The sequence below is a fragment of the Triticum urartu genome, chromosome 2A (assembly GCF_056163025.1).
Source record: "Triticum urartu cultivar PI428250 chromosome 2A, HENAU_Tu73, whole genome shotgun sequence".
Classification (NCBI taxonomy): Eukaryota; Viridiplantae; Streptophyta; class Magnoliopsida; order Poales; family Poaceae; genus Triticum; species Triticum urartu.
The window spans coordinates 416,165,414-416,236,806 of record NC_141874.1 but is presented as its reverse complement, the minus strand read 5'-3'; the positions used below and the strand labels follow the sequence as shown (position 1 = coordinate 416,236,806).

The 71,393-nt window shown below is 44.1% G+C and overlaps 1 pseudogene; it reads right to left on the bottom strand.

The window, feature by feature from the left end:
* Nucleotides 1–14,158: 14,158 nt before the first annotated feature.
* On the bottom strand, nt 14,159–38,269 carry LOC147985314 (alcohol dehydrogenase 3-like; annotated as a pseudogene).
* Between the last annotated feature and the right edge of the window lie 33,124 nt (nt 38,270–71,393).

Genomic DNA, 71,393 nt, shown 5'->3' with positions numbered 1-71,393 from the left:
GAAATTAATGTTTTGAGTGGAAAGATGGATGAACTTATGAAATTATTTGCTAATAAGAGTGTTTCTTCTGATCCTAATTATGTGCCCTTGTCTACTTTGATTGATAATAATAATGAATCTATGGATGTGAATTTTGTTGGTAGGAACAATTTTGGTAACAACGCGTATAGAGGAAATTTCAATCCTAGGCCTTATCCTAGTAATCCCTCTAATAATTATGGTAATTCCTACAACAATTCTTATGGAAATTATAATAAGATGCCCTATGATTTTGAATCTAATATTAAAGAATTTATTTCTTCACAAAAGAATTTTAGTGCTATGATTGAAGAAAAATTGCTTAAGATTGATGATTTGGCTAGGAATGTTGATAGAATTGCTCTTGATGTTGATTCTTTGAAACTTAGATCTATTTCACCTAAGCATGATATCAATGAGTCTCTCAAAGCCATGCGAATTTCCATTGACGAGTGCAAAGAAAGAACCGCTCGGATGCGTGCTAAGAAAGATGCCTTTATAAAAGCGTGTTCTTCTAGTTCCTATGAAAATAATGATGAAGATCTAAAAGTTATTGATGTGTCCCCTATTAAATCTTTGTTTTGCAATATGAATCTTGATAATGATGGGACTGAATATGATCCACCTTTACCTAGAAGGCGTTCCAATAATTCTGAATCTTTTGATCTTGATGCTAAATTTGATAAAAGTGGGATTGAAGAAATTAAAACCCTAGATGTTGCTAAACCCACTATATTGGATTTCAAGGAATTTAATTATTAAAATTGCTATTTAATTTATTATATTTCCTTGTTGCAATCCGTGCTAAAATCTCCTCACGCTTGTAGTCAAAATAAAGCGTTTACTAAACATATCGTTGATGCCTTGATGCAATCTTATGAAGAAAAACTTGAATTGGAAGTTTCTATACCTAGAAAACTTTATGATGAGTGGGAACCTACTATTAAAATTAAAATTAAAAATTATGAGTTTTATGCTTTGTGTGGTTCTGGTGCTAGTGTCTCTATTATTCCCAAAACTTTGTGTGATTTGCTAGATTTCCGTGATTTTGATGATTGCTCTCTAAACTTGCATCTTGCGGATTCCACTATTAAGAAACCTATGGGAAGAATTAATGATGTTCTTATTGTTGCAAATAGGAATTATATGCCCGTATATTTTATCGTTCTTGATATAGATTGCAATCCTTCTCGCCCTATTATTCTTGGTAGACCTTTCCTTAGAACGGTTGGTGCAATTATTGATATGAAGGAAGGGAATATTAGATTTCAATTTCCACTAAAAAAGGGCATGGAACACTTCCCTATAAAGAAAATAAAATTACCATATGAATCTATCATGAGAGCCACTTATGGATTTCCTACCAAAGATGGCAATACCTAGATCTATTCTTGCTTGTTATGCCTAGCTAGGGGCGTTAAACGATAGCGCTTGTTGGGAGGCAACCCAATTTAATTTTTATTCCTTGATTTTTGCTCCTGTTTAGTAATAAATAAATTATCTAGCCTCTGTTTTGGTTGTGTTTTTGTGTGTTTAATTAGTGTTTGTGCCAAGTAGAACCATTGGGAAGACTTGGGGAAAGTCTTGTTGAACTTGCTGTAAAAAACAGAAACTTTAGCGCTCACGAGAACTGCTGTCATTTTTATTTGGAAAATGATATTTAGTTAATTATTTTTGAATATGATTAATATATAAATTCCTCACGTCCAGCAATTTATTTTAGAATTTTTGTGGTTACAGATCTTGCGCTAGCTTCAGATTACTACAGACCGTTCTGTTTTTGACAGATTCTGTTTTTCGTGTGTTGTTTGCTTATTTTGATGAATCTATGGCTAGTAAAATAGTTTATAATCCATAGAGAAGTTGGAATACAGTAGGTATAACACCAATATAAATAAATAATGAGTTCATTACAGTACCTTGAAGTGGTCTTTTGTTTTCTTTCGCTAACAGAGCTCACGAGATTTTCTAAGTTTTGTGTTGTGAAGTTTTCAAGTTTTGGGTAAAGATTTGATGGATTATGGAACGAGGAGTGGCAAGAGCCTAAGCTTGGGGATGCCCATGGCACCCCCAAGATAATCTAAGGACACCTAAAAGCCAAAGCTTGGGGATGCCCCGGAAGGCATCCCCTCTTTCGTCTACTTCTATCGGTAACTTTACTTGGAGCTATATTTTTATTCACCACATGATATGTGTTTTGCTTGGAGCGTCTTTTATGATTTGAGTCTTTGCTTGTTAGTCTACCACAATCATCCTTGCTGCACACACCTTTTGAGAGAGCCATACATGATTTGGAATTTGATAGAATACTCTATGTGCTTCACTTATATCTTTTGAGCTTTATAGTTTTGCTCTAGTACTTCACTTATATCTTTTAGAGCTTGGTGGTGGATTTGTTTTATATAAACTATTGATCTCTCATGCTTCACTTAGATTATTTTGAGAGTCTTAATAGCATGGTAATTTTCTTAAAATCCTAATATGCTTGGTATGCAAGATTAATAATAAAACTTTTGTATGAGTGTGTTGAATACTAAGAAAAGTTTGATGCTTGATGATTGTTTTGAGATATGGAGGTAATAATATCAAAGTCATGCTAGTTGAGTAGTTGTGAAATTGAGAAATACTTGTGTTGAAGTTTGCAAGTCCTGTAGCATGCACGTATGGTAAACGTTATGCAACAAATTTGAAACATGAGGTGTTATTTGATTGTCTTCCTTATGAGTGGCGGTCGGGGACGAGCGATGGTCTTTTCCTACCAATCTATCCCCCTAGGAGCATGCGCATAGTGCCGAGGTTTTTGATGACTTGTAGATGTTTGCAATAAGTATGTGAGTTCTTTATGACTAATGTTGAGTCCATGGATTATACGCACTCTCACCCGTCCATCCTTGCTAGCCTCTTCGGTACCGTGCATTGCCCTTTCTCACATTGAGAGTTGGCGCAAACTTCGCCGGTGCATCCAAACCCCGTGATATGATACGCTCTTTCACACATAAACCTCCTTATATCTTCCTCAAAACAGCCACCATACCTACCTATTATGGCATTTCCATAGCCATTCCGAGATATATTGCCATGCAAATTTCCATCATTCCGTTCATCATGACACATTCATCATTGTCATATTGCTTAGCATGATCATGTAGTTGACATAGTATTTGTGGCAAAGCCACCGTTCATAATTCTTTCATACAAGTCACTATTGGTTCATTGCATATGCCGGTACACCGCCGGAGGCATTCATATAGAGTCATATCTTGTTCTAAGTATCGAGTTGTAATTCTTGAGTTGTAAGTAAATAGAAGTGTGATGACCATCATTCATAGAGCATTGTCCAAATAAAAAAAAGAAAGGCCAAAAAAGGCCAAATAAAAAAATATAAAGAAGGGACAATGCTACTATCCTTTTTCCACACTTGTGCTTCAAAGTAGCACCATAATCTTCATGATAGAGAGTCTTTTGTTTTGTCACTTTCATATACTAGTGGGAATTTTTCATTATAGAACTTGGCTTGTATATTCCAACAATGGGCCTCCTCAAGTGCCCTAGGTCTTCATGAGCAAGCAAGTTGGATGCACACCCACTTAGTTTCTTTTGTTGAGCTTTCATACATTTATAGCTCTAGTGCATCCGTTGCATGGCAATCCCTACTCCTTGCATTAACATCAATCGATGGGCATCTCCATAGCCCATTGATTAGCCTCGTTGATGTGAGACTTTCTCCTTTTTTTTCTTCTCCACATAACCCCCATCATCATATTCTATTACACCCATAGTGCTATATCCATGGCTCGCGCTCATATATTGCGTGAAAGTTTATAGGTTTGAGATTACTAAAGTATGAAACAATTGCTTGGCTTGTCATCGGGGTTGTGCATGATGAGAGCATTCTTGTGTGACGAAAATGGAGCATGAATAAACTATATGATTTTGTAGGGATGAACTTTGTTTGGCCATGTTATTTTGAGAGGACATAATTGCTTAGTTAGTATGCTTGAAGTATTATTATTTTTATGTCAATATGAACTTTTATCTTGAATTCTTTCGGAACTGAATATTCATACCACAATTAAGAAGAATTACACTAAAATTATGCCAAGTAGCACTCCGCATCAAAAATTCTGTTTTTATCATTTACCTACTCGAGGACGAGCAGGAATTAAGCTTGGGGATGCATGATACGTCTCCAATGTATCTATAATTTTTTATTGTTCCATGCTATATTATCTACTGTTTTGGACATTATTGGCCTTTATTATCCACTTTTATATTATTTTTGGTACTAACCTATTAACCGGAGGCCCAGCCCAGAATTGCTGTGTTTGCCTGTTTTAGGGTTTCGAAGAAAAGGAATATCAAACGGAGTCCAAACGGAATGAAACCTTCGGAAACGTGATTTTCTCATCAGATAAGATCTAGGAGACTTGGACCCTCCATCAAGAAAGCCACGAGGTGGTCACGAGGGTGGAGGGCGCCCCCCAGGGCGCGCCCCCTGCCTCGTGGGCCCCTCGAAGCTCTACCGGCGTACTTCTTCCTCCTATATATATCCACGTACCCCCAAACGATCGGGGACGGAGCCAAAAACCTAATTCCACCGCCGCAACTTTCTGTATCCATGAGATCCCATCTTGGGGCCTGTTCCGTAGCTCCGCCGGAGGGGGCATCGATCACGGAGGGCTTCTACATCATCATCCAAGCCCCTCCGATGAAGTGTGAGTAGTTTACTTCAGACCTACGGGTCCATAGTTAGTAGCTAGATGGCTTCTTCTCTCTTTTTGGATCTCAATACAATGTTCTCCCCCTCTCTCGTGGAGATCTATTCGATGTAATCTTCTTTTTGCGGTGTGTTTGTTGAGACCGATGAATTGTGGGTTTATGATCAAGTCTATCTATGAATAATATTTGAATCTTCTCTGAATTCTTTTATGTATGATTGGTTATCTTTGCAAGTCTCTTCGAATTATCAGTTTGGTTTGGCCTACTAGATTGGTTTTTCTTGCCATGGGAGAAGTGCTTAGCTTTGGGTTCGATCTTGCGGTGTCCTTTCCCAGTGGCAGAAGGGGCAGCAAGGCACGTATTGTATCGTTGCCATCGAGGATAACAAGATGGGTTTTTTATCATATTGCATGAAACTATCCCTCTACATCATGTCATCTTGCTTAAGGCCTTACTCTGTTTTTAACTTAATACTCTAGATGCATGCTGGATAGCGGTCGATGAGTGGAGTAATAGTAGTAGATGCAGAATCGTTTCGGTCTACTTGTCTCGGACGTGATTCCTATATACATGATCATACCTAGATATTCGCATAACTATGCTTAATTCTGTCAATCGCTCAATAGTAATTTGTTCACCCACCATAGAATACTTATGCTCTTGAGAGAAGCCACTAGTGAAACCTATGGCCCCCGGGTCTCTTTCTCACCATATCAATCTCCATCACTTTATTATTGCTTTGCTTTTACTTTTTACTTTGCATCTCGATACCAAAAATACCAAAAATATTATTTACCATCTCTATCAGATCTCACTTTCGTAAGTGACCGTGAAGGGATTGACAACCCCTAAGTGCGTTGGTTGCATTGAGCTATTGTTTTTGTGTAGGTACGAGGGACTCGCGCGTAGCCTCCTACTGGATTGATACCTTGGTTCTCAAAAACTGAGGGAAATACTTACGCTACTTTGCTGCATCATCCTCTCCTCTTCGGGGAAATCCAACGCAATGCTCAACAGGTAGCATAAAGGAGCCAGATATTTGTGTGCGTCTTTGAGTACTTACGATTCGGCCAGGGGCTTATCCTTGGGGCGCCACTCGGAGCTGCTGTCAATGTCCCACGCAGGGTTGTTCGTGGCAGAGGCCTTCCCCTTCTTGGACGCCTCTGCCTCCAGATGCGTGGAGGCCGCCCTTTTCTTCCTCCCCCCCTTAGGGGGAGAATCAATTTCCTCCTCCTCGTCGTCATCAGTAACGGGAGGGGAGTGGGTTTTGGCGTCTTCGGATGTCACGTCCGAAGTGCCCTTATGGCGGAGACCACCTCTGGTCCCCTTGGCCTTCTTCTTCGGCGCTTGATAGGGCGTCGGAACCAGCATCTTCGTCAGAAGCAGGATAGCTGGTTCTTCAGGCAGTGGAGCCAGACACTGAATCTGCTCCACCTTCTTTGTCCAACCCTGAAACAACAAATAGGGAAGCTTAGACATCTTCCTTGAGTATGCAAGTAAAGGGTACACCTTGAAATACGGAAAACTTACCGCACTCGCGGGATGGGCCAGGTCGTGCCCACGGTCCTCGGTCGTCACCGGCCACGTCTCGTTGGCCTTGAAGAGCACCTTCCAGATTTCTTCGTGCATAGTGACGAAGAACTGTTGCAAGGTCTGGTGCTTGGCTGGATCGAACTCCCACAAGTGGCAAGTCCGGCTTTGGCACGGGAGGATCCGGCGAGCGAGCATCACCTGGATCACATTGACAAGCTTGATGTCCTTGTCCACCATGCACTTGATGCGCGTCTGGAGTGCTGTCAGCTCGTCCGACGAAGACCAGTCCAGGCCCTTCTCTAGCTAGGAGGTGAGCTGCATCGGGGCGCCGGACTTGAATTCTGGGGCCGCGGCCAGGTGGTGTCACGAGGCTCTGTGACATAGAACCACTGGTGTTGCGCCACCCCTTGACGGTCTCCACGAAGGTACCTTTGGGCCATGTGACATTGGGCAGCTTGCTCACCATGGCGCCTCCGCACTCTGCATGTTGGCCATCCACCACCTTTGGCTTCACGTTGAAGACCTTCAGCCATAGTCCGAAGTGGGGAGGGATATGGAGGAAGGCCTCGCACATGACAATAAATGCCGAGATATTGAGGAAGGAGTTGGGGGCCAGATCATGGAAATCCAGCCCGTAGTAGAACATGAGCCCGCGGACGAATGGGTGGAGAGGAAATCCAACCCGCAGATGAAGTGGGGGATGAACATGACCCTCTCATGGGGCTCTGGGGTGGGGACAATCTGTCCCTTGGCCGGAAGCCGGTGGGCGATTTCCTTGGCTAGGTACCCGGCATCCCGGAGCCTGGTGATGTCCTTCTCCTTGACGGAGGAAACCATCCACTTGCCTTGCGCTCCAGATCTGGACATGGCTGGAGTGTTTTTTGGAGGCGGAAGGGATGGAAGCTTGGGCGCTAGAGCTCGAGAATGGATGGGCAGAGAGGGAGAGGGCGTGGGTGAAAGAGGTGAATCCTTATCCCTTTATAAAGGCAGTGAATATCAAGCGCCTCCCCACTCGCCTTAAAACTCGCTTATTCCCCAAGGGTCGTGCAGGCGGCGCGGTTGGATTACCCACGCCCGTATTGATGAGAATCCCGCAATAAGGGGACACGATCTTTGCTTTGACAAGACGTGCCAATAAAACCGCATCTTGAAACATGGAGCAGGAGGCTAAAAAAGGTTCGAAACAATGACCGGGCTATGACATGATGTCACGCTATAAAAGTTGTCAGTGGATCGGACTCATAAAATATTATACTCTCTGCGGATATATGTGGTGTTTGTTTTACAGAGCCGGACATGTTCTCTGTGTTCGAGAGCTGTTTTGGAGTATTCAGAGGAGGAACTCGCCTTGCAATGCTGAAGACAATCTGCGCGCCGGACACCTCATCATTGAAGCCTGGTTCAGGGGCTACTAAGGCAGTCCTGGATTAAGGGGTCCTTGAGCGTTCGGCCTATGTGACATGGGCCGGACTAATGGGCTATGAAGATACAAGACAGAAGACACTCTCACGTGTCCGTATGGGACTCTCCTTGGCGTGGATGGCAAGCCTAGCGTGTGGATATGAAGATTCCTTTCTCTGTAACCGACTTTGTACAACCCTACTCTCCTCTGGTGTCTATATAAACCAGAGGGTTTAGTCTGTAGAGGCAATCATAATCTGACATGCTAGATTTCTAGGGTTTTAGCCATTACGATCTCGTGGTAGATCAACTCTTGTAACCCCCATACTCATCAATATCAATCGAGCAGGATGTAGGGTATTACCTCCATCAAGAGGGCCCGAACCTGGGTAAAACTTCGCGTCCCTTGTCTCCTATTACCATCAACCTTAGACGCACAGTTCAGGACCCCCTACCTGAGATCCGCCGGTTTTGACATCGACAATGGGGACAAGGCGCGGAGGTGGTGGAGAGCGGATCGACGGAAGGAAAGCTTCAGCGCACCCCCTACCTGGCACACCAAATGTCGGATTTCGGGTTTCGGCAAAACCCTTGAGGTTCGAACTCTGGGGTGCGCATGAAGATCTCTCCTCCCCCTAGCTCACGCTCTCACCACAATCTCAAAGCTCAGCTCGTCGAACTCGTAGAACAAAGGACACAGGATTTATACTGGTTCGGGCCACCGATGTGGTGTAATACCCTACTCCAGTGTGGTGTGGTGGATTGCCTCTTGGGCTGAGGATGAACGAGTACAAGGGAAGAATAGCCTCCTGAGGAGAGCTATCCTTGAGCTCGGTGAGCTTGTGGGGTTGAGGATGATCTGAATGGTCCAAGACCACTTGCCTCCTACTATGGTGGCTAGTCCTATTTATAGAGGCCCTGGTCCTCTTCCCAAACGTAGGCGGGAAGGGATCCAACAATGGCCAAATGTGAAGGGGGACAACTAGTACAAGTTATCCTGGCAAAAGGTGGTCTTCGCCTGCCAAAGGCTCTGGTGGTGACGTCGTCCTAGGCTCCATGGTGACCTCTGTCCTGTTGTCCTGCTGGTCTTGGTCTTGTTGCACCGATATGGAAACCTTTGCCTGATGCCTCGGGACTCCTCGCCTGCGCTTGCCTCTTTAGCACCAAAGAGGAAACGAGTACACTGAGCGCGCTGGCGCCCGCCTGGCCTTGGTCGCCATGGCTTGCGTCACAGGCACCTCGCGAGGTGCCCCTCGCCTTGATCTCTCCGCCCCTCGCGAGCCAGCCTGGCGAGGCCGCCCCCGAGGAGGTCTTGTATCGTCCTCCTCGCGAGGCTTGGCCCCTCACGAGGGTCTTGAGTGTTCGCTAATGAGGATGGGCCGTACAGGGCCGCTGGTGGAGCCACGCCGTGGGCCGCTGATAGGCAAGTCTGGGGATCCCCGTTCCCAGGACGCCGACATCAACTAACTCATTCGTGACATTGCTTGCAAGGATTATACTGATGTGCATTACCGAGAGGGCCCAGAGATACCTCTCCGATACACGGAGTGACAAATCCTAATCTTGATCTATGCCAACTCAACAAACACCATCGGAGACACCTGTAGAGCATCTTTATAGTCACCCAATTACGTTGTGATGTTTGATAGCACACTAAATATTCCTCCGGTATTCGGGAGTTTCATAATCTCATAGTCATAGGAACATGTATAAGTTATGGAGAAAGCAATAGCAATAAACTAAATGATCATAGTGCTAAGCTAACAGATGGGTGAAGTCAATCACATCATTCTCTAATGATGTGATCCTATTCATCAAATGACAACTCATGTCTATGGTTAGGAAACTTAACCATCTTTGATTAAAGAGCTAGTCAAGTAGAGGCATACTAGTGACACTCTGTTTGTCTATGTATTCACACATGTACTAAGTTTCCGTTAACACAATTCTAGCATGAATAATAAACATTTATCATGATATAAGGAAATATAAATAACAACTTTATTATTGCCTCTAGGGCATATTTCCTTCAGTCTCCCACTTGAACTAGAGTCAATAATCTAGATTACATAGTAATGATTCTAACAACCATGGAGTCTTCGTGTTGATCATGTTTTGCTCGTGAGAGAGGCTTAGTCAACGGGTCTGCAACATTCAGATCCGTATGTATCTTGCAAATTTCTATGTCTCCCTCCTTGACTTGATCACGGATGGAATTGAAGCATCTCTTGATGTGCTTGGTTCTCGTGTGAAATCTGGATTCCCTAGCCAAGGCAATTGCACGAGTATTGTCACAAAAGATTTTCATTGGACCCGATGCACTAGGTATGACACCTAGATCGGATATGAACTCCTTCATCCAGACTCCTTCATCTGCTGCATCCGAAGCAGCTATGTACTCCGCTTCACACGTAGATCCCGCCACGACGCTTTGCTTGGAACTGCACCAACTGACAGGTCCACCATTTAATAAAAATACGTATCTGGTTTGTGACTTAGAGTCATCCGGATCAGTGTGAAAGCTTGCATCCACGTAACCGTTTACGACGAGCTCTTTGTCACCTCCATAAACGAGAAACATATCCTTAGTCCTTTTCAGGTATTTCAGGATGTTCTTGACCGCTGTCCAGTGATCCACTCCTGGATTACTTTGGTACCTCCCTGCTAAACTGATAGCAATGCACACATCAGGTCTGGTACACAACATTGCATACATGATAGAACCTATGGTTGAAGCATAGGGAATGATTTTCATTTTCTCTCTATCTTCTGCAGTGGTCGGGCATTGAGTCTGACTCAACTTCACACCTTGTAACACAGGCAAGAACCCTTTCTTTGCTTAATCCATTTTGAACTTCCTCAAAACTTTATCAAGGTATGTGCTTTGTGAAAGTCCAATTAAGCGTTGTGATCTATCTCTATAGATCTTGATGCCCAATATATAAGCAGCTTCACCGAGGTCTTTCATTGAAAAATTCTTATTCAAGTATCCTTTTATGCAATTCAGAAATTCAGTATCATTTCCGATCAACAATATGTCATCTACATATAATATCAGAAATGCTACAGAGCTCTCACTCACTTTCTTGTAAATACAGGCTTCTCCAAAACTCTGTATAAAACCATATGCTCTGATCACACTATCAAAGCATATATTCCAACTCTGAGAGGCTTGCACTAGTCCATAAATGGATCGCTGGAGCTTGCACACTTTGTTAGCACCTTTTGGATCGACAAAACCTTCTGGTTGCATCATATACAACTCTTCTTTAAGATATCCATTAAGGAATGCAGTTTTGACATCCATTTGCCAAATTTCATAATCATAAAATGCGGCAATTGCTAACATGATTCGGATGGACTTAAGCATCGCTACGGGTGAGAAGGTCTCATCATAGTCAACTCCTTGAACTTGTCAAAAACCTTTCACAACAAGTCGAGCTTTGTAGACAGTAATATTACGTCAGCGTCAGTCTTCTTCTTGAAGATCCATTTATTCTCTATGGCTTGCCAATCATCAGGCAAGTCAACCAAAGTCCACACTTTGTTCTCATACATGGATCCCATCTCAGATTTCATGGCCTCAAGCCATTTTGCGGAATCTGGGCTCATCATCGCTTCCTCATAGTTCGTAGGTTCGTCATGGTCAACTAACATGACTTCCAGAACAGGATTACCGTACCACTCTGGTGCGGATCTTACTTTTGGTTGACCTACGAGGCTCGGTAGTAACTTGATCAGAAGTTTCATGATCATCATCATTAGCTTCCTCACTAATTGGTGTAGGAATCACTGGAACTGATTTCTGAGATGAACTATTTTCCAATAAGGGAGCAGGTACAATTACCTTGTCAAGTTCTACTTTCCTCCCACTCACTTCTTTCAAGAGAAACTCCTTCTCTAGAAAGGATCCATTCTTAGCAACGAATATCTTTCCTTCGGATCTGTGATAGAAGGTGTACCCAACAGTCTCCTTTAGGTATCCTATGAAGACACATTTCTCCTATTTGGGTTCGAGCTTATCAGGTTGAAGCTTTTTCACATCAGCATTGCAGCTCCAAACTTTAAGAAGCAACAACTTGGGTTTCTTGCCAAACCACAGTTCATAAGGTGTTGTCTCAACGGATTTCGATGGTGCCCTATTTAACGTGAATGCAGCCGTCTGTAAAGCATGACCCCAAAATGATAGCGGTAAATCAGTAAGTTTAACCCGAGTATTCTGCTTGTGCAAAACTGGCTTGCACCCGTTGTATGTGAACGAAGAGCTTATCACACCCGATCATCACGTGGTGTCTCGGCACGACGAACTGTAGCAATGGTGCATACTCAGGGAGAACACTTATACCTTGAAATTTAGTGAGAGATCATCTTATAATGCTACCGCCGTACTAAGCAAAATAAGATGCATAAAGGATAAACATCACATGCAATCAATATAAGTGATATGATATTGCCATCATCATCTTGTGCCTTTGATCTCCATCTCCAAAGCACCGTGATGATCACCATCGTCACCGGCTTGACACCTTGATCTCCATCCAAGCATCGTTGTCGTCTTGCCAACTATTGCTTCTACGACTATTGCTACCGCTTAGTGACAAAGTAAAGCAATTACATGGCGATTGCATTTCATACAATAAAGCGACAACCATATGGCTCATGCCAGTTGCCGATAACTGTGTTACAAAACATGATCATCTCGTACAAAAATTTATATAATCACGTCTTGACCATATCAAATCACAACATGCCCTGCAAAAACAAGTTAGACGTGCTCTACTTTGTTGTTGCAAGTTTTACGTGGCTGCTACGGGTTTAGCAAGAACCGTTCTTACCTACGCATCAAAAACCACAACGCGGTATAGTGATTGCTTTTTGATCTCCAGAAAGAACACTGTTCATTGAATCTGATTCAACTAAAGTTGGAGAAACTAACACCCACTAGCCACCTGTGTGCGGAGCACGTTGGTAGAACCAGTCTCGCGTAAGCGTACGTGTAATGTCAGTCTGAGCCGCTTCATCCAACAATACCGCTGAATCAAGAATCAACTAGTTATGGCAAGAAATATGTATATACCGACGCCCACAACTCCTTTGTGTTCTACTCATGCATATAGCATCTACGCATAGACCTGGCTCGGATGCGACTGTTGGGGAATGCAGTAATTTCAAAAAAATTCCTATGATCACGCAAGATCTATCTAGGAGATGCATAACAACAAGAAGGGAAGAGTATGTCTACGTACCCTCGTAGACCAAAAGCGGAAGCGTTATGAAACGCAGTTGATGTAGTCGAACATCTTCGCGATCCAATCGATCAAGTACCGAATGCACAACACCTCCGCGATCTGCACACATTCAGCTCGGTGACGTCCTTCGTACTCTTGATCCAGTTGAGGCCGAGGGAGAGTTTCGCCAGCACGACGGCGTGATGATGATGATGATGATGAAGTTACTGACGCAGGGCTTGGCCTAAGCACTACAAAAATATGACCGAGGTGGAATTCTATGGAGGGGGGCACCACACACGGCTAAACAATCAACTTGTGTGTCTATGGGGTGCCCCCTCCCCCGTATATAAAGGAGTGGAGGAGGGGAGGGCCGGCCCTCATAGGGAGCGCCCAAGGGGGGAGTCCTACTCCCAGTAGGAGTAGGTTTCCCCCCTTCCTAGTAGGAGTAGGAGAAGAAGGAAGAGGGAGAGAGAGGGAAGGAAAGGGGGGCCGCCCCCACCAAATTCGGATTGGGCTTGCGGGGTGATACGTCCATTTTGCATCATGCTTTTATATCGATATTTATTGCATTATGGGCTGTTATTACACATTACAAGATCACCGTTGGCACGCATTGCCGCGCCCGTCTTTTTAATACGGAATGTTAGGTATTGATGCAATGTTGTGTAGGTATTTATGATCACCACTTGGCCTACAGTGGACACTCCACTTGGCTCGCTAGATGATTTTTTTTTACGATCACCACTTTGCCCATAGGATTTGGACTTGAAATATCTACTATTTTTACAACTGGCGAGTAAAAGAATGGCTAACTGCAAACATAAAGATGACAGAATATCAGAACCGATTTGCAATGTGCAATGGAGACACCAAGATCCAGTTAAAAAAAAGGAAAACATCGACATTAATAGAGAAGCTGGTGTGCAAAAGAAAAACAGAGAAACTGCAGCTCATTACTGTGCAAAACGTTCAGGTACAACGTAACTAAAGACTGCTGGCTGCTGGCTGCTGGCAAGTGGTGTAGACACACTTAAAATAAAGACCAAACTGTACGACAACACAAAACAGTGTTCGTTCTTTGTGACAAAAAAGAGCTCAACAGATGGTGTCTCACAACTATTACATTATTACCTGAGGGAAGATCTTATAAGCATTTTTCTTATGTTTCTCAAGCACCAAATCTAAAAGTAGCAAGGGACATGACCGAAGAAGCTCAATCTAATCATCCAACCTTGTGAAGCAGCAGTACCTCCTCTTTAGAATGATGAACACAATTTGATCTGTTAGAAAGGTCTGTCGTGCGTGATGAACTTCTCCAGCTCCAGCTCCAGCTCCTTCCTCGTGTAAATCTTGACAACATCTGGGAGGTTGGTGTGTGGCTTGTAGTTCCCAAAGAAGGCATCTTTCAAGGTCTTACCACTGAGGAAGTTCATCAGGTGGGTATTGAATGCCACCTCCTTGTGTGGGACACCCACCAGCCTAACCATGCCCCACCCCTGCACTCAGACTTTATGAGTGAGCTCAAAGCAGAAAACACATCAATGCTCAGAATGCTCAAACTACAAGTGTATCGAGAACATACACCATGAAAGCATTCAAAGGCAAATATCATGGCGTCTGACGTGGCAAGTGCAATCCACGGCTCTGTTGACTCCAATGTTTGTCATCTCAACAAGCACCAGGAGCATAACTCAATTGCAAGCATTTGATACAATATGGCATCCTGTGAACAAATTAAGAGATAAATGTATGCTCAGGCAGAGAACATAACATACCTCATGCACTGGCTTGGTGTGATCCTTTGGGATTACAAAGTCGGTGCAGCAAAATTTCTTAGCTGGCTTTTTCGCAAAAGTTTAGTATGTGTCCGTAAACAATTATGAAAATGTATATATATTTTGTTTATGAAGATAGCAATAGACTATAACTTGTTCTTATTTTGCAGGGTTCAAGTCCTCACTGATAATACTTGATCCCCTATCCATCATGGCCCCTTCCATAGCCTGATCATGTGAAAAGAACATACAACAACGACTGACGTTTATAGGGAATAATTCTCATCAACCTCCAATAGTATATTGTGGTAGATAAAATATCATGTTTCACTTAAAGCAAGTCTTACAACTCCAAGGCTAAAAATCGCCACCCTCAAACCCTTTGCCGTTTTTGTGAGGCATTCTAAATCTGAATATGGTGTTTCATTGGGAAATAAGGGCATCAGAACAATCACTGAAGATAGAGGTCCGGACAAAGATGAATCTCAGTTTCCAGCTAATGGTGAAGTGTGATGGCCCATCACCTATCAGCATGCCCCGGTCGACATTGATCCTGTAGAGGTCACAAATATTATAGTGAGCACATTCCTTGCACTGGCCAATGAACACTGGCAGGACATGGTCATCTGGCACGAACTCGGTCACGCCCTCTTCATTGCTCTCAACAATGTTGCCAAGGAGAAATAACTTGGGAAAGGACTTAGATAAAAAAAATTAAATGCAACGACTAACAGAACATTAATTGAAATGACACTGCTCCAAATAATCCATAAAATATACAGTTATGTGCATGTGTTTTCTTGGAGAATTACTAATGAGCTAAAGAAGAAAAACATGATGTCAGGAACACAGAGAGTAGATCCCTGCCGAAGAATATGAAATAATTTTATTTTGCAAAGCACACTTCTAGGAAGCTTGTGTGATGAAGTTGTCGTATGATGTTTCTATCCCATGGCAACAAATATGATGCTTGCTTTTTATTATTAGCTACCAGGAATTTTGATTCTGTTGCAGATTATACCCATTTGTCAAACACCTGATTGCAATAATCGACAAATATGTATATCTGTCTAAAAATCTAGCCATGCCAAAACTAAAGTAGTTTACACAATCAAAGCATCACCAAACGAGCACATGATAGAAATTGCATGACAGAAAAATCACAAGGAAGGGTAAAAATGTTGATAGAGGGAAACATTAGCCGAAAACCATACCATTTGATGGTTTGCTCCAGAGTAAGATGGGTGATGGACCAGGAGAGCACCAGGCGAGACAACATGCATATAAACGCATGTAATGAAGCATCAACAAGTTGGGAAAATTGAAACGCATATCTCCATTAGTGTTGCCAACAACTGGCATATCATCTGCCATGAATGCCTCGAGGAACTCACTGTTGATTGCTTTCTTCAAAACCCAATGACTTTCTCTCATTGATCCACTTCACCTAACAGTGAACGCCGCTTCGCCTAGACCTGCATCGGCGTGTGGCCCGGAAGGCCCGAAGCAGCTTTACCACATAGGCTCGCTCCTCGACCGGATGGCGGATGCCCGTGTGAACACATCGCCCACATCGTCTCAACCGGCTTGCCTATCCACCCACAACCGGCGACTGCATCGACAGTATTTTCTTTTGCCCGCGGCTCACCAGTTCGCAGCTCGGCTAGTATCTTCCACAGGTGCTTGGAGCAAAGGTCATAGTCCGCTTCATAAATTAAAACTTGGAGAAGGTATTTCATGTACGCAGCACCGAAAAATAATCATGAAGACATTATTCCTAACCTTTTCTAGTAGGTTCATTCCACACTATTAACAAAACAAAATGATTCCATTACAAATTTTGAGCAAAGTGAACAGTGCAGAACACGCCTAAGAGTATACTGGCATGATGTTACTACAAGTCTACAACCGAATAGAGCATACCATTATATTTTGTAACACCCTATTACCTATTAATAGACGCCACTGCAAAATTATGAGAATGGTCTACCATACCTGAACATTAGCTTCCTCCCTAATATCTCATTTGCCTCATCGCACAATGTTTTTACCAGCAACTGGCTCAATCAGTACAGAAGAGAACTCATGGATTCCATGAAATATTTGTAGGGGTTAAGTGAAATACCCGGAGAAGCAAATCTGCATGAGTAGATTGTCACCTTCGAGGAGGGGATTTGACATCAACTTCCATTGGAGGAGAGGACATCACCAGTGGTCATGACCTGCAGCTGTGCACCCATCCACCCGTGCCTGTTGAGGTCGTAAGGGCGGGAATGCCTGCATGACGGGGAGGAATACATTGGCGGCTGGGAAGTCCCCGCCTTGCTCCAGCTCGACTCGTCTTCCCATCCACCCGTGCTCATCCTCTCATCTTTGTCACACGTTCGACCTTCATGGAACAACGGGACAGGGAGGCGCCATGGGGAGGTAGCACAAGGAGCCGGAGGTAAAAAAAGGAGGGACAAAGGAGGAGAGGGTTGTGCAATCGCCTAGCTAGGTGCTGAGCGAGCAAGAGGAGGGAAGGGCGCCGTTGCTGAGATCCCTTCAGCGGCAGCGGCGGCGGCGATGTCGGAGAAGGGGATGAGGCGCTGCGAGAATAGGCTGGAAGCCTGCAATGCATAAGGGGTGGAGGCCCAGTTAACCACAGACTTCAGATTTTTCTCCCGGAGTAGCTGGCCTCAAGGACGAATGGCCCAGTTCTCAATCGCTGATAGCGTGAGAGAGCTGGAAAAGTGCTCAGTTATAATGTATCTAAATGTCACAATACTAATGCCTATTCTCTCTTATTTTACAAGGTTTACATAAAGAGGGAGAATGCCGGCAGCTGGGATTCTGGGCTGGAAAAGGAGCAAATATTAGAGACTATTCTGCACAACTCCAAAAGTCCTAAAACTTCACGGAAGGCCTTTTCAGAATATATAAAAAATACTGAGCGCAAGAAGTTCACTAGGGGGGCCACACCCTGCCCATGAGGGTGGGGGGCGCGCCCTACCCCCTGGGCGCGCCCCTACCTCGTGGGCCCCCTGGTGGCCCTCCGATGGCCATCTTCTGCTATATGGAGTCTTTCGATGAGAAAAAAAATATCATAATCCATGTTTCCGGACGAGACTCCGCCGCCACGAGGTGGAACCTTGGCAGAACCAATCTAGGGCTCTGGCGGAGCTGTTCTACTGGGGAAACTTCCCTCCGGGAGGGGGAAATCATCGCCATCGTCATCACCAACGCTCCTCTCATCGGGAGAGGGCAATCTCCATCAACATCTTCACCAGCACCATCTCCTCTCAAAACCCTAGTTCATCTCTTGTATCCAATTCTTGTCTCCAAGTCCGGGATTGGTACCTGTGGGTTGCTAGTAGTGTTAATTACTCCTTGTAGTTGATGCTAGTTGGTTTATTTGGTGGAAGATCATATGTTCAGATCCTATATGCATATTAATACCCCTCTGATTATGAACATGAATATTCTTTGTGAGTAGTTACGTTTGTTCCTGAGGACATGGGAGAAGTCTTGCTATTAGTAGTCATGTGAATTTGGTATTCGTTCGATATTTTGATGAGATGTATGTTGTCTCTCCTCTAGTTGTGTTATGTGAACGTCGACTACATGACACTTCACCCTTATTTGGGCCTATAGGAAGGAATTGGGAAGTAATAAGTAGATGATGGGTTGGTAGAGTGACAGAAGCTTAAACCCTAGTTTATGCGTTGCTTCGTAAGGGGCTGATTTGGATCCATATATTTCATGCTATGGTTAGGTTTACCTTAATACTTTTGTTGTAGTTGCGGATGCTTGCAATAGAGGTTAATCATAAGTGGGATGTTTGTCCAAGTAAGGGAAGCACCCAAGCACCGGTCCACCCACATACCAAATTATCAAAGTACCGAACGCGAATCATATGAACGTGATGAAACCTAGCTTGACGATATCCCCATGTGTCCTCGGGAGCGCTTTACATCATATAAGAGTTTGTCCAGGCTTGTCCTTTGCTACAAAAAGGATTGGGCCACCTTTCTGCACCTTATTTACTTTTATTACTTGCTACTCATTACAAATTATCCTATCACAAAACTATCTGTTACCTATTGTTTCAGTGCTTGCAGAGAATACGTTGCTGAAAACCGCTTATCATTTCCTTCTGCTCCTCGTTGGGTTCGACACTCTTACTTATCGAAAGGACTACGATAGATCCCCTATACTTGTGGGTCATCAAGACTCTTTTCTGGCGCCGTTGCCGGGGAGTGAAGCGCCTTTGGTAGGTGGAATTTGGTAAGGAAAAATTTATATAGTGTGCTGAAATTTACTGTCACTTGTTACTATGGAAAGTAATCCTCTGAGGGGCTTGTTCGAGGTATCTTCACCCCGACGAGTAGAGCAAAGAGTTGCTCCTCAACCTACTGAACCTACTGAAAATGAAAATGTCTGCTTTGAAATTCCTTCGGGTATGATAGAAAAACTGCTAGCTAACCCTTTTGCAGGAGACGGAACAACACATCCTGATGAGCACTTAATATATGTGGATGAAGTTTGTGGATTATTTAAGCTTGTAGGTGTACCCGGAGATGTTATTAAGAAGAAGGTCTTCCCTTTATCTTTGAAGGAAGATGCATTGACATGGTATAGGCTATGTGATGATACGGGGTCATGGAACTACAAATGATTGAAATTGGAATTTCATCAGAAGTTTTATCCTATGCATCTTGTTCATCGTGATCACAATTATATATATAATTTTTGGCCTCGCGAAGGAGAAAGCATTGCTCAAGCTTGGGGGAGGCTTAAATCAATGTTATATTCATGCCCCAATCATGAGCTCTCAAGAGAAATGATTATTCAAAATTTATATGCTCGGCTTTCTGATAACAATCGCACCATGCTCGATACTTCTTGTGCTGGCTCTTTTATGACGAAGACTATTGAATTCAAATGGGATTTATTGGAAAGAATTAAACGCAACTCTAAAGATTGGGACCTCGACGAAGGTAAGGAGTCAGGTATGACACCTAAATTTGATTGTGTTAAATCTTTTATGGATACCGATGTTTTTCGTAAATTTAGCACTAAATATGGACTTGACTCTGAGATAGTAGCTTCTTTCTATGAATCCTTTGCTACTCAGGTTGATCTCCCTAAGGAGAAGTGGTTTAAATATCATCCTCCCATAGAAGTAAAAGTAGCTGCACCTATTAAAGTTGAAGAAAAGACCATCATTTATAATGATCCTATTGTTCCTACTTCTTATGTTGAGAAACCACCTTTTCCTGTTAGGATAAAAGATCATGCTAAAGCTTCAAATGTGGTTCGTAAAAGCAATATTAGAACTTATACACCTCCTGGGAAAATTAAAGTTGAACCTAATATTGCTATTGTTAAAGATCTCTTGTCTGATAATATTGATGGGCATGTTATTCATTTCCGTGATGAGACTACTAGAATTGCTAACCTTGTGCTAAAGATAAACCTAGATCTTTGGTAGGCATGCCTGTTATTTCTGTTAAAATAGGAGATCATTGTTATCATGGCTTATGTGATATGGGTGCCAGTGCTAGTGCTACACCTCATGACTTATACAAAGAAATTATGCATGATATTGCACGTGCTGAGATAGAAGATATTGATGTCACAATTAAACTTGCCAATAGAGATACTATTTCACCAATTGGAATTGTTAGAGATGTTGAAGTCTTGTGTGGAAAAACTAAATATCCTGCTGATTTTCTTGTTCTTGGTTCCCCACAAGATAGCTTTTGTCCCATTATATTTGGTAGACCCTTCTTGAACACAGTTAATGCTAAGATAGATTGCAAAAAGGATGTTGTTACTATTGTTTTAGGTGATATGTCTCATGAATTTAATTTCTCTAAATTTCGTAGACAACACCGTGAAGAGGAATTGCCTAGTAAAGATGAAATTATTGGTCTTGCTTCTATTGCCGTACCTCCTAGTGATCCTTTAGAACAACATTTGCTAGACCATGAAAATGATATGTTTTTGAATGAAAGAAGGGAAATAGATGAAGTATTCTTTAAACAGGAACCCATCCTGAAACACAATTTGCCTGTTGAAATCCTAGGGGATCCTCCTCCACCCAAGGGTGATCCCGTGTTTGAGCTTAAACCGTTACCGATACTCTTAAATATGCTTATCTTGATGAGAAAAAGATATATCCTGTTATTATTAGTGCTAACCTTTCAGAGCATGAAGAAGAGAGATTATTTAAAACTCTGAAGAAGCACCGTGCTGCTATTGGATATACTCTCGATGATCTTAAGGGCATTAGTCCCACTCTGTGTCAACACAAAATAAATTTGGAGGAAAATGCCAAACCAGTTTGTGATCATCAATGACGGCTGAATCCTAAGATGAAGGAAGTGGTAAGAAAGGAAATACTAAAGCTTCTTGAGGCAGGTATAATTTATCCCGTTGCTGATAGTCAGTGGGTAAGTCATGTCCATTGTGTCCCTAAGAAGGGAGGTATTACTATCATTCCTAATGATAAAGATGAGTTGATCCCGCAAAGAATTATTACAGGTTATAGGATGGTAATTGATTTCCGTAAATTAAATAAAGCTACTAAAAAGGATCATTACCCCTTACCTTTTATCGATCAAATGCTAGAAAGATTATCCAAACATACACATTTTTTGCTTTCTAGATGGTTATTCTGGTTTCTCTCAAATACCTGTGTCAGCCAATGATCAATCAAAGACTACTTTTACTTTCCCTTTTGGTACTTTTGCTTATAGACGTATGCCTTTTGGTTTATGTAATGCACCGGCTACCTTTCAAAGATGCATGATGGCTATATTCTCTGACTTTTGTGAAAATATTTGTGAGGTTTTCATGGACGATTTTTCTGTCTATGGATCCTCTTTTGATGATCGCTTAAGCAACCTTGACCGAGTTTTGCAGAGATGTGAAGAAACCAATCTTGTCTTGAATTGGGAAAAGTGCCACTTTATGGTTAATGAAGGTATTGTCTTGGGGCATAAAGTCTCTGAAAGAGGTATTGAAGTTGATAAAGCCAAGGTTGATGCTATTGAAAAGATGCCATGTCCCAAGGACATCAAAGGTATAGGAATTTTCCTTGGTCACGTCGGTTTTTATAGGAGGTTCATTAAGGACTTCTCAAAAATTTCTCGGCCTCTGACTAATTTATTACAAAAAGATATACCATTTTTTTTATGATGATTGTATAGAAGCATTTGAAATACTTAAGAAAGCATTGATCTCTGCACCTATTGTTCAGCCACCTGATTGGAATTTACCTTTTGAAATTATGTGTGATGCTAGTGATTATGCTGTAGGTGCTGTTCTAGGGCAAAGGGTTGATAAGAAATTAAATGTTATTCAATATTCTAGTAAAACTCTAGACAATGCTCAGAGAAATTATGCTACTACTGAAAAAGAATTCTTAGCAGCTGTATTTGCTTGTGATAAGTTTAGACCTTATATTGTTGATTCTAAGGTAACTATTCACACTGATCATGCTGCTATTAAATATCTCATGGAAAAGAAAGATGCTAACCGTAGACTTATTAGATGGGTTCTCTTGCTACAAGAATTTGATTTGCATATTATTGATAGAAAGGGAGTTGAGAACCCCTTTGTAGACAACTTGTCTAGGTTAGAAAATGTTCTTGATGACCCACTACCTATTGATGATAGCTTTCCTAATGAACAATTAAATGTCATAAATGCTTCTCGTATTGCTCCATGGTATGCTGATTATGCCAATTATATTGCTGCTAAATTTATACAACCTAGTTTCACGTACCAGCAAAAGAAAAAGTTCTTCTATGATTTGAGACATTACTTTTGGGATGACCCACATCTTTATAAAGAAGGAGTAGATGGTGTTATTAGACATTGTGTACCTGAGCATGAACAGGAACAGATCCTATGCAAGTGTCACTCTGAGGCTTATGGAGGACACCATGCTGGAGATAGAACTGCACACAAGGTATTGCAATCCGGTTTTTATTGGCCTACTCTCTTCAAGGATGCCCGTAAGTTTGTCTTGTCTTGTGATGAATGTCAAAGAATTGGTAATATTAGTAGACGTCAAGAAATGCCTATGAATTATTCACTTGTTATTGAACCATTTGATGTTTGGGGCTTTGATTATATGGGACCCTTTCCTGCCTCTAATGGATATACACATATTTTAGTTGCTGTTGATTACGTTACTAAGTGGGTAGAAGCTATTCCAACTAGTAGTGTTGATCATAACACTTCTATTAAAATGCTTAAAGAAGTTATTTTTCCAAGGTTTGGAGTCCCTAGATATTTAATGACTGATGGTGGTTCACATTTTATTCATGGTGCTTCCCGTAAAATGCTTGCTAAATATGATGTTAATCATAGAATTGCATCTCCTTATCACCCACAGTCTAGTGGTCAAGTAGAATTGAGCAATAGAGAACTCAAATTAATTTTGCAAAAGATTGTTAATAGATCTAGAAAGAATTGGTCCAAGAAACTTGATGATGCATTATGGGCCTATAGAACTGCATATAAAAATCCTATGGATATGTCTCCGTATAAAATGGTTTATGGAAAAGCATGTCACTTACCTCTCGAACTAGAACATAAGGCTTATTGGGCTATTAAAGAGCTCAACTATAATTTCAAACTTGCCGGTGAGAAGAGGTTATTTGACATTAGCTCACTTGATGAATGGAGAACCCAAGCCTATGAGAATGCCAAATTATTTAAATAAAAAGTTAAAAGATGGCATGACAAAAGAGTACAAAAGCGTGAGTTTAATGTAGGTGACTATGTATTGCTATACAACTCTCGTTTAAGATTTTTTGCAGGATAACTTCTCTCTAAATGGGAAGGTCCTTACGTTATCGAGGAGGTCTATCATTCCGGTGCCACAAAAATCAACAACTTCGAAGGCACAAATCCGAAGGTGGTGAACTGTCAAAGAATTAAACATTATATCTCAGGTAATCCTATAAATGTTGAAACCAATGTTATTGAAACCGTAACCCCGGAGGAATTCATAAGGGACACTTTCCGGAACGTTTCAGACTCTGAAAAGGAATAGGTATGTGGTACGGTAAGTAAACCGACTCCAAAGCAGTTCTGATGGCAATTTTCCTCCGTTTTGGAATATTTAGAAAAATAGAAAAATAAGAAGCAGTCCGGGGAGGACACGAGGGCTCCACAAGGGTGGAGGGCGCGCCCTACCCCCCTGGGCGTGCCCCCTACCTCGTGGGCACCTCGTGTGCTCTCCGGACTCCATTTTCTTACACAACACATATTTTGGTCGGTAAAAATTCATTATATAATCTCCCGGAGGTTTTGACTCCCGTATCATGCAAAAATCTCCTGTCTTTGTTTCGAGCTGTTTTCTGACAAATCCAGGTCATCATGTCGTCTTCAAGTGCCCCCAAGGACCAGTTCTTCGAGAAGGTCATCAACCCCTACCTCGCAGAGGTGCTGCAACACCCTCAAACCATTTGAGATGCGTGAGGGGTTGTTGCACATCCGCGATGTTGAGGGACCAAGGAAGACCGGAAGCACGGAGGCAAGACTCGAGGCATTGGAGCAAGAAGTTTTCAAGTGTCAGGAGATGGTGGAGCGTGGACTCGATTCCAATCACATTATGATCACAAAGTTCACCAACAACCACAAGCTGGACGTCAGGGACATTGGGGAGGCCATCTTCAAGCTTCATGAGAAAATCGAGCACCTCCAAGCCCAGATCTATGACCTGCAAAATCAAAACTGTGAGTATGAATATAGATTCAAGAGGATGAGTTTGGCTGCAGATTTGAGGTTTTAGGAGACTCGATCATCCTTCTATGATGGTGAGCCTATGCCTTGGAAGAAGGACGACAAGCCTACGCCATCAACAAAAACATCACCTTCTTCACCAACAAAGAAGAATTGAGCATCTGGTATGGGCACTCCCCTTGGCAACTGCCAAGCTTGGGGGAGTGTACCGGTATCGTATCACCATCACTTTTATCTTTACCATTTTTCTTAGTTTGATCCTTTTGGTAATATCTTGATCTAGTAGAATAAAGTTTTAGTATGATCTAGTTGTGAGTTTTGCTTTCTGATCCATGTAATCGAGTCCGTGAGCTATATATAATAAAGATTAGTGATGAGTCAAGGGCTTGATTATTTTGCCATGATCTTGAGTGAATAAAAGAAAAGAGAAAGAATAAAAAGGAAATAAAAAGATCATATGGATCTTATGGAGAGTAATGGGCTCACATAGAAAGAGTATGATGATTAAAAGTTATTGAGAGTTGACAAACATTTTGGTCATCATTGCAATTAATAGGAAGTTATAAAGAAAGAGAGGTCTTCACATATAAATATACTATCTTGGACATCTTTTATGATTGCGAGCACTCATTAAAATATGACATGCTAAAGAGTTGACGTTGGACAAGGAAGACAATGTAATGGGTTATGTTTTCTTACATCTGAGATAAATTATATTGTCTTGGATCATCCAACATGATTGAGCTTGCCTTTCCCCCTCATGCTAGCCAAATTCTTTGCACCAAGTAGAGATACTACTTGTGCTTCCAAACACCCTTAAACCAGTTTTGCCATGAGAGTCCACCATACCTACCTATGGATTGAGAAAGATCCTCCAAGTAAGTTGTCATCGGTGCAAGCAATAAAAATTGCTCTCTAAATATGTATGACTTATTAGTGTGGGAGAAAATAAGCTTTATACGATCGTGTGATATGGAAGAAATAAAAGCGACGGACTGCATAATAAAGGTCCATATCACAAGTGGCAATATAAAGTGATGTTCTTTCGCATTAAGATTTTGTACATCCAACCATAAAAGCGCATGACAACCTCTGCTTCCCTCTGCGAAGGGCCTATCTTTTACTTTTATCTCCTACCTTACATAATAGTCATGGTGATCTTCACCCTTCCTTTTTTACATTTTATCTTTTGGCAAGCACAACATGATGGAAAGATCCTGGCATATATGGCTAATTAGATGTGAGTTTTCATGAACTATTATTATTGACATTACCCTTGAGGTAAAATGTTGGGAGGCAAAACTATAAGCCCCTATATTTCTCTGTGTCCGATTAAAACTCCATACCCATAAGTATTGCGTGAGTGTTAGCAATTGTGAAAGACTATATGATAGTTGAGTATGTGGACTTGTTGAAAAGCTCTTATATTGACTCTTTCCTATGTTATGATAAATTGCAATTGCTCCAATGACTAAGATTATAGTTTGTTAGTTTTCAGTGAAGTTTATGATTCATACTTGAAATTGTGATTGAATTGTTACTCTAGCATAAGAGATCATATGACAAAAATTATATAAGTTGTTGTTCTAAGAATGATCATGATGCCCTCATGTCCGTATTTTATTTTTATCGACACCTCTATCTCTAAACATGTGGACATATTTTTCGATTTCGGCTTTCGCTTGAGGACAAGCGAGGTCTAAGCTTGGGGGAGTTGATACGTCCATTTTGCATCATGCCTTTATATCGATATTTATTGCATTATGGGCTGTTATTACACATTATGTCACAATACTTATGCCTATTCTCTCTTATTTTACAAGGTTTACATGAAGAGGGAGAATCCCGGCAGCTGGGATTCTGGGCTGGAAAAGGAGCAAATATTAGAGACCTATTCTGCACAGCTCCAAAAGTCCTGAAACTTCACGGAAGGCCTTTTCAGAATATATAAAAAATACTGAGCGCAAGAAGTTCAACAGGGGGGCCACACCCTGCCCACGAGGGTGGGGGGCGCGCCCCCTACCTTATGGGCCCCCTGGTGGCCCTCCGATGGCCATCTTCTGCTATATGGAGTCTTTCGATGAGAAAAATAAATCATAATCCATCTTTCCGGACGAGACTCCGCTGCCACGAGGTGGAACCTTGGCGGAACCAATCTAGGGCTCTGGCGGAGCTGTTCTGCCAGGGAAACTTCCCTTCGGGAGGGGGAAATCATCGCCATCATCATCACCAACGCTCCTCTCATCGGGAGAGGCCAATCTCCATCAACATCTTCACCAGCACCATCTCCTCTCAAAACCCTAGTTCATCTCTTGTATCCAATTCTTGTCTCCAAGTCCGGGATTGGTACCTGTGGGTTGCTAGTAGTGTTAATTACTCCTTGTAGTTGATGCTAGTTGGTTTATTTGGTGGAAGATCATATGTTCAGATCCTATATGCATATTAATACCCCTCTGATTATGAACATGAATATTCTTTGTGAGTAGTTACGTTTGTTCCCGAGGACATGGGAGAAGTCTTGCTATTAGTAGTCATGTGAATTTGGTATTCGTTCGATATTTTGATGAGATGTATGTTGTCTCTCCTCTAGTTGTGTTATGTGAACGTCGACTACATGACACTTCACCCTTATTTGGGCCTATAGGAAGGAATTGGGAAGTAATAAGTAGATGATGGGTTGGTAGAGTGACAGAAGCTTAAACCCTAGTTTATGCGTTGCTTCGTAAGGGGCTGATTTGGATCCATATGTTTCATGCTATGGTTAGGTTTACCTTAATACTTTTGTTGTAGTTGCGGATGCTTGCAATAGAGGTTAATCATAAGTGGGATGTTTGTCCAAGTAAGGGAAGCACCCAAGCACCGGTCCACCCACATACCAAATTATCAAAGTACCGAACGCGAATCATATGAACGTGATGAAACCTAGCTTGACGATATCCCCATGTGTCATCGGGAGCGCTTTACATCATATAAGAGTTTGTCCAGGCTTGTCCTTTGCTACAAAAAGGATTGGGCCACCTTGATGCACCTTATTTACTTTTATTACTTGGTAATCGTTACAAATTATCCTATCACAAAAATATCTGGTACCTATTGTTTCAGTGCTTGCAGAGAATACCTTGCTGAAAACCGCTTATCATTTCCTTTTGCTCCTCGTTGGGTTTGACATTCTTACTTATCGAAAGGACTACGATAGATCCCCTATACTTGTGGGTCATCACAGGGGGGGGGTGGCACGCCCTCCACCTGGCCGCCTCCTCGTCTCTCCCACCAGGGCCCAATAAGGCCCATTGACTCCCCCGGGGGGGGGGGGGGGGGGGTTCCGGTAACCCCCCGGTACTCCGGTAAATGCCTGAACTCATCCGAAACCATTCCGATGTCCAAACATAGCCTTCCAATATATTGATCTTTATGTCTCGACCATTTCGAGACTCCTCATCATGTCCGTGATCACATCTGGGACTCCGAACTACCTTTGGTACATCAAAACACATAAACTCATAATACCGATCATCATCGAACATTAAGTGTGCGGACCCTACGGGTTCGAGAACTATGTAGACATGACCGAGACTCATCTTCGGTCAATAACAAATAGCGGAACCTGGATGCTCATGTTGGTTCCTACATATTCTATGAAAGTCTTTATCGGTCAAACAGCATAACAACATACGTTGTTCCCTTTGTCATCGGTATGTTACTTGCCCGAGATTCGATCATTGGTATCTCAATACTGCTACCTCTTGAGCTTGCGTTGGATTTCCCCGAAGAGGAAGGGATGATGCAGCAGAGTAGCGTAAGTATTTCCCTTAGTTTTTGAGAACCAAGGTATCAATCCAGTAGGAGGCCACGCTCAAGTCCCTCGTACCCGCACAAAACGATAGCTACTCGCAACCAACGCGATTAGGGGTTGTCAATCCCTTCACGGTCACTTACGAGAGTGAGATCTGATAGATATAATATTTTTGGTATTTTTGGTATAAAGATGCAAAGTGAAAAGTAAAAGGCAAAGTAAAAAGCAAAAAAAGATTAAAGTGATGGAGATTGATATGATGAGAAAAGACCCCGGGGCCATAGGTTTCACTAGTGGCTTCTCTCAAGAGCATAAGTATTCTACGGTGGGTGAACAAATTACTGTTGAGCAATTGACATAATTGAGCATAGTTATGAGAATATCTAGGCATGATCATGTATATAGGCATCACGTCCGTGACAAGTAGACCGAAATGATTCTACATCTACTACTATTACTCCACTCATTGACCACTAGCCAGCATGCATCTAGAGTATTAAGTTAAAAACAGAGTAACGCCTTAAGCAAGATGACATGATGTAGAGAGATAAATTCATGCAATATGAAATAAACCCCATCTTGTTATCCTCGATGGCAACGATGCAATACGTGCCTTGGTGCCCCTTCTGTCACTGGGAAAGGACACCGCAAGATTGAACCCAAAGCTAAGCACTTCTCCCATGGTAAGAACTACCAATCTAGTTGGCCAAACCAAACGGATAATTCGAAGAGACTTGCAAAGATAACCAATCATACATAAAAGAATTCAGAGAAGATTCAGATATTATTCATAGATAGACTTGATCATAAACCCATAATTCATCAATCTCAACAAACACACCGCAAAAAGAAGATTACGTCGAATAGATCTCCACAAGAGAGGGGGAGAACTTTGTATTGAGATCCAAAAAGAGAGAAGAAGCCATCTTGCTACTAACTATGGACCTGAAGGTCTGAGGTAAACTACTCACACTTCATCGGAGAGGCTATGATGATGTAGAAGCCCTCCGTGATGATGACCCTCTCCGGCGGAGCTCCGGAACAGGCCCCAAGATGGGATCTCATGGATACAGAAAGTTGCGGCGGTGGAATTAGGTTTTTGGCTCCTCGTTCTGATCGTTTGGGGGTATGTAGGTATATATAGGAGGAAGGAGTACGTCGGTGGAGCTCCGAGGGGCCCACGAGGCAGGGGGGCGCGCCCTAGGGGGGGGGCGCCCCCCAACCTCGTGACCGCCTCTCTAATGCCTTGGCGTAGGGTCCAAGTCTCCTGGATCACATTCGGTGAGAAAATCACGTTCCCGAAGGTTTCATTCCGTTTGGACTCCGTTTGATATTCCGTTTCTTCGAAACACTGAAATTGGCAAAAAACAACAATTCTGGGCTGGGCCTCCTGTTAATAGGTTAGTCCCAAAAATAATATAAAAGTGGAAAATAAAGCCCAATATAGTCCAAAATAGTAGATAATATAGCATGGAGCAATCAAAAATTATAGATACGTTGGAGACGTATCAGGCATCCCCAAGCTTAATTCCTGCTTGTCCTCGAGTAGGTAAATGATAAAAAGAGAATTTTTGATGTGGAGTGCTACTTGGCATAATTTCAATGCAAATCTTCTTAATTGCGGTATGAATATTCAGATTTGAAAGATTCAAGACAAAAGTTTATATTGACATAAAAATAATAATACTTCAAGCATACTAACAAAGCAATTATGTCTTCTCAAAATAACATGGCCAAAGAAAGTTATCCCTACAAAATCATATAGTCTGGCTATGCTCTATCTTCACCACACAAAGTATTTAAATCATGCACAACCCCGATGACAAGCCAAGCAATTGTTTCATACTTTTGGTGTTCTCAAAAATTTTCAATCTTCACGCAATACATGAGTGTGAGCCATGGTTATAGCACTATAAGTGGAATAGAATGGTGGTTCTGGAGAAGACAAAAAGGGAGAAGATAGTCTCACATCAACTAGGCGTATCAACGGGCTATGGAGATGCCCATCAATAGATATCAATGTGAGTGAGTAGGGATTGCCATGCAACGGATGCACTAGAGCTATAAGTATATGAAAGCTCATCAAAGGAAACTAAGTGGGTGTGCATCCAACTTGCTTGCTCATGAAGACCTAAGGCATTTTGAGGAAGCCCATCATTGGAATATACAAGCCAAGTTCTATAATGTAAAATTCCCACTAGTATATGAAAGTGATAACATGAGAGACTCTCTACTATGAAGATCATGGTGCTACTTTGAAGCACAAGTGTGGTAAAAGGATAGTAACATTGTCCCTTCTCTCTTTTTCTCTCATTTTTTTATTTATATTTTTTGGGCCTTTTCTCTTTTTTACGTCCTCTTTTCTTTCTCTTTTTTTGGGCTTCTTTGGCCTCTTTTATTTATTTTCCGTCCGGAGTCTCATCCCGACTTGTGGGGGAATCATAGTCTCCATCATCCTTTCCTCATTGGGACAATGCTCTAATAATGATGATCATCACACTTTTATTTTCCTTACAACTCAACAATCACAACTCGATACTTAGAACATAATATGACTCTATATGAATGCCTCCGGCAGTGTACCGGGATATGCAATATGACAATGATGGAGTGTGTCATAATAAACGGAACTGTGGAAAGTTGCATGGCAATATATCTCGGAATGGCTATGTTAATGCCATAATAGGTAGGTATGGTGTCTGTTTTGAGGAAGGTATATGGTAGGTGTATGATACCGGTGAAAAGTGCGCGGTATTAGAGAGGCTAGCAAAGGTGCAAGGGTGAGAGTGCGTATAATCCATGGACTCAACATTGGTCATAAAGAACTCATATACTTATTGCAAAAATCTAGAAGTTATCAAAGCAAAGTATTATGTGCATGCTCCTAGGGGGATAGATTGGTAGGAAAAGGCCATCACTCGTCCCCGACCGCCACTCATAAGGAAGACAATAAATAAATAAATCATGCTCTGACTTCATCACATAATGGTTCACCATACGTGCATGCTACGGGAATCACAAACTTTAACACAAGTATTCTTTGAATTCACAACTACTCAACTAGCATGACTCTAATATTATCACCTCCATATCTCAAAACAATTATCATGCTTCAATCTTTTCGTAGTATTCAACACACTCAAAAGAAAGTTTCACAAATCTTGAATACCAAGCATATTATTATTAAGTAAATTACCATGCTATTAAGAGACTCTCAAAATAATTTAAGTGAAGCATGAGAGATCACTAGTTTCTTTAAAAAAAAATCCACCACCGTGCTCTAAAAGATCTAAGTGAAGCACATAGAGCAAAATTACATAGCTCAAAAGATATAAGTTAGGCACATAGAGAAAAACTATAATGCTCAAAAGATATAAGTGAAGCACATAGAGTATTCTATCAAATTTTAATTCATGTATGGCTCTCTCAAAAGGTGTGTACAGAAAGGATGATTGTGGCATACTAAAATACAAAGACACAAATAATACAAGACGCTCCAAGCAAAACACATATCATGTTGGTGAATAAAAATATAGCTCTAAGTAAATTACCGATGGAAGTGGACGAAAGAGTGGATGCCTTCCGGGGCATCCCCAAGCTTTGACTTTTTGGTGTCCTTGGATTATCTTGGGGGTGCCATGGGCATACCCAAGCTTAGGCTCTTTCCACTCCTTATTCCATAATCCATCACAAGAATTCACCCAAAACTTGAAAACTTCACAACACAAAACTTAAAGTAGAAAACTCGTGAGCTCCGTTAGCGAAAGAAAACAAAAGACCACTTCAAGGTACTGTAATGAACTCATTCTTTATTTATATTGGTGTTAAACCTAATGTATTCCAACTTCTCTATGGATTATAAACTATTTTACTAACCATAGATTCATCAAAATAAGCAAACAACACACGAAAAACAGAATCTGTCAAAAACAGAATAGTCTGTAGTAATCTGTAGCTAGCGCAATATCTGGAACCCCAAAAATTCTAAAATAAATTTCTGGACGTGAGGAATTTATCTATTAAACATCTTCAAAAAGAATTAAATAAATAGCACTCTTCAAATAAAAATGACAGCTGTTCTCATGAGTGCTAAAGTTTCTGTTTTTTTACAGCAAGTTCAACAAGACTTTCCCCAAGTCTTCCCAACGGTTCTACTTGGCACAAACACTAATTAAACACAGAAAACACAACCAAAACAGAGGCTAGATAATTTATTTATTACTAAACAGTAGCAAAAATCAAGGAATAAAAATAAAATTGGGTTGCCTCCCAACAAGCGCTATCGTTTAACGCCCCTAGCTAGGCATAAAAGCGAGGATAGATCTAGGTATTACCATCTTTGGTAGGCAATCCATAAGTGGCTCTCATTATAGTTTCATATGGAAATTTTATTTTCTTTCTTGGAAAGTGTTCCATGCCCTTTTTTAATGGAAATTGAAATCTAATATTCCCTTCCTTCATATCAATAATCGCACCAACCGTTTTAAGGAAAGGTCTACCAAGAATAATAGGGCAAGAAGGATTGCAATCTATATCAAGAACAATGAAATCTACGGGCACATAATTCTTATTTGCAAAAATAAGAACATCATTAATCCTTCCCATAGGTTTCTTAATAGTAGAATCCGCAAGATGCAAGTTTAGAGAGCAATCATCAAAATTACGGAAATCTAGCAAATCACACAAAGTCTTGGGAATAGTAGAGACACTAGCACCCAAATCACACAAAGCATAAAACTCATGATCTTTAATTTTAATTTTAATAGTTGATTCCCACTCATCGTAGAGTTTTCTAGCGATAGAAACTTTCAACTCAAGTTTTTCTTCATAAGATTGCATCAAGGCATCAACAATATGTTCGGTGAAGGCTTTATGTTGACTATAAGCATGTGGAGAATTTAGCATGGATTGCAACAAGGAAATGCAATCAATTAAAGAGCAACTTTCATAATTAAATTCCTTGAAATCCAATATAGTGGGTATAGCAACATCTAGATTTTTATTTCTTTCAATCCCACTTTCATCAATTTCATCATAAAGATCTAAATACTCCAAATTTTTAGAACACCTTCTAGGTAAAGGAAGATCATATTCAGTTTCATAAAGATTCCTATTGCAAAATAAAGATTTAATAGGGGACACATCAATAACTTTTAGATCTTCATCTTGATTTTCATAGGAATTGGAAGAACACGCTTTAATAAAGGCATCTTTGGAAGCACGCATCCTAGCGGTTCTTTCCTTGCACTCATCAATGGAAATTCTCATGGCTTTGAGAGACTCATTGATATCATGCTTAGGAGGAATAGATCTAAGCTTTAAAGAATCAATCTCAAGAGAAATTCTATCAACGTTCCTAGCCAAATCATCAACTTTAAGAAATTTGTCTTCAAGCAAAGCATTAAAATTCTTTTGTGAATTCATAAACTCTTTAATACTATTCTCAAATTCAAAGTGCATCTTATTATTATTTCCATAAGAGTTGTTGTAGGAATTCCCATAATTATTAGAAGGATTACTAGGATATGGCCTAGGATTAAAATTCCCTATATAAGCATTGTTACCAAAATTATTCCTACCAACAAAATTCACATCCATAGATTCATTGTTATTCTCAATCAAAGTAGACAAAGGCATATCATTAGGATCAGAAGAAACACTCTTAGTAGCAAATAATTTCATAAGTTCATCCATCTTTCCACTCAAAACATTGATTTCTTCTATCGCATGCACTTTTTTATTAGAAGATCTTTCAGTATGCCATTGAGAATAATTAACCATAATATTATCTAGGAGTTTAGTAGGATCTCCTAAAGTGATTTCCATAAAAGTGCCTCCCGCGGCTGAATCTAAAAGATTTCTAGAAGCAAAATTCAATCCGGCATAAAAGTTTTGTATAATCATCCACAAATTCAAACCATGAGTAGGGCAATTACGTATCATTAATTTCATTCTCTCCCAAGCTTGTGCAACATGTTCATGATCAAGTTTCTTAAAAGTCATAATATCATTTCTAAGAGAGATGATCTTAGCGGGAGGGAAATACTTAGAGATAAAAGCATCTTTGCACTTGTTCCAAGAATCAATACTATTTTTAGGCAAAGACGAAAACCAAGCTTTAGCATGATCTCTAAGTGAAAAAGGAAATAGCTTCAGTTTAACGGCATCATTATCAACATCTTTTTTCTTTTGCATATCACATAAATCAACGAAGCTATTCAGATGAGTAGCGGCATCTTCACTAGGAAGGCCAGCGAATTGATCTTTCATAACGAGATTCAACAAAGCAGTATTGATTTCACAAGATTCAGTATTGGTAAGAGGAGCAATCGGAGTGCTAAGGAAATCATTATTATTGGTATTGGTGAAGTCACACAATTTGGTAGTATCTTGAGCCATCGCGACAAACAAGCAATCCAACACACGAGCAAACAAAAAGGCAAGCAGAAAAGAGAGGGAGGATAGAGAGAGAGAGAGGGCGAATAAAACGGCAAGGGTGAAGTGGGGGAGAGGAAAACGAGAGGCAAATGGCAAATAATGTAATGCGAGAGATAGGGATTGTGATGGGTACTTGGTATGTTGACTTTTTGCGTAGACTCCCCGGCAACGGCGCCAGAAATTCTTCTTGCTACCTCTTGAGCTTGCGTTGGATTTCCCCGAAGAGGAAGGGATGATGCAGCAGAGTAGCGTAAGTATTTCCCTCAGTTTTTGAGAACCAAGGTATCAATCCAGTAGGAGGCCACGCTCAAGTCCCTCGTACCTGCACAAAATGATAGCTACTCGCAACCAACGCGATTAGGGGTTGTCAATCCCTTCACGGTCACTTACGAGAGTGAGATCTGATAGATATAATATTTTTGGTATTTTTGGTATAAAGATGCAAAGTGAAAAGTAAAAGGCAAAGTAAAAAGCAAAACAAGATTAAAGTGATGGAGATTGATATGATGAGAATAGACCCGGGGGCCATAGGTTTCACTAATGGCTTCTCTCAAGAGCATAAGTATTCTACGGTGGGTGAACAAATTACTGTTGAGCAATTGACAGAATTGAGCATAGTTATGAGAATATCTAGGCATGATCATGTATATAGGCATCACGTCCGTGACAAGTAGACCGAAATGATTCTGCATCTACTACTATTACTCCACTCATCGACCGCTATCCAGCATGCATCTAGAGTATTAAGTTAAAAACAGAGTAACTCCTTAAGAAAGATGACATGATGTAGAGAGATAAATTCACTGCGGGTCGTATAATCAATGGGCCTTATATGGGCCATATGATCGATTGGCCAAACATGGGCCAAACAGACCGCATTATGGCCGTAAACGGGCTAGAGTTGGAATCATCCGTTCATGGGCCGACCATAATGGGCCATCATTAGTAGGCCGTATTTGATGACGCTATGAAAACGGCCCAACGTATTAACAGACCACAAACGGGCCGACTGTAACCACGGGTTGAATTTGGCCCACAAGCAAAAAATGACAGTAACGGGCCGTAAGTAAACGAATGCTGGAAATGAGCCCAAGAATAAATGGGCTCTAAGAAGGTCAAAAGATAACATGGGCTTGAAACGGCCCAACGGAATAACGGGCCGTTAATGGGTATAAAGTGATACACTGTTCATTACAGGCCAGTTTCACCACGGGCCATTAATGGGTGTAAAGTGATACACTGTTCATTACGGGCCAGTTTCAGCACGGGCCGTTAATAGGCCAAGAGTTACATAGGGCCTCATATCGACCGAAAGACGTCATGGGCCATACATGGGCTAGAAGTGAAAACGGGCTGGAATCATATTGGGTGGCCCAGATGACGCTACTAGGCCTAATTCGGATAGGGCGTAACGGGCCATGGGTTAGCGGGCTGTAAAGGGGCTATATGCGAATAGGCCGTTAACAGGCTTTACATGGGCCAGCCCGCCACCTTTTGACCAAGTCAAACGGGCCGACCTTTTCACAGGAATGGGCCTCTGTTTGGCCGTGCCACATGTCGACGTATCATAGGCGCCTTCTATCCAATGAGTGTATGACATCTGTCCCAACAATGAGCCGACACATGTTGCCTCCAGCCAATGATGATTTTACACGTGGAAAATCCCCATTGGTCGGGGCTGTTAACGGGTTATCGGATCCAAAACCCGACCCGATAGCTTAACAGTGTTCCGTTACGGTGGATGCCACGTGTTGGTCACCCTTGACGAAAGCACTTCTGTGACGCGGGATTTATCGTCATGGAAGTGGAGTCTTCCGTGATGATAATTTTGGTAATGTCATGGAACACTTCTACGATAGCACAGGTATGACTATCTTGATTCTGTCATAAAATCGTCATGCATGTACATGCATGACAGAAAATGCGACCTACTGTGACAAACACGTATCATCACAGAAGTGTATTTTTTTGTAGTGCCTCCCCTCGTAGTTGGGGGATAAATTTTTGTTTTAGCGTCTTTCAAGTTCTTCATAGTGATAAGAAGATTTAAATCCCAAGTGACTCAAAGAATATAGCTATGCTCCCCGGCTACGACACCAGAAAATAGTCTTGATAACCCAGAAGTATAGGGGGTCGCAATAGTTTTCGAGGGTAGAGTATTCAACCCAAATTTATTGATTTGACACAAGGGGAGCCAAAGAATATTCTCAAGTATTAGCAGCTGAGTTGTCAATTCAACCACACCTGGATAACTTAATATTTGCAGCAAAGTATTTAGTAGCAAAGTAATATGATAGTAGTGGTAACGGTGGTAAAAGGTAATGGTTGCAAAAGTAATATTTTTGGTATTTTGTAGTGATGATAACAATAGCAACGGAAAAGTAAATAAGCGAAGAACAATATATGGAAAGCTCGTAGGCAATGGATCGGTGATGGAGAATTATGCCGGATGCGATCGATCGTGTAACACTCATAACCTAGGGTGACACAGAACTAGCTCCAATTCATCAATGTAATGTAGGCATGTATTCCGAATATAGTCATACGTGCTTATAGAAAAGAACTTGCATGACATATTTTGTCCTACCCTCCCGTGGCGGGGGGGGGGGGGTCCTATTGGAAACTAAGGGATATTAAGGCCTCCTTTTAATAGAGTACCGGACCAAAGCATTAACACATAGTGAATGCATGAACTCCTCAAACTACGGTCATCACTGGGAGTGGTCCCGATTATTGTCACTTCGGGGTTGCCGGATCATAACACATAGTAGGTGACTATAGACTTGCAAGATAGGATCAAGAACTCTCATATATTGATGAAAACATAATAGGTTCAGATCTGATATCATGGCACTCGGGCCCTAGTGACAAGCATTAAGCATAGCAAAGTCATAGCAACATCAATCTCAGAACATAGTGGATACTAGGGATCAAACCCTAAAAAAACTAACTCGATTACATGATAAATCTCATCCAACCCATCACCGTCCAGCAAGCCTACGATGGAATTACTCACGCACGGCGGTGAGAATCATGAAATTGGTGATGGAGGATGGTTGATGATGATGATGGCGACGGATTCCCCTCTTTGGAGCCCCGAACGGACTCCAAATCAGGCCTCCCGAGAGAGTTTAGGGCTTGGCAGCGGCTCTGTATCGTAAAATACGATGATTCCTTCTCCCTGGTTTTTTCTCCCCGAAAGTGAATATATGGAGTCAGGGTTTAGGTCGGTGGAGCGTCAGGGGGCCCATGAGGCAGGGGGGCACGCCCAGGGGGGTAGGGCGCGCCCCCACCCTCGTGGACAGGTGGAGCCCCCCCTGACGTGGATCTTCCTTCTAGTATTTTTTCTATATTCAAAACTAATTCTCCGTTGATTTTCAGGTCATTCTGAGAACTTTTATTTCTGCACAAAAATAACACCATGGAAATTCTGCTGAAAACAACGTCAGCCCGGGTTAGTTCCATTCAAATCATGCAAGTTAGAGTCCAAAACAAGGGCAAAAGTGTTTGGAAAAGTAGATACGACGGAGACGTATCACACACTCCCCGACTCCTCTGCTTCTTCGAACCTCAGCCTCCTCTCCATCTGAACTGAGCTCAGTCCTCTCCGTCGCCATGGCGCTGAACCGGACGGAGAAAGGGAAGAAGCCCCTGTCCTCAGCCAGCCCGCCATTGGCCGTCAAGCCCGCCGTCGGCCGGTTGCGGGTGCTCAATGAGGAGGCCATGGACAAGGTCCGCCTTGCACTCGCCACCAGCTTTCCACAAATTGGGAGGGACGGTGTCCTGGCCTGCGTCCCAAGCTTCTGTCAATAGAACGACCACCGAGGCCCAGTTCTTCGTCGACACCCTATGGGCCGGTCAGGTCCCCCCTTCTCCGCCTTCTTCAACGCTGTGCTTTCCTATTACCAGATTCATCTGCTGCACCTAGATCCCCAATTTGTCTCTCTTCTCGCCGTCTTTGCCTTGGTGGGCATCACCCCCTCCATGGCCCTTCTGCGCCATTTCTTCTCACTGCACCTGACCGATCCCCGGCAATGCTCAGGGTGCCTGAGCTTCCAGGCCGTGGCGGCGACGGTCGGCTTGGGGATTGACTTTGAACTCCCACCGTCCGCGAGCGGGTTCCAGACGTGGTGGGTGTATGTGGATGTCGGAGTGCTCAGCCTTTTACTCTTGCCTCCGTCTGCGCCCGCCGTCCCCAGCTCCGGTTGGGCTCATGAGAAGCTTACGAGCCCCCGCCTCGCCTTCGTATGGTTCCATCTGAGGAGGTTGAAAGACCTTGGCTTGACCGCACCCATGGTGATGAAGGAGTTCCTCCGACGCCGTGTCGCCCCACTCCAGGGCCATTCCTAGCCGATGAGGGCCCTATCTGTCGGCCCAGATCGCATGGGGCTTCAGGAGTCAGAGCTTCCGCTCAAGGCACAAAGAACTGTGCTCGAGGTCCTGGCGGGCGACCCCTCGCTAGCCGATGTGCCACCGGAGGGCTGTCTCTTGTACTGTTGCTCAAACAGGGTGGAGTTCGCGGGGCAGATGCCCCTCTTTGACGAATGGGGGCTGCGTCTAGTCGGCCTTGGTGGGCCTGCGAGAACCCCGTCACCGTGGTTCCCCTCCTTATCCCCGGCACCGAACTTGCCCCAAGAGTGGACGAAGGGGGGCAAGCACCATCGGAGGCCAGAGATGCGGGTGCCGGGGTGTTGAAGCCGCCTGCGGTTCCTAAGGTGTCATCTTCAGGAGCCCGTGACTCTCGCTCCAAGGTGGCAGTTGAGGGGGTGACGCAATCCACTGCTCCTAAGGTCGGAGCTCCCGAGGCCTCCGGAGGTCGTCACGAGGCGGAACTCAATGGCTCTCCCCAGCTTGGGGCTCCCGAGGTCACCTCCCCGGGTGCTTCACCAGCCCTGCCCTGCGCTGGTCGCCATGTCCAACGCTTCAGCCGGCTCCGCGTAAACTTCGACGCGCTCCGCAAAAGGAAGGGGTCCCCAAGCTGCGGTAGCGGCGCCTTCCGGCCGTTGAAATAGAGGAAGTACATCGCCATAGATGAGTAAGTACCTTATCTTTGTAATTCCTTGAGTGCTGCTTCCCTTCTTGATGATGGCTCTTCAAGGTCCCAACTGCTAAGGCCGTGAAGACTCCCGAGAAGCAACCTTCTCTTGCCTCGAGTCTCCCGCTGGCCTTGAGAGTCCCAGGCCAGCATGCCGCCCTCGGCGCGAGGTCGGCCAGGGAGGCCGACGTGCTAGCCTAGCGCCTCGAGCCCGCGCTCCTGCCGTCTCTTCTTTGTGGCCTCGTCGAGGGTGCGACGAGCGTGCCAAGGGCTCCTCCTCTGGTTGTGGACGGTGGCTGGATGGCTCCAATCTTGGCTTCTACTTCAAGCATCGGACCCTCCCCCGTCTAGGCCTCTACCGTGGCCCAGATGATGATCGGGGAAGTGCCAGCCCCCAGCCCCCTGCTGGGAGGGAGCGAGCCGCTTCAGGCCCCTTCAGCAACCCCTTCTACGGAGGACGGAAGCGGCCGTGCACTCAATATTGCGCATGAATGGAGTGTCGTCCGCCACGAGCTCTTTCGGGAGGCGATGGGCGCGATGAGCCGGCTTGGTGGAGAACTTGCGGATGTAGACGCGTGCCTCGAAGCTGAGGGTCTTCGGCTGATGGAGGAGCAGCACAAAATGAAGGTGGCCATCAACCTCGGGCACCACCAGCGCGAGCTTGACAATGCGAAGGCCGAGGTGTCTCTTGCGGCCTCGTGTGAGGCCTGCGCTCGAGACTTGGAAGAAGCCCGGGAAGCAGATCGTCACCGTGAGATCACAGAGAAACACGTGTGGGAGATCCAGGCCTGGAGCACCTCCTTGGAGCAGCAAGTGGAGGTGTGCAAGGGCGCCCTAGCATCGATGAAGGGGACGCCTACCAAGGAGGAAGAGATCCTGAAGCGCGAGGAAGCGCTGGCGCTGGAAGCCACAGAGCGCAGCCTTGAGGTTGAGCGGTTGGAGACGAGGGAGCGCCAAGTCGCCCAAGCGGAGGATGCTATTGCTACGTGCGAGGCCAGGGCTCAGGAGGAGATCGACCATCGGGTGGCCGAGGCTCGCGTAGAGCTTGAGGGCAGGTATGACCTGAAGCTAGAGTTCATGGAAGCCGAAGCCGTGGGTAGGACTAATGCCCTCAGGTCAGGGTTGACCGAGCCGGAACATCACGAGAAAGCCGCCGTAGCCGCCCTGACCTCAGTGCAAGCTGAGCTGGCTTCCGCTCGTGCCAAGCTGCTTTCCCTTCATCAGCGGGTTGCCAGTGCCGAGTCCTCCATGCAGCAAAGCAGGGACGAAGCGCTCCAGCGGCGGACGCTGGAGCGCGAGCACGCCCCCATGCTCCAAAGCCTCAAGATCAGAGCCAGCGCGGCACTGGGCGCCATCTGCGACGAAGATGCACCTCATCCCCACTCGAACGACTACGCCAACCACCTCCTTTTCTTCACCGACGTGGTGACACGCCTGGAGAACCGATCCGAGAGGGCTCGCGTGCTTGTTGAGGAGAGGAGCCGTGGCCTGCTCAAGTGTGTGTTCTCCCGCTTCTTCAGCCACCTCTAGAACACCTACCCCAACTTCGACTTCGCCGCCGCCATTGCCCCTATGCCACATGCCATCCGGGGCGACCTGGCGCGCTGGGTAGACGATAATGTGGATGCTCTAGTCAGGGCCTTCACTTCCGAGGATGACGCGGTGGTGGTCGTTGCGGATGAAGGCGACATGGTCGATGATGGTGTGGGCGATGCCGACAATGGTGATGGTGATGCTGGTGACGAGGACTGTGATGCCAGCAACAGTGACGGCGACGCGCCTGAGGGCGACCCAGAGGACGCCGTGAGCAATATGTCCGATTGAGCCCGTGCTTCCTTGTTGATGAACCTGTAAGTGAAAACTTGGGCACGACCCTGAAAGTTGTAAGAGCATTTTGGGAGGGGGAGCCCCTCATGTAAACAGATTACTGCCTCTATTCCTTAGGCCAAGCTGAAGATGTGTTTTTATGAGCGTGTGAGTCACGTCGTGAGCTTACCGCCGAAATTTACCTTAGTCAGGACCGGTTCCCGACCAGCTCGTGAGGTCGTGAGCTTCTGAAGGGCCTACCGATCCGTCTGAGAAGGCCTTGCGAGGAGCAAGCGCCAGCCATGGAAGGGCGTACACGCAGTGCCCGCGTGCCACGCCCAGCCCTTGCTTGCGAGGGGCTCGCGAGGGGGAGGCAGCAGGTGCGAACTCCGAGTCGGGGCAAGGAACCAGATGGCAAGAAACCGAACGAACAAGAAAAGTCACCCCCCGCGCATACCAATGAAAATTCAACTTCAACTTAAATCCAAAGCCAGAAACAGGGCTACAGAAAAAGAGGTTAAGAGCAAATGGCCGCGTCCGGCACCTACTCTAGTCTTCTTGTCTTCTCACCAACGCAGAGCTAAGTGCTGCCACTTGGACGTCAGGGGGAGCCCCCGAGGCCCAACGGCGGCACTCCTGAGACTCCGGGGCGTGTACAGCCCCACTCATTATTAGTGAGAGTGTCACGAACGGAGATCTTCATAGGCGCGAGCCTTACTTCATATCGCCAGACGGGGGCCCCGCCTTGCACCCTCGACCACCGTTGGTGCGACCAGAAACCAGGATGCAGCCAAGGGGCAAAGGGGATGCTAGCGGCGCCCTCGGCGACCATGGGTCCTCTGCCGGGGGAAGGATCACCAGCACCTCCCCGACAGAGGGCCTACCTCCGGGGAACGCCTTGCTCTGTGCGATGCGGGGAGGGACCTGGCTCCCGGCCCCTCCCCTGCAGCCCCCAGTGCGCTCCTCCTAGTGGGAGGGAGGCCGTCGAGCTGGGGCCGCCGTCCATCGTTGTGACCTGATCCTCCTGCGACCCATGGTTAGCATAAGCTTGCTCCTAAGAGATTAGTGGTACCCTGTCTCTGTTGTCGCCGGCATGGTTGGCGAGGATCCCGGGGTGCTCCTGGAAGGCCTCAGCTTCTAGTGCCTCCTCCTCCCAGCCTGGCTCGAGGAACGAGCCAGGGTCGTCTTCCAGCGCGTACTCCTGGTCCATCATGCGGGGCACGTAGGCCTCCGGGGCCATCGCCCCGAAGACCTCACCGAAGTGCCCCACGCTCCATGTTGCCAGGCCCAGCGCCACCCTGAGGGTAGTAGGGCGGCACTCTGTTGGGGCCGCGGGTGGTAACGCTCGTGCATGCGCTCATCAGAGGTGGCGCGGTGCGATTGGGAGTCCGGTGTTGCTGGTCACGCCGGTGTCGATGAAGCCTCCTCGTGCACCTGGGGGCACGCGAGTGCGGCGAGGCCCGTCGTGCGATTCGGCTGCGGCCTGAGGCGTAAGCAGGGAGCAGAAGGGTGGTGCTCCCGAGGCCGCGACATCTAGTAGCTCGACGACGTGCTCCAGCAATGCATCCCGACCACTCTCCATCAGCCAGCATCGGAGCAGCTCCCGAGCCACCATGAGCGCGGCTATCATGTTTGCTTGTTCCCGTTGTTGGGGAACGTAGCAGAAATTCAAAATTTTCCTACGTATCACCAAGATCTATCTATGGAGAAACCAGCAACGAGGGGAAGGAGAGTGCATCTACATACCCTTGTAGATCGCTAAGCGGAAGCGTTCAAGTGAACGGGGTTGATGGAGTCGTACTCGTCGTGATTCAAATCACCGATGATCAAGTGCCGAACGCACGGCACCTCCGCGTTCAACACACGTACAGCCCGGAGACGTCTCCCATGCCTTGATCCAGCAAGGGGAGAGGGAGAGGTTGATGAAGATCCAGCAACACGACGGCGTGGTGGTGGATGCAGGGCGTCACAGTAGCAGGGCTTCGCCTATACTACGAGGGAGAGACGTAACGGGGAGAGAGGGAGGCGCCAGGGGCTGGTGTATGAAGTTCCTCCTCTCCCCCACTATATATAGGAGGGCCAAGGGGGGTGGTGCGCCAGCCTAGGAGATCCAATCTCCTAGGTGCGGCTGCCCAAGGGAGGTTTCCCTCCCCCCCAAGGCACCTAGAGGTGCCTTCCACTAGTGGGACTCCTCCCATATGGAAACCCTAGGCGCATGGGCCTATAGGGGCTGGTGCCCTTGGCCCATATAGGCCAAGGCGCACCCCTTACAGCCCATGTGGCCCCCCGGGACAGGTGGCCCCACCCGGTGGGCCCCCGGGACCCTTCCGGTGGTCCCGGTACAATACCGATAACCCCGAAACTTGTCCCGATGGCCGAAACAGCACTTCCTATATATAATTCTTTACCTCCGGACCATTCCGGAACTCCTCGTGACGTCCGGGATCTCATCCGGGACTCTGAACAATATTCGGGTTACTGCATACACATATATCTTCATAACCCTAGCGTCACCGAACCTTAAGTGTGTAGACCCTACGGGTTCGGGAGACATGCAGACATGACCGAGACGTTCTCCGGTCAATAACCAACAGCGGGATCTGGATACCCATGATGGCTCCCACATGTTCCACGATGATCTCATCGGATGAACCACGATGTCAAGGACTTAATCAATCCCGTATACAATTCCCTTTGTCTAGCGGTATGTTACTTGCCCGAGATTCGATCGTCGGTATCCTTATACCTTGTTCAATCTCGTTACCGGCAAGTCTCTTTACTCGTTCCGTAACACATCATCCCGTGATCAACTCCTTGGTCACATTGCGCATATGATGATGTCCTACCGAGTGGGCCCAGAGATACCTCTCCGCTTACACGGAGTGACAAATCCCAGTCTCGATTCGTGCCAACCCAACAGACACTTTCGGAGATACCTGTAATGCACCTTTATAGTCACCCAGTTACGTTGTGACGTTTGATACACCCAAAGCACTCCTACGGTATCCGGGAGTTGCACAATCTCATGGTCTAAGGAAATGATACTTGACATTAGAAAAGCTTTAGCATACGAACTGTACGATCTTTGTGCTAGGCTTAGGATTGGGTCTTGTCCATCACATCATTCTCCTAATGATGTGATCCCGTTATCAACGACATCCAATGTCCATGGTTAGGAAACCGTAACCATCTATTGATCAACGAGCTAGTCAACTAGAGGCTTACTAGGGACATATTATGGTCTATGTATTCACACGTGTATTACGATTTCCGGATAATACAGTTATAGCATGAATAAAGACAATTATCATGAACAAGGAAATATAATAATAACTAATTTATTATTGCCTCTAGGGCATATTTCCAACAGTCTCCCACTTGCACTAGAGTCAATAATCTAGTTCACATCGCCATGTGATTAACACTCACAGGTCACATCGCCATGTGACTAACACCCAAGAGTTTACTAGAGTTAGTAGTCTAGTTCACATCACTATGTGATTAACACTCAATGAGTTTTAGGTTTGATCATGTTGCTTGTGAGAGAGGTTTTAGTCAACTGGTCTGAACCTTTCAGATCCGTGTGTGCTTTACAAATCTCTATGTCATCTCCTAGATGTAGCTACCATGCTCTATTTGGAGCTATTCCAAATAACTGTTCTACTTGGAGCTATTCTAAATTGTTGCTCCATTATATGCATCCGGTATCTCTACTCAGAGCTATCCGGATAGGTGTTAAGCTTGCATCGACGTAACTCTTTACGACGAACTCTTTTACCACCTCCATAATCGAGAAAATTCCTTAGTCCACTAGTTACTAAGGATAACTTTGACCGCTGTCCCGTGATCCATTCTTGGATCACTCTTGTACCCCTTGACTGACTCATGGCAAGGCACACTTCAGGTGCAGTACACAGCATAGCATACTGTAGAGCCTATGTCTTAAGCATAGGGGACGACCTTCGTCCTTTCTCTCTATTCTGCCGCGGTCGAGCTTTAAGTCTTAACTTCATACCTTACAACTCAGACAAGAACTCCTTCTTTGACTGATCCATCTTGAACACATTCAAGATCACGTCAAGGCATGTGCTCATTTGAAAGTACTATTAAGCGTTTTGATCTATCCTTATAGATCTTGATGCTCAATGCTCAAGTAGCTTAATCCAGGCTTTCCATTGAAAAACACTTTCCAAATAACCCTATATGCTTTCCAGAAATTCTACGTCATTTCTGATCAACAATATGTCAACAACATATACTCATCAGAAATTCTATAGTGCTCCCACTCCTTTGGAAATACCAGTTTCTCATAAACTTTGTATACACCCAAAATCTTTGATCATCTCATCAAAGCATACATTCCAACTCCGAGATGCTTACTCCAGTCCTCAGAAGGATAGCTGGAGCTTTGCATACTTATTAGCATCTTTCAGGATTGACAAAACCTTCCGGTTGTATCACATACAACCTTTCCTCAAAAATCGTCGAGGAAACAATGTTTTGACATCCTATCTGCAAGATTTCATAAATAATGCAGTGATCGCTAACATAATTCCAACAGACTCTTAGCATCGCTACGAGTGAGAAAATCTCACCGTAGCCAACTCCTTGAACTTGTCAGAAAACATCTTAACGACAAGTCGAGCTTTCTTAATGGTGACATTTACCATCATTGTCCGTCTTCCTTTTAAAATCCATCTGTGCTCAACAGCCTTACGACCATCGAGCCATTCTGCCAAAGTCTACACTTTGTTTTCATACATGGATCCTCTCTCGGATTTTATGGCCTCGAGCCATTTATCGGAATCCAGGCCCACCATCGCTTCTCCATAGCTTGTAGGTTCATTGTTGTCTAGCAACATGACTTCCAAGACAGGATCACGTACCACTCTGAAGTAGTACGCATCCTTGTCATCCCACGAGGTAGTGACTTGATCTGAAGTTTCATGATCACTATCATAAGCTTCCACTTCAATTGGTGTAGGTGCCACAGGAACAACTTCCTGTGCCCTGCCACACACTAGTTGAAGAGACGGTTCAATAACCTCATCAAGTCTCCACCATCCTCCCACTCAATTCTTTCGAGAGAAACTTTTCCTCGAGAAAGGACCCGATTCTAGAAACAATCCCTTATTGCTTTCGAATCTGAGACAGGAGGTATACCCAACTGTTTTGGGTGTCCTATGAAGATGCATTTATCCGCTTTGGGTTCGAGCTTATCAGCCTGAAACTTTTTCACATAAGCATCGCAGCCCCAAACTTTTAAGAAATGACAGCTTAGGGTTCTCTAAACCATAGTTCATACGGTGTCATCTCATCAGAATTACGTGGTGCCCTCTTTAAAGTGAATGTGGTTGTCTCTAATACCTAACCCATAAACTATCGTGGTAATTTGATAAGAGACATCATGGTATGCATCATATCCCATAGGGTGCAGTTATGATGATCGGACACACCATCACACTATGGTGTTCCAGGCTGTATTAGCTGTGAAACGATTTCCACAATGTCTTAATTCTGTGCCAAACTCGTAATTCAGATATTCATCTCTATGATCATATCATAGATATTTTATCCTCTTGTCACGACGATATTTCAACTTCACACTGAAATTACTTGAACCTTTCAATAATTCAGACTCGTGATTCATCAAGTAAATATACTCAACATCTACTCAAATCATCTGTGAAGTAAAACATAACGATATCCACTACATGCCTCAGCACTCATTGGATTGCACACATCAAAATGTATTACTTCCAACAGGTTGCTTTCTAGTTCCATTTTACTGAAACCGAGGCTTTCAGTCATCTTGCCCATGTGGTATGATTTGCATGTCTCAAGTGATTCAAAATCAAGTGAGTACAAAACGGTCCATTTGCATGGAGTTTCTTCATGCATATACACCAATAGACATGGTTCGCATGCCTCAAACTTTTCAAAAATGAGTGAGTCCAAAGATCCATCAACATGGAGCTTCTTCATGCGTTTTATACCGATATGACTTACGTGGCTGTGCCACAAGTAGGTGGTACTATCATTACTATCTTTTGGCATGAACATGTGTATCACTACGATCGAGATTCAATAAACCATTCATTTCAGGTGTAAGACCATTGAAGGTATTATTCAAATAAACAGAGTAACCATTATTCTCCTTAAATGAATAACCGTATTGCGATAGACATAATCCAATCATGTCTATGCTCAACGCAAACACCAATCTCGATGGTAGAGGGAGCGTGCGATTCTTGATCATATCAACATTGGAAATACTTCCAACACATATCGTCAGCTCACCTTTAGCTAGTCTCCATTTATTCCGTAGCTTTTATTTCGAGTTACTAACACTTAGCAACCGAACCGGTATCTAATACCCTGGTGCTAGTAGGAGTACTAGTAAAGTACACATTAACATAATACATCCAATATACTTCTATTGACCTTGCCAGCCTTCTTATCTACCAAGTATCTAGGGTAATTCTGCTCCAGTGGCTATTCCCCTTATTACAGAAGCACTCAGTCTCGGGTTTGGGTTCAACCTTGGGTTTCTTCACTAGAGCAGCAGCTGATTTGCCGTTTCATGAAGTATCCCTTCTTGCCCTTGCCCTTCTTGAAACTAGTGGTTTCACCAACCATCAACAATTGATGCTCCTTCTTGATTTCTACTTTTGCGGTGTCAAACATCGCGAATATCTCAAGGATCATCATATATGTCCTCGATATATTATAGTTCATCACGAAGCTCTAGCAGCTTGGTGGTAATGACTTCGGAGAACCATCACTATCTCATCTGGAAGATCAACTCCCACTTGATTCAAATGATTGTTGTACTCAGACAATCTGAGCACAAGCTCAACAATTGAGCTTTTCTCCCTTTGTTCGCAGGCTAAGAAAATCGTTGGAGGTCTTATACCTCTTGACGTGGGCACGAGCTTGAAATCCCAATTTCAGCCCTCAAAACATCTCATATGTTTTGTGACGTTTCAAAAAAACGTCTGTGGTGCCTCAACTCTAAACCGTTTAACTGAACTATCACGTAGTTATCAAAACGTGTATGTCAGATGTTCGCAACATCCACAGACAACGTTCGAGGTTCAGCACACTGAGCGGTGCATTAAGGACATCAGCCTTCTATGAAGCAATGAGGACAATCCTCAGTTTACGGACCTAGTCCGCATAATTGCTACTATCAACTTTCAACTAATTTTTCTCTAGGGACATATCTAAACAGTAGAACTAAAGCGTGAGATATGACATAATTTGCAAAATCCTTTTGACTATGTTCAGGATAATTAAGTTCATCTTATGAACTCCCACTTAGATTAGACATCCCTCTAGTCATCTAAGTATTACACGATCCGAGTCGACTAGCCCATGTCCGATTAACACGTGAGACGGACTAGTCAACGTCGGTGAACATCTTCATGTTGATCGTATCTTCTATACGACTCGTGTTCGACCTTTCGGTCTCTGTGTTCCGAGGCCATGTCTTCACATGCTAGGCTCGTCAAGTTAACCCTAAGTGTTTTTGCATGTGTAAAACTTCTTACACCCGTTGTATGTGAACGAAAGGATCTATCACACCCGATTAACACGTGATGCTTCGAAGCGACGAACTGTAGCAACGGTGCACAGTTAGGGGAGAACACTTCTTGAAATTTTAATGAGGGATCATCTTATTTACTACCGTCATACTAAGCAAATAAGATGTATAAATATGATAAACATCATATGCAATCAAATAATAGTGACATGATATGGCCAATATCATATAGCTCCTTTGATCTCCATCTTGGGGCTCCATGATCATCTTGTCACCGGTATGACACCATGATCTCCATCATCGTGTCTTCTTGAAGTTGTCTCGTCATCGACATGCAAGTCGTGATTCCCTTGACAAGAACATGATCAATCTCATACATTACATATAACATTCATCACATCCTTTTGGCCATATCACATCACATAGCATACCCTGCAAAAACAAGTTAGACGTCCTCTAATTGTTGTTTGCATGTTTTACGTGGCTGCTATGGGTTTCTAGCAAGAACGTTTCTTACCTACGCAAAGACCACAACGTGATATGCCAATTGCTATTTACCCTTCATAAGGACCCTGTTCATCGAATCCGATCCGACTAAAGTGGGAGAGACAGACACCCGCCAGCCACCTTATGCAACTAGTGCATGTTTGTCGGTGGAACCGGTCTCACGTAAGAGTACGTGTAAGGTTGGTCCGGGCCGCTTCATCCAACGATGCCGCCGAATCAAGATAAGACTAGTAACGGCAAGCATATTGAACAAAATCAACGCCCACAACTACTTTGTGTTCTACTCGTGCATAGAAACTACGCATAGACCTAGCTCATGATGCCACTGTTGGGGAACGTAGTAGAAATTCAAAATTTTCCTACGTATCACCAAGATCTATCTATGGAGAAACCAGCAACGAGGGGAAGGAGAGTGCATCTACATACCCTTGTAGATCGCTAAGCGGAAGCGTTCAAGTGAACGGGGTTGATGGAGTCGTACTCGTCGTGATTCAAATCACCGATGATCAAGTGCCGAACGCACGGCACCTCCGCGTTCAACACACGTACAGCCCGGAGACGTTTCCCATGCCTTGATCCGGCAAGGGGAGAGGGAGAGGTTGATGAAGATCCAGCAACACGACGGCGTGGTGGTGGATGCAGGGCGTCACAGTAGCAGGGCTTCGCCTATACTACGAGGGAGAGACGTAACGGGGAGAGAGGGAGGCGCCAGGGGCTGGTGTATGAAGTTCCTCCTCTCCCCCACTATATATAGGAGGGCCAAGGGGGGTGGTGCGCCAGCCTAGGAGATCCAATCTCCTAGGTGCGGCTGCCCAAGGGAGGTTTCCCTCCCCCCCAAGGCACCTAGAGGTGCCTTCCACTAGTGGGACTCCTCCCATATGGAAACCCTAGGCGCATGGGCCTATAGGGGCTGGTGCCCTTGGCCCATATAGGCCAAGGCGCACCCCTTACAGCCCATGTGGCCCCCCGGGACAGGTGGCCCCACCCGGTGGGCCCCCGGGACCCTTCCGGTGGTCCCGGTACAATACCGATAACCCCGAAACTTGTCCCGATGGCCGAAACAGCACTTCCTATATATAATTCTTTACCTCCGGACCATTCCGGAACTCCTCGTGACGTCCGGGATCTCATCCGGGACTCTGAACAATATTCGGGTTACTGCATACACATATATCTTCATAACCCTAGCGTCACCGAACCTTAAGTGTGTAGACCCTACGGGTTCGGGAGACATGCAGACATGACCGAGACGTTCTCCGGTCAATAACCAACAGCGGGATCTGGATACCCATGATGGCTCCCACATGTTCCACGATGATCTCATCGGATGAACCACGATGTCAAGGACTTAATCAATCCCGTATACAATTCCCTTTGTCTAGCGGTATGTTACTTGCCCGAGATTCGATCGTCGGTATCCTTATACCTTGTTCAATCTCGTTACCGGCAAGTCTCTTTACTCGTTCCGTAACACATCATCCCGTGATCAACTCCTTGGTCACATTGCGCATATGATGATGTCCTACCGAGTGGGCCCAGAGATACCTCTCCGCTTACACGGAGTGACAAATCCCAGTCTCGATTCGTGCCAACCCAACAGACACTTTCAGAGATACCTGTAATGCACCTTTATAGTCACCCAGTTACGTTGTGACGTTTGATACACCCAAAGCACTCCTACGGTATCCGGGAGTTGCACAATCTCATGGTCTAAGGAAATGATACTTGACATTAGAAAAGCTTTAGCATACGAACTGTACGATCTTTGTGCTAGGCTTAGGATTGGGTCTTGTCCATCACATCATTCTCCTAATGATGTGATCCTGTTATCAACGACATCCAATGTCCATGGTTAGGAAACCGTAACCATCTATTGATCAACGAGCTAGTCAACTAGAGGCTTACTAGGGACATATTATGGTCTATGTATTCACACGTGTATTACGATTTCCGGATAATACAGTTATAGCATGAATAAAGACAATTATCATGAACAAGGAAATATAATAATAACTAATTTATTATTGCCTCTAGGGCATATTTCCAACACCCGTCGGGTGTGTGGCATCGTGGCTGCAGCGTGGCTTGAGGCCCTTGCGGCTTCCCATGCTTGTCGTGGAGTAAGGGTGGATGGCTTCTGACCGCGCCGCCCGTGCCCCGCAAGTTTAACGGCACGCGTGTTGCCTGGGGCGCAGGATTGAGGTCTTATTGGGGATGGCGCCGCCCGGGCCGGTCATGCTGCCCAACGGTCGGCGTTGGTCCTCAGGTCGCCGGACATCGAAACCACGGAGTGTCGGCGGATCAATTGGCGGAAGAGAAGCTCTGGCGCACCCCTACCTGGCGCGCCAAATGTCGGATTTCGGGTTCCGGCAAAACCCTTGAGGTTCGAACATTGGGGTGCGCACAAAGATCTCTCCCCCACTCTAGCTCGCACACTCCACGATCTCATGGCCTAGCTCGACGAATCCAAAGAACACGAGACACAAGATTTATACTGGTTCGGGCCACCGTTGTGGTGTAATACCCTACTCCAGTGCGGTGTGGTGGATTGCCTCTTGGGCTGAGGATGAACAGTTACAAGGGAAGAACAGCCTCCTGAGGAGAGGTGTTCTTGTGCTGGGAGAACTTGTGTGGTTGGGGATGATCTGGATCTGATCCCCTCTCTATGGTGGTGGCTAGTCCTATATATAGAGGCCCCGGTCCTCCTCCCAAATATTGAGCGGGAAGGGATCCCACAATGGCCAAATTCGAAGGGAGACAACTAGTACAAGCTATCCTGACAAAAGTAGTCTTCGCCTGCCAAAGGCTTTGGTGGTGACGCCATCTTGGGCTCCACGGTGACCTCCGTCCTGTCGTCCTGCTGGTCTTGGTCTTGTTGCACCGATATGGAAACCTTTGCCTGATGCCTCAGGACTCCTCTCCTGCGCTTGCCTCTCTAGCACCAAACAGGAAACAAGGATACTGCGTGCGCTGGCGTCCGCCTGGCTCTAGTCGTCAAGGCTTACATCACAGGAACCTCACGAGGTGTCCCTTGCCTTGATCTCTCCACCCATCGCGAACCAGCCTGGTGAGACCGCCCCTGAGGAGGTCTTGCATCGTCCGCCTCACGAGGCTTGGCCCCTCGCGAGGGTCTTGAGTGTTTGCTGGTGAAGATGGGTCGTACAAGGCCGCTGGTGGAGCCACGCCGCGAGCCGTAGGCAGGCAAGTCTAGGGACCCCCGTTCCCTGGACGCCGACATCATAATCTCATAGTCTAAGGAACATGTATAAGTCATGAAGAAAGCAATAGCAGAAAAGCTAAACGATAATTATGCTAAGCTAACTGATGGGTCTTGTCCATCACATCATTCTCTAATGATGTGATACCGTTCATCAAATGACAACACATCTCTATGGCTAGGAAACTTAACCATCTTTGATTAGTGAGCTAGTCAAGTAGAGGCATACTAGGGACACTCTGAAAGCGGAAGCGTTTAGTAACGCGGTTGATGTAGTCGAACGTCTTCGCAATCCAACCGATCCAAGTACCAAACGCACGGCACCTCCGCTATCAGCACATGTTTAGCTCGATGACGTCCCTTGAACTCTTGATCCAGTTGAGGCCGAGGGAGAGTTCTGTCAGCATGACAGCGTGGTTACGGTGATGATGAAGTTACTGACGCAGGGCTTCGCCTAAGCACTACAACGATATGACTGAGGTGTGTAACTGTGGAGGGGGCACCGCACACGGCTAAAATATAAACTTGTGTGTCTTCGAGGTGCCGTCTCCCCACGTATATAAAGGGGAAGGAGAGGAGGCCGGCCCTAGGAGGGGGCGTGCCATGGGGGGAGTCCTACTTGGACTCCTAGTCCAAGTAGGATTCGCCCCCCTTTCCTAGTTCAAGTAGGAGAAGAAGGGAAAGAGGAGAGAAGAGAAGGAAGGAGTGGGGCACCGCCCCCTCCCCTTTTCCAATTCGTACTGGGCAAGGGGGGGGGGGCGCACAACCTCTGGCCAGCCCTCTCTCTTCTCTACTAAGGCCCATTGTGGCCCATTAATCCCCCGGGGGGTTCCGGTAACCCCGCGGTACTCCAGAAAATGCCCGAACCTATCCGAAACCATTCCGGTGTCCAAACATAACCCTCAGATATATCAATCTTTATGTCTCGACCATTTGGAGACTCCTCGTCATGTCCGTGATCACATCCGGGACTCCGAACACACATCGATTCATCAAAACACGAAACTCATAATACAAATCATCATCAAATGTTAAGCGTGCGGACCCTACGGGTTCGAGAACTATGTAGATATGATCGAGACATATCTCCGATAAATAACCAATAGTGGAACCTGGATGCTCATATTGGCTCCTACATATTCCACGAAGATCTTTGCCGGTCAAACCTCATAACAACATACGTTGTTCCCTTTGTCATCGGTATGTTACTTGCCCGAGATTCGATCGTCAGTATCATCATACATAGTTCAATCTTGTCACCGACAAGTCTCTTTACTCGTTACGTAATGCATCATCTCGTGGCTAACTCATTAGACACATTGCTTGCAAGGCTCATAGTGATGTGCATTACCGAGAGGGCCCAGAGATACCTCTCCGATACACGGAGTGACAAATCCTAATCTTGATCTTTGCCAACTCAACAAACACCATTGAATACACCTATAGAGCATCTTTATAATCACCCTATTATGTTGTGACGTTTGATAGCACACAAGGTGTTCCTCCGGTATTCGGGAGTTGCATAATCTCATAGTCCGAGGAACATGTATAAGTCATGAAGAAAGCAATAGCAGAAAAACTAAGTGATCATTATGCTAAGCTAACTGATGGGTCTTGTCCATCACATCATTCTCTAATGATGTGATCTCTTTCATCAAATGACAATACATATCTATGACTTGGAAACTTAACCATCTTTGATTAATGAGCTAGTCAAGTAGAGGCATACTAGGGACACTCTGTTTGTCTATGTATTCACACATGTACTAAGTTTCCGGTTAATACAATTCTAGCATGAATTATAAACATTTATCATGATATAAGGAAATATAAATAACAACTTTATTATTGCCTCTAGGGCATATTTCCTTCAGAAACTTCTGCCACCAAAGGCACTTGGGTGGACTACGCATCCGTTGTGCACCAGTAGTCGAATGGCCAGGCCGAGAGGGCAAATGGCCTTATCCTCCAGGGGTTGAAGCCACGTCTCATGCGTGACCTTGAGCATGCAGCTGGAGCTTGGGTGACTGAACTGCCGTCTGTCCTATGTGGTTTAAGGACGATGCCCAATCGGTCCACTGACTGCACCCGTTTCTTCATGGCGTACGGAGCCAAAGCCGTGCCGCCATGTGATCTCCTCCACAACTCACCTTGAGTGAAACTCTATTCAGAAGCCGGGGCAGAGCAAGCTGATGTTTGCTTGAACTACGTCGGTATTTCCCCAAAGAGGAAGGGATGATGCAGCACAACAATGGTAGGTATTTTCCACAGTGATGAGACCAAGGTTATCAAACCAGTAGGAAAACCACGCAACACTACGTGAATGACACCTGCACACAAATAACAAATACTCACAACCCGACGTATTATAGGGGTTGTCAATCCCTTTCGGGTAACGGCGCCAGAAGTTGGCAAAAATATGGGACAAAAATATGATAGATTAGATAAATAGATCTCACGGGAACGCGAGATAAAATAAATAAGAATAAATTGCAGCGAGGTATTTTTGTATTTTTGCTATAATAGATCTGAAAGTAAAATCAAATAAAAATAGATCGCAAAGGCAAATATAATAAAGAAGAGATCCGGGGGCCGTAGGTTTCACTAGTGGCTTCTCTCGAGAAAAATAGCAAACGAACGAATTACTGTTGGGAAATCGATAAAACTTCAAATAATCATGACAATATCCAGGCAATGATCATTATATAGGCATCACGTCCAAGATTAGTAGACCGAGTCCTGCCTACATCTACTACTATTACTCCACACATCGATTGCTATCCAGCATGCATCTAGTGTATTAAGTTCATGGAGAAACAGAGTAATGCAATAAGAACGATGACATGACGTAGATGAGATCTATTTATGTAGAAATAGACCCCATCTTGTTATCCTTAATGGCAACAATACATACGTGTCAGTTCCCCTTCTGTCACTGGGATCAAGCACCGTAAGATCTAACCCATCACAAAGCACATCTTCCCGTTGCAAGATAAATAGATCAAGTTGGCCAAACGAAACCCAAATATCGGAGAAGAAATACGAGGCTATAAGGAATCATGCATATAAGAGATCAAATAAGACTCTAATAACTTTCGTGGATAAAAAGATAGATCTGATCATAAACTCAAAGTTCATCGGATCCCAACAAACACACCGCAAAAAAGAGTTACATCATATGGATCTCCAAGAGACCGTTGTATTGATAATCAAAAGAGAGAGATGAAGCCATATAGCTACTAACTACGGACCCGAAGGTCTACAAAATACTACTCACGCATCATCGGAGAGGCACCAACGAGGATGATGAACCCCACTGTGATGGTGTCTAGATTGGATCTGGTGTTTCTGGAACTTGCGGCGGCTGGAATTGATTTTCATCGACTCCCCTATGGTTTCTAGAATATTGGGGTATTTATAGAGAAAAGAGGCGGTTAGGGAGGCCACCGAGGTGGGCACAACCCACCAGGGCACGCCTGGGCCTCCAGGCACGCCCTGGTGTCTTGTGCTCGCCTTGTGCTCCCTCTTCGGTACTTCTTTGGCCCACTGGATGTCTTCTGGTCCAAAAAAATCCACAAAAAGTTTCGCTGCGTTTGGACTCCATTTGATATTGATTTCCTGCGATAAAACATGCAGAAAACAACAATTGGCACTTCGCACTATGTCAATAGGTTAGTACCAAAAAATGATATAAAATGACTATAAAATGATTGTAAAACATCCAAGAATGATAATATAAGAGCATGGAACAATAAAAAATTATAGATAAGTTCGAGACATATCAGCATCCCCAAGCTTAATTCCTGCTCGTCCTCGAGTAGGTAAATGATAAAAACAAAAAAAATATGTGGAATGCAGCCTATCATGCTCATCACATGTTCTTTTATTTGTAGCATGGACATTTGGACTTTTATATGGTTCAAGCAATAGTCTAGTTTTGACATGAGACTTAAATACTCAAGCATATCAACAAGCAACCATGTCTTTCAAAATATCAATGCTAAAATAAGCTATCCCTAGCACATTATGCTCAATCATTGATCCATTCATGAAACACACTCGCATATTAGCTACTCCCAAACCTCAAGTACGATCATAGTGCCCCTTAGTTGGTGCTTTATAAGAGAAGATGGAGAATCAAATTAAAAATAAAAATTGCATAAAGTAAAAGAATGGCCCTTTACAGAGGGAAGTAGGGATTTGTAGAGGTGCCAGAGCTCAAAGCGAAAAGATAGAGATAAAAACATTTTGGGAGGCATGCTTTTCCTGTCAACGAGAATGATTGAGTAGTTCCCAATACTTTCCATGCTAGATATATCATAGGCGGTTCCCAAACAGAAGTTAAAGTTTATTGCTTTTTCAACCATACTTTCACTTTCCCTGGCTAGCCGTATCTACGGGTGCCTTCCATACCAACACTTTCCAAGGAATTTATTATTTGACAACATAAAGTAAATTCATTTTTCATTTCAGGACTGGGCATCCCTAATACCTTTGCCTTACTCTCGTGCAATGACAAGTGAATAAACACTCATCGTGAGAATAACATATCTAGCATGGAAATATATTAGCCACCCCCTACCGTTTCATGAGCGGTACGAGCACACAAAAGAGATGTTTATTTGGAAAATTAGAGATGGCACATACAAATTTGCTTAGAACGGCACGGAAATACCGCATATTGGTAGGTATGGTGGACTCATGTGGCAAAACTGGTTTAAAGGATTTTGGATGCACAAGTAGTGATCATACTTAGTGCAAATGAAGGCTAGCAAAAGATTGACAAGTGACCAACCAAGAAACGAAAAATCTCATAAGCGAGCATTAAGCATTATTAACACCGAATAATGCATCACAAGTAGGATCTAATTTCATTGCATAACTATTGACTTTCGTGCTTGCATAGGGAATCACAAACCTTAACACCAATATTCTTACTAAAGCATAGTTACTCATCAACATGACTCACATATTATATCAACATATCACAAAACTATTACAAGGAATCAAGTTTATTTTGTCCAATGATCTTCATGAAAGTTTTTATTATATCCTCCTTGGATATCTATCACTTTGGAACTAATTTTCATGTGTTGCTTTTGATAAGCTCAAGCAAATATAAGTGAAGATCATGAGCATAAAATTTCTTTCTCTAAAATTAATTTAAGTGAAGCAAGAGAGAATTTCTTAAAAAAATACTAACTCTCAAATAAATCTAAGTGAAGTGTGAGAGAATTTCTTCAAAAATAATAAAGCACACCGTGCTCAAAAAGATATAAGTGAAGCACTAGAGCAATTCCATGGCTCATAAAGATTTAAGTGAAGCATAGAGAGCAATTCTAACAAGTCATGGCATAATTTTGGCTCTCTCAAATAGGTGTGTCCAGAAAGGATTCATGACTTAAAACACAAAGCAAAACAAGCAAAGACTCATACCATACAAGATGCTCCAAGCAAAACTCATAATATGTGACGGATAAAAATATAGTTCCGACTAAAATACCGATGGTCGTTAGAAGAAAGAGGGGATGCCACTTGGGCATCCCCAAGTTTAGTTGCTTGATTCTCTTTGGATAATATATTGGGATGCCATGGGCATCCCCAAGCTTAGGCTCTTCTTACACCTTATTGCTTCATCCATCGTAACATCACCCAAAACTTGAAAACTTCAATCACACAAAACTCTACAAACCTTCATGAGATCCATTAGTATAAGAAAGCAAATCACTACTATAATCATTGTTGCAAACCCATTCATATTTTATTCTTGCATTATATCTACTATATTCCAACTTTTCTATGGCAAAAATTCTTCAAAGAAAACCATAGAATCATCAAAACAAGCATACAACGCAAAGAAAACAGAATCTGTCAAAAACAGAACAGTCTATAGCAATCTGGATATTTTGAATACTTCTGTCACTCCAAAAATTCTGCAAAATTAGGAACACATGAGAAATTTGTATATTAATCATCTGCAAGAAGAATTGGTATTTTATCACGCTCCTGTTAAAAACTAGAATTATTTTTGTGAGTGCAAAAGTTTCTGTTTTTCAGCAAGATCAATTCAACTATCACCCAACATGATCCTAAAGGCTTTGCTTGGCACAAACACTAATTAAAACTCAAAAACACATAATTATAACAGTAGCATAATTGTGCAAACACTCAAGAACAGAAAGCAAAAAAAATTATTCATTGGGTTGCCTCTCAACAAGCGCTATTGTTTTATGCCCCTAGCTAGGCATTGATATTTCATTGATGCTCACGTGAAAGATAATAATTGAAACACAAAGAGAGCATCATAAAACATGTGAAAAATACATTTAATTCTAACATACTTCCTATGCATAGGAATTTTATAAGCTAACAAATTATCAAGATAAGAAATATCTAGCATATGCAAGGAAGAAAGAAACAATAGCAATCTCAACATAACAAGAGGTAATTTAGTACCATGAAAATTTCTACGACAATATTTTCCTCTCGCAAAGTAATTGCCTGTAGTATTGTAATCAAATTCAACAATATAGTTATCATTTAAACTTTTCTCTTCATGATCCACATTCATGCAAAGTTGACACTCTTCCAAAATAGTGGGATTAACATCAAATAAAGTCATGGCCTCTCCAAGTCCACTTTCAATATTATTGCAAGCACTATTATCAATATCATATTCATCATGAGGCTTAAGCAAATATAATCAAGATCATAAGAAAAATTATCACCCCAATCATGATCATTGCAATAAGTAGTGGACATAGAAAAACAAGCATCCCCAAGCTTGGGGCTTTGCATAGCACTAACACAATTGGCATTGATAGAATTTATAATAACATCATTGCAATCATGCTTTTTATCTGAGGAATTATCATGAATCACTTTATAAATTATCTAAGGAATTTAACACTTCATCACAATTTTCAGATTCATGAATCTCAAGCAAAACTTCATAAAGATAATCTAGTGAACTCAATTCACTAGCAATTGGTTCATCATAATTGGATTTTTAAAAAGATTAGCAAGTGGATGAGGATCCATATCAATAGATTTTTAGCAAGAGAAGATGCAAGAAAATAGAAGGCACATGGCAACATAAGCAAAGATAGCAAACAATATTGCAAGCAAAAATATAGATCTAGCGAGAAAAAGGCGAACGAAAAAGAGGGCGAATAAAAAGGCAAATTTCTGTGAAGTGGGGGAGAGGAAAATGAGAGGCACATAGCAAATAATGTAATTTGAAAGGAGATGATGTTTGTGATTAGGAACCTAGTAGATGTTGATGATGTCTCCCCTGCAACGGCGCCAGAAATTACTTTTGATGTTTGCTTGAACTACGTCGGTATTTCCCCAAAGAGGAAGGGATGATGCAGCACAACAACGGTAGGTATTTCCCTCAGTGATGAGACCAAGGTTATCAAACCAGTAGAAGAACCATGCAACACTATGTGAATGGCACTTGCACACAAATAACAAATACTCGCAACCCCGACGTATTAAAGGGGTTGTCAATCCCTTTCAGGTAACGACACTAGAAGTTGGCAAAAAGACGGGATAAAAATACGATAGATTGGATAAATAGATCTCGCGGGAACACGAGATAAAATAAATAAGAATAAATTGCAGAAAGGTATTTTTGGTTTAATAGATCTGAAAATAAAAGCAAATAAAAATAGATCACAAAGGAAAATATAATAAAGAAGAGACCTGGGGGCCATAGGTTTCACTAGTGGCTTCTCTCGAGAAAAATAGCAAACGGTGGGTAAACGAATTACTGTTGGGCAATTGATAGAACTTAAAATAATCATGATGATATCTAGGCAATGATCATTATATAGGCATCACGTCCAAGATTAGTAGACCGACTCCTGCCTGCATCTACTACTATTACTCCACACATCGGCCGCTATCCAGCATGCATCTAGTGTATTAAGTTCTTGGAGAAATGGAGTAATGCAATAAGAATGATGACATGATGTAGAAGAGATCTATTTATGTAGAAATAGGCCCCATCTTGTTATCCTTAATGGCAACGATACACACGTGTCGGTTCCCCTTCTGTCACTGGGATCAAGCTCCGTAAGATCTAACCCATCACAAAGCACCTCTTCCCATTGCAAGATAAATAGATCAAGTCGCCAAACAAAACCCAAATTTTGGAGAAGAAATATGAGGCTATAAGCAATCATGCATATAAGAGATCAAAGAAGACTCAAATAACTTTCATGGATAAAAAGATAGATCTGATCATAAACCCAAAGTTCATCGGATCCCAACAAACACACTGCAAAAAGAGTTACATCATATGGATCTCTAAGAGACCATTGTATTGAGAATCAAAAGAGAGAGAGGAAGCCATGTAGCTACTAACTATGGACCCGAAGGTCTACAAAAGACTACTCACGCATCATCGGAAAGGAACCAATGAGGATGATGAACCCCTCTGTCGTGGAAACGTCACGGCAGATGTCCTAGTGTGAGGACTTAGTTGTGGAGCCATTGCATTGAGGTTAGCTTAAAGGGGTTAAACAGGACAAAGGACAAGGGAGTTTATACTGGTTCGGACCCTTACGATGAAGGTAAAAAGCCTAGTCCAGTTTGTAGTTGGTATTGCTAGGGTTTCGATGAATGGGGAGCAAATACGCTTGACCCGACTCTCGATCTCTTGTTTCTTGTCCCTAAACCGTCATCGGGTTATCCCTTTATATACACAGGTTGACGCCCGGCGGTTTACAGAGTCCCGGCCGGCTCATAAACGTGTACGGCTCGGTTTCTACCTTTTCTTATCATACAACAGAAGTTATACATCTTATGGCGGTTTACACTTACGGGCCATAATCCGCCTTTGGGCCTTTGGGACTTCTTGTTAACTCTCCTTCGTAAAGCGCCGTACTCCTTGTCCTTGTGGGCTTTGATAGGAACAACTTACTATGAGTATAATCCGGCCCCTCCTGGGCGGTTTATACTCAATAGTTATATCCCCAACATTAGGCCCCAGATTTGAACTCGTTCATGTCAATCTTTAGTACTTAAGAAAATTCCTTCTTCAACATCTTCACGAAAACCTTGTAACTCGCCGTGACGTCATCTTAAATATCATGAAAATCTGCCGTGATGTCATCTGCCATTAACTTTCTATAGGACCCAAATATTTTAATGTATCTCCTTTATTAACTCTCCAAAAATCGAGGCCTCTGCATATCTACAGATCCGTTTTTTGACCTCCTCGATTCCTGCACCTGCCCCTTATCCATTCACCTTATAAATAGGGTCGGGGGTCATTTTCATTTTTTTCCCTCATGCCTCTTCGCCTCATCGTCTTCCTCGCATCGCCCAAGTGCTTCAAACTCTGCTGCTGCCGTCGGACTTCGCCTCTGCTTCGACCTTGGCCGCTGCATCACCCCAAACGCACCAGAGAATCGCGGCACCTCTCCGCTGTTCCCTCAGCATCAGTAATATTCCCTTTCTTCCCCCATAGATCTGTCTTTAGGGTTGAACATTCATCGGTGTTCATCGGTGTTCGTCACTATGCAATGAGTTTTGATTCAAACCTCAGCATTCAACCTGTATGGCGATGTCCATAGTCCTTCTTTTTTCATCAATGCATCTTGTTTAAGAAGAAACTCCAATCTGAACCTTTATCAACTGCTTCGGTATCCATATTTAAGTCTAAATATACTTTCATTTTCTGACCCGTGGTAGATCCAAAATTATTGTGCCAACTTGTGAAACTTGTTTTTCCATCACTTAGTTATTTAAGATATGTACCTTCAATATCAATGTAGGCGGTTTAAATTTAGAAAATGATAACCCGCCAGGTACCATTAGTCCCCTCTTAAACCGCCAATCGCTTATCCTTGTACTTCTGACAACATCAATATCCGATTTAACAATTTTGCATGCCTTAACACTTTCCATCTCTTAAACTACAACACTTTATGCTTGTCAACCATGAATCTTAAACTGGCACAAACCTTCCTTCAGGTTGTCAAAAAATGGCCAAGTCTTTTTATGCTTGCAACTGGGTTCCGTCCCGGATTACGAAAGAAGATCTGAACGGATGTGTTGCAACTGGCGTTTTACCCAAACAGAGGGAAATCCATTGGAGAGCCCCCGGTCCAGAAAATCCTCCTACGCCCAAGGATGGCGAAATAGTTGTGTTTATTGATCATCTGAGCCTTTTAAACCTCCCAGATCAAAAAAATCGTGATGTGCTTGCTAGCTTCCAACTCCACCCTCAAGATATTGGATCAAACTCTGTGTCCAATATTTGTAATTTTCAAGTGTTTTGCGAGGCTTATCTGCAAGAAGAGCCGACCGTTGAACTGTTCATAGACTTATTCTATTTAAACCACCATACTGAATTTACAGATGGGCCCAATACTGAACTTGGCGGGGTTTCAATTTAGAAAAGGTAAGATGCCAGCTTCCCTCATGCCAAGCATCACAGTCATCATAAAGACTGGAATCAGACTTTGTTCTATTGGCGAGATACGTCTCCAGATGATGAGAATCCTCTGCCGGGTTATCATGCTCACCGGCTTACCAACACACATACATTTCCCCAAAGGCTGACTACGAAAGAACGGGCCAAATATTCACCACGACTTTCAAAGCTCAGAGCCTTTATGGCTAATGGTTTAATAGGCATTGATTTCGTTCACTGCTAGATATCTTGGAGCATTTTACCTTTAAGCCGTCGTCCCGGTTTAATCTGTGAGTACACAAGGGATTTGAAAGACCCTCAATGGCACACTGACATTCAGCTAACTGACGCTGAAATCACTGAAGCTGTCAAGAAAATACTGGATGAACCGGTGGCTGTCTGCAGTAAAATAGGGCTTAGTCCTTTCTGTGTTTCCAATAAACCGCCAGCAGTAAGAATCACATAACTCTTGTTTTAATCCGTTCCCCCTTTTCTATATTTCCTTATAATTTTTGTCAATCTTCGACAGGGTGATGATCCATTCTGGAAGAGGAAACCGCGGGATAAACCGGTCAAGATGCCTCACCCCAAGACCAAGGTCATCAAAAGGTCTGCCAAGAATAAAACCGCCGAGCTGAACATCGATGATGATCCTGATAACCCAGAATCAGAGGTAGAAATTGATTCTCTTGGTTCCCTTTTCATACACCTCATTGACAATGACCATTACCAGGATGGCGCTGAGGCTAGCCGGGCTGATGATGCAGATGTAATTATTCTTTCCTTCGGTTAAGACCCTCTGCCAACACAAAAGACCTGTCGAGCAAACCGGAAAGTAAGATTTTCACACCCTCATGCTTATCTAGATCCAAATTTTCTTTTGAAGAAACAACAATAAGAAGCTCGCCGCACAACCTGGCATAGTGGCCAGGTGGTTACCTCGTCCGGTTTACCAAACACGCCAGTTCGAAACGTCGCCTAGAGGTTTCACCTATTCCTGACCCATCTTATCCCAAGGCAGGTTATTTCCAACAACCTCTTAATCCGTCTGATTCAAACTATTAGGGAACATCTCATTCATCTTCTAGCGAGTCAATAGGGACACAGCTTCCACCCCTTAAAACTGTTCCCAGGTAAGCATATTAAACTAACCCTTTGTACCTTGCACCTACTTAATATACTAACCTTTAGTTCCATTCATTCTAGAGCCAAAGCCAGACCCAGCAAAAAGGCCAAGTTGAATAAACCGGCTGATGATGACACGACAACTGATCCAGAAAAGACTCCAGAACCGTCTGAACCAAATACTGATGCTGTCCTTGATGATCCGCCAGCACAAGATCATGACACATTTGTTGAGCAAGTGGAAATTGATCCAATGGCTCATGATGATAATCCGCCAAGCCCAACCAAAGTTGCTGATGATAAAACAGACGATGTTGTCGTTACTGGCGTCAGCTATATGGCCCCCGGCAACCCCACTGCTCTGTCAAAACATAGTGCCAAAGAAGAATTTTCTGCTATAGACAAGGGCAAGTGTAAGGTGGATCTGGAAAGTTATGCCCATCTCAGGGCCCAGGATATCCACTCTGGGTTTTTAAACCGGTTGTACACCAGCCGTGATTACGAAGCCGGGTTATTGAACATGATGAAGGAGCGATATGAGGTAAACACTGCTGATTTCTGTATAACTACTCTTCCCTTATAACTGGTTTAGTGCTACTAACTCCAGTAGTCCCCAAGGGCTGGTTTATAGTACTGATATGAACTGGGACTTTGTAGAAAATACTTCAACTTTCCCTGTGTATCCCCTAAGGACCGGTTTATCTTTTCAAGATGAACCAGGTCTTTTTACTATCAAACTCAACATTCATGTAAAAATCTGTGTAAACCGATGAACCACCAAGCTGATTTATGGCAGCAAAATCCATAGTCTTTAACTTGAGCAAATATGCATTAGTCCCCAAGTGCCAAGTATATGACTTGTCATGTGCTTGGGACTTTGTAATAATTTTGGAGAAGAAGCAATAGCCATTAGCCCCCAAGTGCCAAGTGTATGACTTATCATGTGCTTGGGACTTCAAATGTATACTGCCAACTGACCAATTGCATACCACTTGCAGGCTGAGCTTAGCAAAAAGGAAACCCAAGTCGCCGACCTTCAAGAGAATATCAAAACTCAACAAGCCGAGACTTCCAAGGCCAAAGAAGAACTGACCAACACTTTAGCTGCCATGGAAAAGCTAAAGGAGAACTTTAAGAATGAGCCGGCAAGCTGGGATACAGAGAAAACCACTCTGCTGAAGAAGGCTAAGGACGCTGAAGCGGCCCTTAATCCGGTCATGGAGGAGTTAACTGGCTTGAAGCAGCAAATAAATGCCATGACTACTGCTGTCTTTGGTAAGTAATCGCTTTCACATACCGTAAACATGTATTATCAAATAGACTGCTGCTTTACCAATATTTTTGTCAACGCAGGGAGTCATGTTGCTCATCTTGGCTCGGACTTGCGTCAAAGCCTGAAAGTTGCCTATACATTTTTGAACAGCTATATACCGACATACAATGGGTCATCTACACAACCTCTCATAGTAAACCACCCCAACCTTGATCAAGGATATGTTGGTAAGGCTAGCTGTGATGCCTGCTCGGATTGAGGAGCTAAAGAGATCAGCTGCCAGGGCAGGTGCTCTTACCGCATTGAATCGAGCCAAATCCTGGATATCTGATCTTGACCCGGCCGATCTTGGAAACGGCTATCCAAGCATAAAAGAGGACGGGTCAGATTTTGATAATGATGACCTCAGAGCTTTGACAAGGGAGATGCGTCCACTGGCTAACAAATTGGCTGAAGAAACTGATCTGTCACATTATCAGGCGATTTATGATGCCAACAACAAGAAGGTTAATCCACCAAGTTGCAACGCTCCCGATCTTATTCCGCCAATCCGTATGCATACCTATGCTCCTGATGTTGACCCCTCCTCACTTATAAGCGATGAAGATGTATTCAGAGCCTTAACTAGGATCAATTGGTCAACCAATGACTTCCAGCAACTGGGTAGAGAAGAGGAGGGTGAACCGGCGCAGGATGATCCGCAACCTTCAAGCCAGGCCGATCAAGATTCATAAATCGGTAGCCGGTTTAGCTTCTTCCCTCTGCAAGACTTATTTGAAACAATTGTTCTTATGGGCATCAAACCGCCTTGTAATAGGCTAGTTTAAACGCTTGGTCTGCTATGCCATCGTGCATATTTACTTTGCATGACACTGTTAATCCGCCATGTTAATATATGCTATGTCTGCTTATGATACTTTAGCACCATGGAATCTGCTCCTGCAATTAATAAAATAAAAAATGTCCTAGCGGTGTACCACTAGACGGGTTATCTTGCCCAATAACATAGTTTATAACCATGGCTAGGCATAAAAATAACCATATACAATGTAAGATATACCATACCTGTGATATTTTATCGCACTGCTGGTTTAGCAAGTCGGTATAATAAGGGTGATAACCCATAACTTGAATATTGGTAATCATCATCTGTTTGCCGGTTTATGAATGGGTCCAGGCCAGATCAATAAACACCGGACAGTAGTTTTCCGCTTGCTGGTGACTTCCAGTCAAAGGCCAGGCCGGGTTAATAAGCATAGATAAATTATACTCATAAAGCATTATAAACCAGAAAAATCAAGAAGGATTTAAGTAGTCATAATTGTGGTGTTGCACTGATCAAGAGGGTTTAAGCTATGGTTCGAATACGACCAAAGCCCCCAAATGATTTCCCTGGTGGCCTTATGCCTATCAAGAGGTGTAGCTATGGTTCGAATACGACCAAGCCCCCAAGTGATTTCCCTGGTGGCCTTATGCCTATCAAGAGGTGTAGCTATGGTTCGAATACGACCAAGCCCCCAAGTGATTTCCCTGGTGGCCTTACGCCAATCAAGAGGTGTAGCTATGGTTCGAATACGACCAAGCCCCCAAGTGATTTCCTTGGTGGCCTTACGCCAATCAAGAGGTGTAGCTATGGTTCGAATACGACCAAGCCCCCAAGTGATTATGTGGACTGTGCCCAATGGGTACCTATGTTTGAGCTGTGCTGTGCAACAGAATCTCTTTGGTCCCTCTAATCCGGGCATTAAGCCTCCAAGTAGACCAGAGCTATGCTCATATGAAGTTATAATATTGGCTTGATAGCCGGATTACCAAGGTAATCAGAGCTGTGCTCTTATAATATGGGCTTGATAGCCGGATTACGAAAGTAACCAGAGTTGTGCTCTTACAATATGAGCTTGATAGCCGGATTACCAAAGTAACCAGAGCTGTGCTCTTATAATATGGGCTTGATAGCCGGATTACCAAAGTAACCAAAAGCTCATTTAAGAGAATGACAGAGGCCCTGCTTTAGCAAGGATGCCAGTTTATTATATCAATCATAATATATACATTGTCTAAATATGTACATAAAGAGAGCCTGTGGCTCAAGTGTAATATGGCCTAAGCTGATCAATATTCCAAGGCCGGCGGGTCTCCTCCTCCGATGTGCGTGAGTCCTTGTGGTCTCGAACATCGATAAGGTAATAAGATCTGTTGTTTAGATTCTTGCTAACCACAAAGAGTACTTCCCAAGGTGGGGATAACTTGTGCATATCAGTCTGATCCTGGATGAGCCGGAGCACCAGATCGCCTTCTTGAAAAGTTCTGGTTTTAACCCAGCGACTGTGGTAACGGCACAAATCTTGCTGGTAAGTCGCCGAACGAGCCACTGCGATGTCACACTCTTCATCTAACAGGTCAAGTGCTTCCTGACGTGCTTTTTCATTGTTAGCTTCAACATAAGCCGCCATGCAGGGTGAGTCATGACGGATGTCACTAGGGAGAACTGCCTCTGCTCCATAAACCATGAAAAAGGCATATAACCCGTGGACCTATTGGGGGCAGTATTAATGCTCCATAACACGGAAGGTAACTCCTCGACCCAACTGTCATGGATCTAAGACTGACAGTAGAATGGGGGGTAGGTATGAGGAGGCAAGATCCTAGCTATGGAGTAGTTGTACACATGAGTTTTACTAGTTTAGGCCCTTCTCGGAAGAAGTAACATCCCTACATCTCGGTGCCCTGAGGCGGTCGATTGGATTATATGTGTTTGTGAGTTTACAAAATATGCGAACCCTTGTGTCTGTGGAGGGGGTGGCTTATATAGAGTGCGCCAGGACCCTAGCCGGCCCACGTTACAAAGGGTTTAAGGTACATTTAAAGGGGAGACGTTACTGGTAACACTAGTAAATAAAGAGACATAATGACCATTAAAGCTATGAGGTGATGTCCGGCCATTGTAGTTCGGAGCGACCTTAGACCTTCTGGTGGTCGAGTGACAGTCTCCGCGGTCGAGTGACTTCAAGTCTTCTGAGTGGAATTCCTCATGGTCGAGTGGATGATGCCTCCTCTTCAAATGCTTCTGGTTTTAGGGTGACGTCCTAGGGGAGGGTGTCTAGGTCAGGCCTATGACCCTACCCTAGGTACATATCTTCATCATTAGCCCCCGAATGGTTCAGGGTTCGAGTGGAGAAGGAGTTGACAACCTCTCTGATTCATCTTTCGCGCTTCGGAAATGTCTTGTCCAGAGGTCGAATGAACATTCGTGATGACTTCAACTGCTTGTTCAGTCGCCTTGATCCATTCTTGGTTTTGTCGAGTGAACTTTCATTGTTAAGCTTCGAGTGTTGATATGGGAAAAATCTTCCGTCTGACGGGTTGTTTTGCTGTCTGCGGATTTCATGGGATTTGAATTTTGGGAAGCGCGCCAGGCGGAGGAGGCCGCAGTAATCGGGACGAATTAGGCAGGCTGCCTCGATCACCGCACCACCTTTTTCGCCACGTATTGCATGCGCGACTGTTGCGGGATTTGATCGGATCGCCTAGGCCCACGAGTAAGCCACTCGTAAATGACCTCATATAAGGCGTTGGACGGGGTTTTTCGCATAGTGCGTTCCCATTCTTCCCCTTCCTCCCCTGTTTTCTCCACTGCATCTGCCTCCATTCTCGGCATCGTCGCTCCAATCGAACTCGATCCACTGCCATGGGGAAGGAGAAGACGGTGGCGTTGGAGCGTGCGAAGAAGGCGACGACGAAGGCGAAGGGGAAGAAGTCCGGCCGGGGTGGATCTTCTTTGAGGGTCGGCTTGCCGCCGGGCTGGATCCAGGGCGACTGGATTCGCTTGACGATTCGCCAGGACAAAATCAATGACCTGGTCGAGGGAGGATTGATCCCCCATGAATCGGCGCGACTCCTGGGGAATGAGACCGAGCCGCAGCCACAGGAGGGTGAGCGCGTCCTCCTCACTACTCATGTCGACCGCGGGTTTTCCTTGCCTCCCCACACTTTATTTCGAGGTTTCTTGAACTTCTTTGGGGCACAACTCCACCACTTTACTCCGAACACCATCGTGTACCTTGCTGCTTTTGTGTCTATGTGCGAGAGCTTCCTGGGCTATAGGCCACACTGGGGGCTCTTCAAGCACATATTCACCTGCCGTTCTCAGTTGGTTAAGAAGGCCAACCCGAGTGACGAGAGGACGCAAGTGATTCAGATGTGCGGGGGTCTTGGGATTCAGATGAGGAGTAAAAGTACTTTCCCAGCCATGATCCTTCCTGAGTCGGTTCGAGGGTGGCAGTCGACCTGGTTCTACTGCAAGGACCAGCCGACTCCAGGTCAGTCGACTGGACTTCCCCCCTTTTCCATGGCCCGAGTGGAGAAGCCCTCTGCTTTGAAAGTGATCCCAGAGGAGAAGGCGCAAGTGAAAATGCTAGTAGAGCGAGTAGTTCAACTTGTCCGTGATGGGGTAACCGGTATGGATCTGTTGGAGGTTTTCCTCAGGCGATGCATCCAACCGCTTCAAGCTCATGACCATCCGATGTGGATGTATTCGGGCATCGACGACACCACTCGGATCCATCCAGAGGAGGTCGATGATGCTACGTTGGAAGGGTGGCTGAAGAGTATCACTGGCAACAAAGACAACCCCAGGGGATCCCGGAGGATTCCTCCACTCAACAACTCATACGAGACTGACAAGGTACACATGGTCGAGTGTTTTCTTGATTTATCAAGTTGCTGTCTATTGTCACCCGACTGTCTCTTGTCTTGGTTGTTGTCTTCTAGGCCCTGACTGAGATGTACTCGATGCCCAACGAGGAGCAGGAGCAGGACCCAGAGGGAGAAGCGAGTGGACGTGAAAGCGGCGAGTGGCGCTCTGACGACAAGGACGACGAGGACAGCGACGACCCGAGTGATGAAGAAGAGGTCGACTCTCCTCCTCGTAGGGAAAAACGATCCAAGCGTTCTCACGATCCAGCAAGTTCCTGCAACAAGGCGGCCGCTCAAACTGGGCAGTCATCGAAGCGCCCTCGAACGTCTTCTCCAGCACCGACTGAAAAGGCGTCGAAGCAACCGAAAGCTACGCCGTCCAAACCGCCAAAGGCCTTGCTGAAGATCAAAGTGGCCATCCCCATTACTTCTGGGTATTAGTTGGACTTGATTTCTTGTTTTAGTATGAATCTGGATTTGAGTCGACTCATTTCGTCAGACATGACCGACTGAACTCTGAAATTTGTAGTGCTGCTAACTCTGGGACTTCCACGCGCCAGTATGACGATGAGGACATGGAAGATGCGGTCACCTCCAACCCGGGTATAATCCTCGTGATCTCGTTCTTGATCGTATGGTCGATTAACTTCTGGTGACTCGTCTGGAGTCGACTGATTTTTTGCAGCCCCTACCAATGTCATTGAGCTTCCGGATGATGACGAGAACGTGCCGCTGAGGCCCAAGAAGAGCAAGAAAGCAGAAGTTGGCAAGATATCTCAGTCGGAACCGGCGACAGAACCAATAGTCCAACGGCCCGAAGATGCAAGTAGAGCCTCTGTAACCTTTGTTGCCCCAGTGTCGAGTGAGCGCCCCGCACCATCGACTGTACCTGTGTTTTCTTCATCCATCCAACCTCATGCCTCGAAGCTCCAAGCTGCTGCGTCTGGACCGTCTGTCCCTTTGTTCACCACCTATCATGTTTCGGAAAGCTAGTCGGACGCTGCCGCGGAGGCTATCCGTCAGGCTGGCGTAATGATGGAGTGGATGAAGGCGGTGCACGACAATAGTCAGGCTGCTTACGACGCCAGCGCGGCTCTTCGAGCCAATGTCC